General features: G+C 35.7%; 10 protein-coding genes across 10 annotated transcripts; 1 reads left to right on the plus strand and 9 right to left on the minus strand.

Annotated features, from left to right (window-relative positions):
- Positions 1 to 767: 767 nt before the first annotated feature.
- On the minus strand, positions 768 to 1727 carry LOC150052679 (olfactory receptor 8U8). The gene has a single exon (XM_090348770.1). The coding sequence runs from the start codon at positions 1725 to 1727 to the stop codon at positions 768 to 770; it is 960 nt and encodes a 319-aa protein (XP_090204896.1).
- A 6139-nt stretch (positions 1728 to 7866) lies between these two features.
- LOC150052680 (olfactory receptor 8J1-like) lies at positions 7867 to 8817 on the minus strand. Its single transcript, XM_090349192.1, has one exon. The coding sequence runs from the start codon at positions 8815 to 8817 to the stop codon at positions 7867 to 7869; it is 951 nt and encodes a 316-aa protein (XP_090205318.1).
- A 7736-nt stretch (positions 8818 to 16553) lies between these two features.
- LOC150052681 (olfactory receptor 8K1-like) lies at positions 16554 to 17513 on the minus strand. Its single transcript, XM_090348771.1, has one exon. It carries the CDS (start codon positions 17511 to 17513, stop codon positions 16554 to 16556), a length of 960 nt encoding a protein of 319 aa, XP_090204897.1.
- A 4254-nt stretch (positions 17514 to 21767) lies between these two features.
- Positions 21768 to 22639, minus strand: LOC150052682 (olfactory receptor 8K3-like). The gene is given in 2 exon segments (XM_090348773.1): positions 21768 to 21799; positions 21802 to 22639. Coding segments are annotated over 2 exon segments (870 nt in total).
- A 6438-nt stretch (positions 22640 to 29077) lies between these two features.
- On the minus strand, positions 29078 to 30019 carry LOC150052683 (olfactory receptor 8K5-like). The gene has a single exon (XM_090348774.1). The coding sequence runs from the start codon at positions 30017 to 30019 to the stop codon at positions 29078 to 29080; it is 942 nt and encodes a 313-aa protein (XP_090204900.1).
- Positions 30020 to 34605: 4586 nt separating this feature from the next.
- LOC150052684 (olfactory receptor 8K5-like) lies at positions 34606 to 35532 on the minus strand. Its single transcript, XM_090348775.1, has one exon. The coding sequence runs from the start codon at positions 35530 to 35532 to the stop codon at positions 34606 to 34608; it is 927 nt and encodes a 308-aa protein (XP_090204901.1).
- Positions 35533 to 44200: 8668 nt separating this feature from the next.
- Or5j2 (olfactory receptor family 5 subfamily J member 2) lies at positions 44201 to 45139 on the plus strand. Its single transcript, XM_090349193.1, has one exon. The coding sequence runs from the start codon at positions 44201 to 44203 to the stop codon at positions 45137 to 45139; it is 939 nt and encodes a 312-aa protein (XP_090205319.1).
- Positions 45140 to 48611: 3472 nt separating this feature from the next.
- LOC150052686 (olfactory receptor 8K5-like) lies at positions 48612 to 49553 on the minus strand. The gene has a single exon (XM_090348776.1). It carries the CDS (start codon positions 49551 to 49553, stop codon positions 48612 to 48614), a length of 942 nt encoding a protein of 313 aa, XP_090204902.1.
- Positions 49554 to 57809: 8256 nt separating this feature from the next.
- LOC150052687 (olfactory receptor 8K3-like) lies at positions 57810 to 58733 on the minus strand. The gene has a single exon (XM_090348777.1). It carries the CDS (start codon positions 58731 to 58733, stop codon positions 57810 to 57812), a length of 924 nt encoding a protein of 307 aa, XP_090204903.1.
- Positions 58734 to 63903: 5170 nt separating this feature from the next.
- On the minus strand, positions 63904 to 64827 carry LOC150052688 (olfactory receptor 8K3-like). The gene has a single exon (XM_090348778.1). The coding sequence runs from the start codon at positions 64825 to 64827 to the stop codon at positions 63904 to 63906; it is 924 nt and encodes a 307-aa protein (XP_090204904.1).
- Positions 64828 to 72089: the final 7262 nt, after the last annotated feature.

A 72089-nucleotide genomic window follows, 5' to 3' on the forward strand; every position in this document is an offset into this window, starting at 1 on the left:
TCTATAATTTAATTGGAAAGTAGCATTTAATTTGAGTATATTTATATTTAATTTATATTTAATTTTGAAAATATTCCTAAAGCACTTATTTTGCCATTCAGAATTTCTCTACTCGTCTGCATTGTTTACAGTTGTATGAGGTATATAGGCAATGAGATAAATTGGTCACAATTTATTATATAATAAATAACCATATAAATGGAACTAGGAAAATTAAAGGGATAGTTCGATTTGTGAGAGATGGGAGAGAGAAGTGAATGATGAAAGGGATGACATTGATAAAGAGACATTTTATTCATAAAGTGATATGTTGAATGAAAATCACTTTGTACATGACTCAATGATGATGATATTAATAATAAAAGAAGCATGTAAGTAGTATGTACATTCTTAGGCTACCCTTTCCATTAAGGAATATAATACTAACTCAAACTGCTTACAAAGGATAGAGAATGATTCATTTTATGATTTGCCAGTCCTGGGGCTTGAACTCAGGGCCTAGGCACTGTCTTGGGGCTTTCTCAAGGCTAGTGCTGTATCACTTGAGCCACAACACCACTTCTGACTTCTTCTGTGTATGTGATACCAAGTAATTGAAACCAGGACTTCGTGCATCTAGGCAAGGACTCTACAGCACTAGGCCTGCTCCTGGCCCCAGTGATTTCATTTTATAGCAGATCTTTCCTTATCACCAAGAACCAAGCACTGTATTAGTTTATGAATGGTAGGAATCAGAGGTAACGAGGGAAAGTCCACCTTAGTGGAAATCATTGTCTTACTTTCAGAAACACAAAAGGCTGCTTTGTATTCATCAAAACTTTCTTCAGGGCCTCTTTCACATCCCTGTTCCTGAGGCTATAGATCAGGGGATTCAACATGGGGATGATTACCGTATAGAAGACAGAAGCCAACTTATCTGTGTCAAGAGAATGGCTAGAGCTGGGCTGCAAGTACATAAAGATCAGGGTCCCGTAGAAGATGGTGACAGCCAGCATGTGAGAGCTACAGGTGGAGAACGCTTTACGTCTTCCCTCAGCAGAGCGCATCCTGAGTATGGTGGAGACAATGAACACATAGGACACTGAGACAATCAGGACAGAAGAGATGAATGTGAGGCCAGCACAGGTCAAAATCCAGAGCTGTTTGTAGCTGGTATCAGAGCAGGTGAGTCTGAGCAGAGGCATGTCATCACAATAGAAATGATTGATGATGTTGGAGTGACAGTAGGAGAGGCGAAAGGTCAAGATGGTATGAAACAGTGCCATCAGGAAGCTATAGCTATAAGGCACCACTGCAAGCTGAATGCAGATTCCTGGGGACATGGTGACCATATAGAGAAGAGGGTTACAAATGGCTACATATCTATCATAGGCCATCGAGGCCAGTAGCAAGCACTCTGATATCATAAAAGTGAGGAAGCAGCCTAACTGAGCCGCACAGGCATTGAAGGATATCACATTTTGTTCATATAAGAAGTTCCCAAGCATCTTAGGTGTAATGACGGAAGTATAACAGAAATCAACAAAGGCCAGATTGCTAAGGAAGAAGTACATGGGGGTGTGGAGTCTTGCATCTGTTCTAATGACCAGGATCAAACCTAGGTTGCCTACAACGGTGAAGAGGTAGATGGACAAGAATACCAGGAAGAGAGGCATCTTCAACTCCGGACGATCGGTGAGGCCCACGAGAATGAACTCCTTCACTTGGGTGCAATTGATCTGAGCCATGTGCCTTTATATCTAGGTAAAAGGAAATATGAGAATGAAATCCGTGTGGTGCATTTACAATGTAACTCATGTGGATAGTGTTTTAATGCTTTCCTATTGGTGAGGGTATATTTTTAATGTGGGAATTGTTATGGACATGGAATGGGTAGCAGATACAGATATGTGGCAATAAGGGATATTTATTTTCCTTTAGTTCATTATGTGTATAAAAATTGGGTCTATAAAGTGGTTCCCATTGACTCAATTTCTGTCTAGAGTGTTTGTTCATTATGATAGTAAAATTGCTTTAATTGAAACATCTAAGCTCTGGTCTTAGAGAATAGATGCTATCCAGAACATAAAGTAAAACACAACCCTTGCATTCACAGATTTACCAACTTGTCCATGAAGAAATAACTACTCATTGCTCCATTGATGATGGAGACACAGTTTTGTGTTCATCTACTTTCATCTACTTTCCATTAGTAATGTATTGTATATCTGGAGTCAAATTTCCATAGGAATCTTAGTGATAAAGGAACAGTGAAGTTAATAAAAACAGCTAACTTTATGAGAGTTGCAACCACTTTCATATTTCTCTTGTTTCTTCCCAGAAAAAAATCATGTAACTATCATTTTAAAAAAATGACCAAGAATAGGATGAAACAAGCAACTGATCTAACACAAGATCACTAGTTTGAATAAGATTGCCTTCTAAATGCATGTTTCTTGCTCAGGTCCACTGTTATTATGTTCTCAATGTAATATACCTACTTCTAATACCTGTGGACCTATACCCAAACTGTTCAGTAATATCTTCATTACTCAGGCATGAGAAAGAAGAGAGCAAAAAATTGAAGTATAGTCAATGTAACTTTTGTATTTTTCAGATTGTGATCATTCTTTCAAATGTTTCAAATTCAAAGATTTGGGACTACAAAATACATACATAAACACTTGTTACAAGATAACATAGAACAGATAAGCATACCCAGAATATGATCCTTATTTTCTGTACATTATGCTGGTTTGTAGTCTATCATATGCTCTGTTATGCTCAATCCACATTAATACTGGTTAAGATGCAAAAAAGAAATTTTATAACCTACTAATAGATACAGGTAACTTTTCAAAATCTATTTTGGTTTACCACACATCAGACTATTTTCATCAACAGAAGAAAAAAAAACTTATTTACAGAAATTCCTCAGGACTCCTCAAACCCTCTGCAAGCAAGTCTGTGAATCCTCTATTTCCTATTTCTCTTTTTTTTCTGTTCTCTTTTAAATTGCACATTCATAATTCAGTGATATGCAATGAAAACTATTAATTTCATTGGAGTCTAAAGACAGAGCTAAAAGAAGTATGAAGGAAGTTACTGGTTCTCATACCTTTTCCCTAGTTGACTTCAAGCTCTTTATTGATGAAAGCCACACTATTTTCATTAACTTTCTGATGGAGGATCTTCTAGGTTATTAGGTAATGGGAGGCTAAACATGAACTTTTGGAATGACATTTGTATATCTATTCCCTTTACTCAACTTACATTATTTCCTTTGTCTAATGATTTCCTTAAGGATCCTGAGTAAACTCTAAAGTTATTGCATAGGATAAAATCACTAGAACACAGATTATAATGTCTCATAATGATCTAGAGTTTTCATTGACTTGCACAATTCTAAAATGGAATTTTTAGACACCATTCATACCCTTTAGCAATATAGCATCATAATGAATACATGCATACGAAATGTAAACAAACTCACAGATAATACTGTTTATCTTTATTGTACAAAATATACTCCACAGTATTAAACTCTACTTAAGTCAGGAGTTGAAGCCATATGTTGATGCTATCACCCACCAATGAGTCAACATCCTTCATCTTTACATAATTTTTTAACCTACCCAGGTAAAATGGGCTTCTCTCTTTCCTCATAATGGCTGCATATGCTATCTGCCTGTATGTTTTGTTAGTGTCTGTCTCCCCAAGGATATTTACTCCAAGGAACAATTAAATAAGTTTCTGAGAAAAATCAGAATTCATACTCCAATAGATTTCATGAGGCTAGTCACTGGACTTAGAAAGTGCTGTAAATCTACAGTTCTACCATACTAAGGACTTATTGACCTCTTAAGGCATCATTTTAAGTTTCTGTAAAATGTTTTCTTTTCTAAATTTTTAGTGTCAATTTTTAAATATGACTTTGTAGGGCAGGTTGTAATTCAGTTTTGAAAATCATTGTGAAGTGCTTTTCTATACAGAAATTTGGGGACAATGGGTAAACAAATACAGCGGTGATACTCACAATACACTGTATTGAAAATAAACTATACAATGTTTGGGAGAGGGAATCAGGAGGGAAAAACTTGGAGAAAAGAAGGGAAGAGATGACACTTTTCAAAAAGAAATATACTTGCCAGGCACCTGTGGCTCACACCTGTAATCCTAGCTATTCAGAAGGCTGAGATCTGAAGATTACAGTTCAAAGCCAGCCAGTGCATGAACATCATTGAGACTCTCATCTCCAATTAATCACCTGAAAACCAGAAGTGGCTCTGTGCCTCAATTAGTAGAGTACTAGCCTTAAGCTTAAGAGCTCAGGGACAGTGCCCAGGACCAGAGTTCAAGTCCCATGTTCGATATAAAAAAAAATACAAGAGAGAATGAGAACAAAGGAAAAAATAAGAAATACACTCATTACATCATCTTTACAATAAGAATAAATAAAAAAGTGTATGAAAGTCTTGTACTTATCATTATGTTAAAAAGACATTTAGACAAACTCAGTGTTTTATAGCATAGTCACTTTGAAGTAGGTGATAGAAATATTTTTTAATCATTATACAGGCAGGAAAGGAGTAGGTATGTGTTTATATAGCATTCATGAATTTAAATTTTCATTTACTTTTATTTTAAAATAAATTCTGAACTATAACACTGAATGTAAATGTAAGGATAAGTGGTATTGAATTGTATTTCTTTACTATAATGTATAAAAATACAATTTTGCTATTTTTATCCTTCTATTAATTAAAATAAAATATATTAAAATACAATTTTGAAGCAGAAAATGTAGCAGGTGTTCTAAAAATCACAACCTTATTAGTTATATAAGCCTTATTAGTCATATAAGCATTAAAATGTTGTAAGTATAGGTTATGTGTTCCACATATTATGTAATTTTCATTTGTTTTTTGAAGACTGACTCTTTAGAACATTATCTGTTGCACTACCAACTGATATATAAATTCATAAGATACAAATGTATTAATGTTTGATCTTTGTTAGATATTTTTGTCATCACAAATTAGTTGTGCAGAGGGGCTTTTGGGGTAATATTTAAGTATGTAGATATGTATTATTATTATTATTATATGTATTACAATGTATTATTTTCATAAGCCTTTTTTCCTCCTCACCTTGTTTTTTCTAAAGAGGATTGTTTTTTAATTTTTGTTTGTTTGTTTGTTTTGTCAGTCCTGGGGCTTGAACTCAGTGTGAGCACTGTCCTGGGCTTTCCTCAAGGCAGAGCTCTTCCACTTGAGCCACAACACCATTTCTGTTTTTTTTTTTCTATGTATGTGGTACTGAGGAATCGAACCCTCCTGTTTGTGCATGCTAGGCAAGCACTCTACCACTAGGCCAAACTCCTGGCCCCAGGAGTTGTTTGTTTATTTTTATTCATTTATTTTTTGTGGGTCATGGGGCTTGAAGTTGGCCTAGGTGCTGTCCCTGTGCTCTTCAGCTCAAGGCTACTGCCCTCCCCCTGGGCCTGGGCATTGTCCCTGAGTTCTTTAGCTCAAGGATACCAACTTACCCTCCAGCCAAGCCCCACTTCCCATTTTCTAGAGGTTAATTGGAGATAAGAGTCTCAAGTCCTTTTGTGCCAGGGTTGACTTTGAACTTGAATCCTCAGATCTCACCTCCTGAGTAGCTAGGATTATAGGCAAGAGCCACGGTGCCCAGCTATAGAAAACAGATCCTAGGTGCTTCCTGTCCATAGTTTCTTCTCTAAGCCTCTGAAAGAGCTGATTGCTTTGCCTTCTCTACTGTTTCCTTTCACACAATGTCATAAAATTCACTTAGCAGCATGCATTCTGTAGTTCCTTGTTTATATAGCTGATAATGTGTGGATTCATGGTCCTGAGTATCATTGCATGTTGTTTGTTTCTATCTGTTGAGAGAATTTGGCTTCTTTTACTGCTTATCTATTGTTTATTATTGTACATCTGCTATGCATAATACAAATAAAGATTATTAATCTGGGTAAATACAAACAATTGGATCCCCATCTAGAAATGCAATTGTTGAGATTGATGGCGAGCTTCTTCCACTTTCTGCTATGTTAGGGATTTAATTGATTTGGAAAGAAATTTTAAATTGTCTTTCATAAGAATGTTGTCAAATAAAAGTGACTTCATTAGTACTTCTTGGAAAAGTCAAACTGATAAATAGTGTAAGCTCACAATAACAATTGGGGTAATACACAAACTAGTAGATGAGACATTCCGATTCAAGAGAATCCAAGCTGATATGTGTACTATTGAACAAGTGCACACACTAAACTGAGAGCAATGCATCATGGATACTGGGAATATATTAACAGTTCTACATGATATTAACTGAATTCTTCAATATCTGCCTGAGGCTTTCAGTGAGATTCTGCATCCAAAACTTTACAGACATGGAAAGAAAAAGAAAAGTATGTCCTACAAAGAGGAAAAAAATAGTCAGACAATAGAAATAGCATCTAATAAACTTGGAAGTTCAACTAATTAAGTCAAATTTGAAGTTATATCAAATGGTTTTTTTTCTGTGCCTGAGTCCAATTTTTGGTAAGATTTCAATTCCTTTTTTTGTTTTATATCTATATTTGATGGCAGATTTAATGCCTATGATTGAACTTACGTGCAACAAAAGCAAAGATACACACAATCACAATATGATTGTATCTTTTTTAGCTTAGTGATTTCCATTTTTTTTGAATAATTCCTAACGTACTGTGTCAATCGGATGGCATCATCAAGATTGATAAATATAAGTGTGTGTGACCAATATCCCAATATCCTAAGGCTCTGATTTTATAATTCTGAAATAAATTTTGTCACTTATATTCATTTAACATTGTAAAATGTATTGGCCAAAATTATAAAAGTAGTACTACAAGCAAGAAATATGTGCTCTACTGATGCAAGAAATCTTCAAAAATATTGACTATTATTTATGGTATAAAATGTAAAATTTATTTTCTAAAATAGTGATTTAAATAGCTGTATAATGTTTATGTTATACAATAAAAATCTAAGGCTAAGGCAAAAAGGACACTTTACAGAACCCATCAAATTTAAAAATCAAATATGGCATAGTTTTCTTTCTCCATCTTTCATTTTAAAATTATATACATTACATAAATTGCAATAAGTGACTTTAGTCTTCATACACTTATTCAGAATGTAAAGTCAGTGGTCATATTAAACATTCATAAAACACTATTAAGAGAAAGTTATATTTTTATTTTAAATATGACTCATCAAATTTGATAAATTGATGTGAAAAAGATTTCAGTCATTTCTAAGTTTTAGCTTTAAACGATTCCAATCTAATAGATCTATGATACTCATGTAGACATGAAAAAAAAAAAGAAAAACAACAAAAATAGACTCTTTTCTTCACTGGTCCATAATCCATATTCTTGATTCAAATGTCTCTTAAGTCTGAACGTATTTCTTTCTTGTCTTTTTTTTTTTCCCTTTTCTGTGCTGGTGCTGGGGCTTGAACCCAGGGCTCAGATCCTATCCCAGAGCAGTTTTTGCTCAAAGCTTCACTTCCAAGTCTTCAGAGCTTAATAGAAGGTAAGAATCTCAGATACTTAACCTCCCCCAGCTACCTGAGTGTTGGGAGCCAGAGTGGAATCAAACTGAGAGCAAGGATTCCCAGATCTCAGCTTCCTGAGTAGCCAGGCGTCCAGCAGGAGGCATTTGCGCCCCGCAGCTCATCACCTCCTTGTTGCCAGGTTTCCCTGAGATTCACTCCTTGCTCCTCAGATGGCCAATCTGAGCTCTTCCCCTTGGCTAACGGGTCACCTCACCTTCTGTTTAGGAGCTGAGAGCAGGCCGAGGCAGTCCTCCCTTCCTCCACACACACAGCATTCTTCAGTCACCTTCTCCTGATGGAGAGGCCAGGGTGGTGGGCCCTGAACCTCTCGAAGGCAGCCTTCACGTCCTTGTTCCGCAGGCTGTAGATGATGGGGTTCAGCATGGGGATCACCAAGGTGTAGAAGACCGAGGCCACCTTGTCGGTGTCCAGGGAGTGGCTGGTTTGAGGCTGCAGGTACATGAAGAGCAGCGTGCCATAGAACACGGTGACGGCCGCCAGGTGGGAGGCGCAGGTGGAGAAGGCTCTCTTCCTCCCTTCCGACGAGCGCATCCGCAGGATGGACAGGGCGATGCGGACATAGGACACCAGCACGACGCTCAGGGACAGGAACAGATTGGTGGCTGCGGATGTAAAGACCACGGTCTGGGGGAAGAAGGTCTGGGAACAGGACAAGGCCAACAGGGGGACATTGTCGCAGTAGAAGTGGTTGAGGATGTTGGAGGAGCAGAAGGACACGGAGAAGACGCAGGAAGTCACCACCAGGGCGGTGAGCAGGCCATAGAGGTAGGCGAAGGAAGCCAGCAGGAGGCAGCTTCGCGGGGACACCAGCACCGTGTACACCAGAGGGTGGCAGATGGCCGCGTAGCGGTCGTAGGCCATCACGGCCAGCATGACAATCTCTGCCACGATGAAAACCAGGAAGCCGCCCAGCTGGGTGGCGCATTCGTAGTACGAGGTGCTTTTGTGGGTGGTTAGGAAGTTGAGCAGCATTTTGGGGGCGATGACGGTGGCGTCCCCCAGGTTGATGATGGCCAGGTGTCGCAGGAAGAAGTACATGGGGGTTTGCAGCCGAGGGTCCACACTGGTGAGCGTGATGATGCCCAGGTTTCCCGCTGCTGTCAGCCCGTAGATGAGCAGGAACACACAGAAAAGAGGGATCTGCAGTTCTGGAAGACTGGAAACCCCCAGGAGGATAAATTCAGTGACTCTCGTGATGTTCACAACAGCCATGTGGGGCTTGGGAGTGCATCTGGGTGCAGAAAAGAAAGAGAGAGAGAGAGAGAGAGAGAGAGAGAGAGAGAGAGAGAGAGAGAGAGAGAGAGAGAGAGAGAGAGAGAGAGACAGAGACAGAGACAGAGACAGAGACAGAGACAGACAGAGAGAGACAGACACAGACAGAGACACAGAGAGAGAGAGAGACAGAGAGAGACAGAGACAGAGACACAGAGAGAGAGAGACAGAGAGAGACAGAGACACAGAGAGAGACAGACACAGAGGAGAGACAGAGAGAGAGACAGAGAGACAGAGAGAGACAGAGAGAGAGGAAGGAATGAAGGAAAGAAAGAGAAAGAAGGAAAGAAAGAAAGGAAGGAAGGGTTAGAAACTTTCAGATATTCTCTTCTAGATGGAAAGGGTGCGATTTCCTTGAACAACATGGTGGTCTCACCTGGTTATTAATATATGTTTGTAGGACTAATATTTAGATGTGTAATTGTCTGGAGTAAGAGATAGCAATATGATAAATTATTAAATGCCATAAACCCATATGAAGATTTGCATGATGATGTAAGTTATAGACTTATTATTAGTTTGTGCACATTTAAAGCCACAATTTGTTCTTTGGGTCTTAAGTGTGTGAAAAGGTGAGGAAATGCATGAGCCTGAATAAGGCCTAAAGTATTGTGGTATTTCATCCTATGCTGTCTTGTAGCCTTGTCTCAAGAATATATGATACTAGGCACTATCACATTATATTTTCATATTCTATTCAATATTACTGTATTTGTCATTTTTGCTAATAGCTGGGTTTGGAATTGGCCTTGTGCCCTCATTCAGATTTCTTGATCACATGAGTCATGCCTTAAGAGCAGCACTTTGCTGATTAGTTGGAGATGGATTAGTTCAAGATGGATTTCTTGAGTATATTTTCGCCCAGGCTGGTTTTGCACAATGAGCCCCCAGGTCTCTTGACTAGTAACTAGGATTATAGTCACAAGACATATGCAAGAATTTATTTGGATGCACATTTAAGTGGTATAATCGAACATCTGTGTCCCTTGTTTCTTTCCTTAGACAAATCACATGAAGATATTTTAATAGGTATTTTCTGGTTACCAATTCTCTTTTCATCATTTATAAAATTATATCAGTATAATGCTATTATTTACCGTAAATAGTTTACCACATTTTCATTTCATTATTCATCTTTTCTCCCATATGCATGTACAGTTCCTCATATTCTGTCCATTGTACTTCTAATGGTTACATTAGCTATTAAATTATATTAATTAAATTACCAAATTATAGTCATTATACTGATTGTTAAGTAATTAAGTCATTCTTATAATTGAAAGGCAGTGAGATTCTCCTCGAAAGTCACATTTCCTAGAACCTGCCCCAAGGAATTCACGTTACAGTCCTTCATCCAAATGTTGAATTTCAGACAGTCAAGAATGTTATTACAGATGTTAGAGTTATAGGTATTGATATTTTGTCTACTTTTAAAGAGGATATGCTACAAGAAATCCATCTTCTCCATCGCTGAAACATACAGAAAAGACTGGCCTAATATTGTAAAAACAATTAGAGAAAAGTTGTCAAAAGAAAACCTAACATCATTAAAATTCCAGTGTGCTTGTTATAACAACACATATGGTTCCTTCCTTCACTTGGTTTATTTAAATCATTTAGTTTATGAATTACTTGTTCATTGAATTTTACTTTGTGCTGGACAATGTTTGAGCTTCCTAGAAATCACCCCATTTATGTTTCAGTAAAATGACACATAAACATCTTCTAGTATGTCATTTTGCATGATTGAGTAATTTAGACAGGAAGATGAAAAGAATCTGCGAGCATCTTTTTCATCCAGAATGTGGGGGTTTTCCTTTCTGAAAAGATGATGCTTGAGTTGAAGCCAAAGAAATAGAAAACAAAAATATTTTTAAAAAATTATAGAATAAGAATCCCAAGAACATAGAAATACATGGAAAATGGTGTTCTGGATTGAAATTAATACAAAGAATTTAGGATATTTATGTGTGCAAAAGGGCAATTTAATGGAATAAACTGTGACATAATGAAAGAGTATAGCATCAGTAGAATCAGCTAATACAGCTCACAATAAATATTTATGTTTTCCTCTAAATGAAGTTTGGTGAATTTTTAATTATCTCTTAACATCAATTACAGGCAAAAGAGGCTTTTATTTTGTCATATCTATATGTATAGGATGTACCTTACTTAATCAGATTCAACATCTCCAGGCCTCTTCTTCATTCTCTCGTTCCCTTTCTCAAATCAATCCCAGAAAACTCCACTGTTCCATTGTATCTCAGGTACATGAAGTGTTTTGCCTATATCACTCTTCAGTTAGATGAGACTTCAAAAAAATACATTCTAAATAATGGGAAAATAGTTTTCATCAATAAAAGAATTTTTACTTTTCTTCTAAAAATTTGTATGTTCTTCTCATCAATTGCCATAATTTCCAACTAACAAAGCATAGCATTAATTTAGAGATTCTAGCTTAATTCAGAAAAAGAAAAGATAGTGCAAGGTAAGAGCATATAGTACACACACTGAGAGTAGATATAGGAAGACTGTGAATTCAAGAGCAGCACTGGTTGTAAATAAAACACTATCTCAAAAATATAATTCAGTTTTGGATATGGTAATTTAGGTGTCATTAAGTAAAGCAAGTACTATTGGACACCCCCCCCCCACACACACACATAACCACAGCAGAATGGAAGATTTGTCATCTTAAACCAAAAATCTAGGTTTGACTTCAGAAGGCCATCTGCTTATGCTAAGTCCTCTTCTCAATACAGAGTCCTGCTTTTTGACCTGAAGTAAAGTCCTTATTTTAGGTATATTCTCAACAGAAATGTTAGCAAATATAATTTACTCTGATACCTAAACATATTTCAATATTGCATTCATCACATACCAGATTATTCTATGTGTGTGCCTTTCTATCATGAGATTTTTTTCTCTCTTTTTATGATCTCAATATACAGCCCTCTTAACTGAAACTTCCGAGTGCATGGCAATACACAGCCATTCATCATAATGTTTAATTGTTAATATTCCAATGAAAATGTATACTATATACTTTTATTCTCAACAAAGAATATATTTTTAAATTTTGTGTAGTATTGTGTCCATGTTCATTTCATAAGTATATGACAAAAGTAAGTAATTTCAGGTGGTTTTTTTTTGTTGTTGTTCATGTGTCTTTAACTCTGGTCCCAGTCCTGGCCTTCTCCCTGAGCTCTTCAGTTCAAGGCTACTGCTATACTACTTGAACCATAGTACCACTTTGGGTTTTCTGGTAGTTAATTGGAGATAAGAGTATCTGAAATCGGATGGGGAAGGGGGGAAAACAAGATGAGGGGGGGTGGGATGAAGGAAATGGGGACCAAAACGTGAGAAAGAGTATCAAGGCACCTTCTATCTGGTGAATATAATATAACCTTTGTATTAATTACAACAAAAATGTATGAAAAAAAAGAGTCTCATAGATTTGGTGCCCAGGTTGGCTTTGAACAACGATCCTCAGATCTCAGCTTCCTGAGTAGCTGGGATTGCAGGCACAAGCCACTGCGCCTGATTAATTTTGACATTTTTATAATATATAAGTGATCAAATTATGAAATATACATGTGCTGAACTATGGTACACACACACATAAACACACACAGACACACACACACACAGACACACACACAAACACACAAGCCCATTTTTCCATTCCTGGTATTACATCATCAATGCATAGGACATAATAAGATTTCCAATTTGGAAACATAAATCACTGATCACATTGAATACCTTGCATTGCTAAGAATGGTATACACATCTTCTATTACATATTACGTGTAATTCTCCATCTTCCAATATCAAAGTGGAGGGACTCATTTTCAAAAGATCAAGATGTTCTACCATCTCTAATGGAGAATGACTTCACATATTTAGTGAGAATTGTCCTCATAGCTGAATTAATGTGAGCTGATGTACCTCTCTAAATTGTTTATACCCTAATTAGAAGCTTTGGTGACTCCAGGATCCACACACTGAATTCATGTCCCTGGGGGAAGAGGCCCCATGAGAGCCATCCCTTAGCAAGGTTCTCCTCTGGGAATCCATCCAGTCTCCATCCTTGGGGCTTCTTTACTGCGCTCTAAAGCTTTTAGTAAGGGGCACAGTGATTACTGATATCTGGCAAAACATCTTATTTCCAGGTATAGATGGTTATTAAAATCAAATACTTCAGACCTAGGAAATAATTGTTTCGCAAACAAATTAAAATAAATGACAACACTACAGAATGTGTCTATTTTGTCATCTCTATGTTGGTTCTTTCTTCATTTGTTTTCCAACAAGAGTATTGGCAAAGTTATGCAAAGTATGCATGCATGCAAAAAGAAAGGATATGTCCTCTAAAACTACTATTCTTTCTTTATGCTTCTATTTCAATGAGACAAAGTGATCAACTGACTGAGAAGAATCAAGTAGTCAACATCAAACCATTATACAATTGATGAAGATCTCTACAAACACATCATGTTTTTGTGCATTGAATATCTAGTAGAGATATTTAGAATTATTCTCTTTGGATATTAAGTTTTCTAAACATGTACAGATATTATATTACAAATTGCATTATATATGTTATACAAGTATAACCATGGTAAATATAATAAAACTATATAATGTACTATATATAACATGCATACTATACATAATATATATTTTATGCATAATATATAACAATATAACCATAGTATAATATAATAGATGATAAACAATATAAATACCTATATTTATGATATAATGATATGCTGAAATATGTCTATGTATCAACTGTTAAATTTATATGTATAAACCCTAACTACAGTATCTGACAATGTAAATTTATTTGAAAATGGGGCTTTAAAAAGTAACATTAAATTAATATTCACTTGTATGTCTCTGTTTATTTATGTCATAATATATGGCATATTCATTATATATATTATATATGTAATATACTTAACCTATTGATTTATATACTTTTTTCTTGGTCCTGGAGCTTGAGCTCAGGGCCTGGGTCTTTGTGCTCAAGGCTAGCACTGTGCCATTTGAACTGCAGTGCCACTAGTTTCTTTCTTTCTTTCTTTTTTTTGAGTAATTTATTGGAGATAAGAGTGTCACAGGGACTTTTCTGTCCTCAACTGGAACTCCTCAGATCTTAGTCTATTGGCTAATATACATTAAATATATTTTATTGTCTTTAAATAGTTGTACGAAGGAGCTGCCATTCAACAGAGCAATTTATTTGTTTGTTTATTGCCAGTCCTGGGATTGGACTCAGGGCCTGGGATCTGTATTCCTCTTTTCCCTCTTTTTTTTTCTTTTGCTCAAAGTTAGGCTAGCACTCTCTGCCATTTGAGCCACACCATTTGCAGCTATTTCTGTTTATGTGGTACTGAGAATGGAATCTTGGGCTTAATGCATACTGGGCAAGCACTCTATAACTAAGTCACATTTCCAGCCCATAACAGAACAATTTGTGAACTCGGTGCCTCCCACAATAATTCTATCACCTCAACGTTGTTTCCTAATACTTTTTGTTATAAATTCACTCAAATAAGATGCCAGGTAGCAAACATGATTTTTATTGCCATAGATAAAGGTGCTCTACAACGAGTAGTTCATTTTGTGCTGTTGCTGAGCAGTCTTCTGTACTGTGGGCATACCATAATTTGTCCGTTCATGTTTCACAGTGGGACTCTTTCTATGTGAGAATAATCACCATGTTTTGGTAGTTATGAAAATATTAATGTTAAAGTCTGATGCCAAGATTAAAACAGGCTTGTGTAAGTTGACACATCAACTAAAATGGCTAAGCTCTTCAGAGGTTGAAGATGAAATAATGAGAGACACATTTTCTTTAGCTGGCTGTCCTGAACATCTCAATACCAAAACAGTTGATGTGGAAATTTTTAAGAAAATCTATCTAGTAGTGTGAATAAATATGTAATGTAAGAATTGATGCATTATGGGGCTTGAGCAGTTTAAAACATCGAGAGGTTTAAAGGATAAACAAAGCCATTCGACAGACAGCAGTGAGTCATGCCTGCATTCTTATTTATTTCAGAAGTGGTAATCTGAAGATCATTGTTTGAAGCTAGTCCTCATATCCAATTAATCAGCAAAAATCCAGAATTGGAGATAAGGCTATGGTGGTAGAAGAATGCTGGTCTTTAGCAAACTAAGAAGCCAAGAGAGAGTAAGAGGCTTTGAGATCCAGCTACAGTACAAGCACACGAGCATGCCCCCCCCACATACACATACACACAGGTAAAAAGTAGTACATTAACTTGGACTTTATGCCATCATAAACATTATGGAAACAAAAAAGACTTAAGAATGAAAACATAATGAACTACTTAGTGTAGTTCTGCATATTTTGTGTACATAATTACCATCATTTAGTCTTTAAAATGTTCAGTTGGGGCTGGGAATGTGGCTTAGTAGTAAAGTGTTTCCTAACATACATGAAGCCATGAGTTTGATTTCTCAGTGCCACATAAAATAAAATAGTAATAATAATAAAGAACATAATAACATATATATATATATATGTATATGACCATATAGGATGATGTTAAGCTAAATGAACTTGAGGATATGGAAATAAGAGCTTTTACTTTGTGGTTGTTTTTAATGTGCTATGTGAAGTAATGCCTTTTTTCTTTTGATCTTTCCCCTTTGGGCTTATCCCTGTTGTCACTGTATTTTATTTGGTACTTGGTTATTGTATGTACATTTATTTGAATTAGGGAAGGGAAGGGGAACAACAAGATGAAACAAAGAACAAAGTATGAACCAATGTAACAGTGATATAATCACAAGAAAGTATGTTAGAAATGAAATTGACAACTTGGGGTGGTGTGGAGAGGAAAAGTAGGAGAAAAACATGAGGGAGGCAACAATGTTTGAGTAGAAATGTACCCACTACCTTACTTATATAACTGTAAACACTACATCACCCTGAAAATAAAACCAAATTAAAATATAAAAAATAATAAAATATTCAGTAAAAGCCCAAATCACCTTTATTTTTAGAATTTCAATCCCAAATCAGTGTATTACAAAGCTAAAGAATGAGAAACTTCCAGAAGATGTAGAATTATTGTCTAGCACTTTGCATAGTTTTTTTTACAACAAAAATCTTAGATAACCCACCTATCAATGCTATGGGAAACATTTTGATTTGTTAAACCCCTATTCTGACATGAAATGAGTCAATTCATTCTTAGCCTAGACTTTTACCAATAAGGTGTTAAATTGATTTATAATCACATCACGCATTTACATATATCGTGCTTTCTCTTGTGCAATCACATTCCTCATATACAAACTTATTTAAATTTACTACCCACTTACTGCTATAAAGTATATATTGCTAATTCAATTCTGAGACTCTCTGCAAGCCTAACTTCAACCAAAAATTCGTATGACTTTCATTAGTTATAACTCCTCTAAAAATCAACATGATTCGGTCTCTTTTATCCTTGTTATAAAAATGTTTCTCTTTTCTTTTTTAGGGGGGCTATTACTGGGATTTGATCTTAGGACCTCATATTCTGTTTGTATTCTGCTACTTGAGCTATCCGTCCATTTCCATCACAATATTTCCTATATGACAAAATATTAAACAAAGGCTTGGACCCAGTGTGCAAGCAAACATTAAGGTATTAACTGGGGATTTTGCATCTATGAGTTAATGTTCTCCTTAGGGCACCTTTTACCTCCTTATTTCTCAGACTGTAAATCAATGGATTTAGCATAGGGATGACTAAGGTGTAAAACACAGAAGCCATTTTATCAATATCAAAAGTATGACTAGATTTGGGCTGCAGGTAAATAAACAATAATGTCCCATAGAACACAATCACCACAGTGAGATGAGAGCTGCATGTGGACAAGGCCTTGTATCTCCCTTCTGCTGAGTTCATTCTGATGATGGCCACGAGAATAAACAGGTAGGATACAAGGACAAGCAGGAGGGAGGAGAGCAAATTACAACCTGAGAAAACCAAAACGATTAGTTCTAGTTCATGTGTGTCCGAGCAGAGCATCGATATCAGAGGCAAACAGTCACAATAAAAATAGCTGATAACATTAGACCCACAGAAGGATGAAGTAAACAACTTAACTGTGAGCAATAGGGACACAAAGGTACTGTAGAGATAAGAAGCAAGGACCAGGCCCCATCGCACTTTCTCTGACATGATAATGACATAGAGAAGAGGCTTGCAGATGGCTACATAGCGATCATAAGCCATGGCCGAGAGAATAAACAGTTCACTGATGATGAAAATCTCAAAGAATGCCAGCTGGATGGCACATCCATTGAAGGAAATAATATTCTTGTGCTCCACAAAATTGATCAGCATTTTTGGTCCAATGACGGTGGAGTAGCCAAGATCAGTGATTGACAAGTGTCTAAGGAAAAAGTACATGGGAGTATAAAGCTTGGCGTCGGCATAGGTAAGGACAATCATGCCTAGATTGCTTATCACTGTGACCATGTATATGATGAGAAAAATCCCAAAGAGTGGCATTTGCAGGTTGGGTTTGTCAGTGATTCCCAAGAGAATAAATTCAGTGACTTTTGTTACGCTGCTGTGATTGAATTTCTCCATATGATTCATCATGGCACCCTAGGTAAAGTACAAAATGAGGAGGAAAGACACATAAAATTCTGTCATCTGACATCATTGATAACCAAGTATATGAGAAATAGAGAGGACGGCTTCTTTTTCTCAAATATCCAATGGGTATCATGATGATTCCCACACATAGCAACACTCATATTCATTCATTCATTCATTGAAATGTGTATAAGTACCCTAAAGAAGTGAATGTTGAAGTGTTAGTTGGATCCCAAGGCCTTTGAATAATGCCAAAGATGGATGTATTTTAAAATAGCTTTTCATTTTTACAAATACCTTATTAACAAAGACAGGCACACTTACATCATAAACTAAGCCTTGCAGTCAGTCACTACATCTGTGGGAAGAAGTGAGACAAATGCTCTTCTTTCCATCTTATTCATCATCATTCAGGGACTAATTAGGGAATCCTCAACCATTAGATACATGTTTCTATCTACCAAATACAAAATCATGATGCTACATGTTCATTTTAGAATTGCATTAATGTAGTTGTCTACTTTTACCATGTGTTTTTTTTTTGTTTATAATGGATTGATGTTTCTCATCATCTTCAAACCACTTCTGTACAGGGAAGATTTAACTGAATATCCATGGTCATTTTAGGAAGAATCATGAAAAGAAGCCCAAACACAAAGAAGAATACAATGTTGAGAATTATAAGAAATACAACCTGTGCTAGACAATCTACTTCCTTTTTATATGAATTCATACGGTCTGCAAAACATTCCAAGGAGCCGTTTGAAATAAAAATATAGCCACATTTGACAAGTAGGGAAAATGATGTTCCAAAAGCAGGATAACTTAGCAAACGTAACTCCTATTTAAATGGTGGAACTACAATTCAAATAAAGCCTTTCTGTCTTATGACCCATGTCTAAAAAAAAACACTGTACCATGTCACTTCTCCAGGCAAGGCTCCTTGAGTAGACTGGAAATAAGAAATGAACAGGAGAAAGGTTCTTGTTCAAGTAGATTAATGGAAAGTTAACTTTGAAGCCTAAAGTGGTCTGGAAATAATAAACAACACAAACTACTGTGTATTGTGTAACAATTCTTCTGTCTTTTGATGAACAGTGCATTGCAAGGGGAGAAGAATTTTGTCCATATTTTTTTCCTGGCCAACTACTAGTTATGAAAAGGGTTTATTTAGACAGGTCCACATATGGACACAAAGTGCCTTGATAATATTCCCTCCCTTCCATTGTCCTCTTTCATCTCCTCCCCCCATGCTCAAACCAATCTCAACAATTCCCAGAATTCCATTTTCATGTGCATTATATAAAGTATTTTGAACATAGTCACTCTCCTTAAACATCTCACTTCACCATTTCCCTCTACAACTTTTACACCCACAGCAGACAGAATCTCTTCCATGCTACCATTAATTATTAGGTGTCTAGGAAATTGCTCACAGAGGTTATATATAAGTAAAATCAATACAAATACAGAAGTAAATGCACATAAGGTTATATGTAACTTTATATGCCTATATATACAATATTATGGAATATATGCAATATTAATGGAAATATAGTTTATACAGGGGAGAATTCAAATGGTTTAATTCCTTAGAGAAACAAATCCACAGTCCATAGAATGACTATCAAGAGCTGGTACTTGAGGAGGGGTTGAGGGGAGGTGGGTATATAAATGAAGTGAGAAGGGGGAGGAGAAGAATGTAGTCATAATATTCAAGGCCTTTATTAGAAAAAAATAGAAAAACTGAGGGAAAGGTGAGAATAGGAAGGAATAGAGGAGAATGGCATCCATCAAGATGGGTTGTATTCATAAACTGATTTGTTGATTGATAACTATCCAAAGTTAATAACAAATTATCTTTTGATACTAGGGTATGGATGAATGAACTATTTTGAAGACTATAAAGCCTGTCTGGATCTTCTTTGAAGCTAATCCAGTTTAATCTGTACATCCTTAGAAATATTTACAGACATTCACTGTATGTTTCTTCTTACCTTGATGGAGAGGCTATTGAGCAGTCTACTGCAGCCATCCTGTAAGTTATCACTGGATAGATTTAAGTGTGTTTCTTTTTACTCCCTTGAAACTCATCAAATTGAAGTTTAAATGTGACTCATGGATAAACAAATTATTGCACAGTGGTACCCAAGAGAGTGTCAGGTGTATCTACTAATTATTCTACTGAATGCTACATTAGGGACACACAAAATTCAGAGATCAGTCACAAACTACAGGGAAACTTCTAATGGAGAAAGCAATAAAAATAAAAATATGTGACATATAACAGAAGTCCAATTTTTATGCTAGAAGCACATAGTAAGAGTCAATAAAATTGGAATTAGAAGGCAGAGATTGACCTAAATTGGAAACAGTTGCTTTCTAAACAGAACTTTTTTATTAGCCACACATAGAATTTTGTTTAATAAATGTGACCATAGAAAAAAAAGAATCTTAGGATTGATTTTTTGTCAGTCATGGGGTTTGAACTCTGGGCCTGGGCTTTGTGCCTGAGCATTTCAACTCAAGGCTTCTACCCTACCCCTGGGCCTGGGCATTGTCCATGGGCTATTCAGCTCAAGGCTAACATTCTACCCCTTGAGCCATAGCCCTACCTCCAGTATTCTAGTGGTTAACTGGAGGTAAGAGTCTCATGATCTTCAGTGTGCAGGCTGGCTTTGAACCATGATTCTCAGATCTCAGACTCTTGAATAGTTAGGATTATAGGTATAAGGCACTGTGCCTGGATAGGATTGATTACTTTTAAAAACAAAAATATTTTCATGAGGAAAGATGGCTGTGATATGAAAGAATTATTTCTTTAAAATTTATTGTAAAGGTGATATAGGGAGGTGTTACAATTATATTGAGTACATTTATATTAAGAATACAATTATATTAGGAGTACAAGTAAGAGTGCATTTCCATTAGAACAATGTAACTCCCTCCCTCATTCTCTCCATTTTCCCTTCCTGTCTACCCTTCCATCAATGTGTATAGTTCATTTCCAACATAGAATCTAGTGTGAAACAATTATTTCTAAAATATAAGAATTTCTTTGTCTTACATTTTCTTATAGTCTTATATTTCTTGTATATCTTATATTCTCTGATAGCTACCTATCAGACTTCATTTGTAATGGTAAAGTTCTGTCACAATAAAAGGACATGGCAAAGAACTGAAGCATGATATTATGCAATCTATTTGGTTATTTTTTTTTGCTCAGAGATGAAGAATGGATGCAGGTAGAAAATTGTTAAAGCTAATGGGAATATATATTCCATAATGATCAAAATGAATAAATGCCAATAGTACAAAAATTGAATTGCCGATTGTACAAAAACTGTTTCTTTATTGAATTGTCCACTTATACAAAGATAGAAAAACAATAGGCAAATTTTAGGGATAGTTAATTTCTTTTTTTAATAGATAATTTAAGAAATTATAAAACTGGGCAATTATGTGAGGAAAAAAACAGACTAAAGCATAAATTTCTAAGTTTTTATAAATGACTACATAATGCTTTACTAATTCATAATTCCATTAGTCCCAGAAAATTGAGAAAACTGAGGCAAGCATATGGGCCAACTAGAATGTATGGATTACAGAATTTCAGTTAGCAGACTTTCATCAAAAGAAAAGTATTGGAGAGGAAAGCCTGAGAGAGCAATGTATTATTTCAGCCTGCTCATAAAACTTTATATTTTCATGAATCATGAAAGCAATCAATATTAAATACAATTACAACATGCACTAGTGAAGGAATGAGATGGCTTATACCCAAAAAATGCACACACAGGAGATGGGCTCTGCAGGTTTTATAATAATGGGTCATGTAAACACAAGACCCCTTCCTTGCATTTTGTTCTGTTATTCCAAGCGTTTTCTGTTCCTGCATAATATCTTTGCTTCCTTTTCTGATTATCTTTGCTCTATATGCACTTAGTATATCTATTTTCTTTAAAAATCATTCCATTTTATATATCAGCTTATTATCTCTCTCAAAGAAATTTTGTTTTTACCTTGTCTTCTTCATTGACCTATGCAAAGCAATTAAAAGTATCTGTATGTACACTACAAAGAGCGATTACAAATTGAATCAAAAATTGCAAAGTTTCTGAATAGGTCTATACAAAGGAAATATATATGCCTATATCCCAATTAGCAATAGGCCTGTTTTATAAGACGCCAATGAATTTATGCAAGCGATTCCAAAACCTGTGTAATGCACTTTTGACATCTTTGTTCCTCAGGCTATAGATCAGAGGATTCAACATGGGGATAATTAAAGTATAAAACAGGGAAGCCACTTTATCAGTATCGACGGAGTGACTGGACTTGGGCTGCACATACATAAATATCAACGTCCCATAGAAAACTATGACCACAGTCAGGTGGGACCCACAGGTGGAGAAGGCCTTGCGTCTGCCCTCCGCAGATTTCATCCTGAGGATGGACACGAGGATGAATAGATAGGACACCAGGACTATCAGTAGAGAGGAGATCAAATCGAAGGCTGCCAAGATGAGAATGATCAATTCGATGTCCTGTGTATCTGAGCAGAGCAAAGATAACAAGGGCAGGCTGTCACAGTAGAAATGACTGATGACGTTGTAGCCACAGAAGGACGAAGTGAAAATCTTTATGGTGACGAGAAGAGACACAAACGTGCAGTAGAGATAGGGGATTGCCACCAGTATGTGGCATGCCCTGGGAGACATGATGACCGTGTAGAGCAGTGGGTTGCAGATGGCCACGTAGCGGTCATAGGACATGGCCGACAGGATAAAAAGTTCACTAACGATAAACACGAGGAAGAAAGCCAGTTGTGTAGCACAAAAAGGATAGGATATTGTATTTTGATCCACCACGAAATTTACTAACATTTTGGGGCCCACGGTTGTTGAATAACCAAGATCAGTGAGAGCCAGGTGTCTGAGAAAAAAGTACATGGGGGTCTGGAGCCTGGAGTCCACCTTGGTGAGAATGACCATGCCCAAGTTGCCCAATAGAGAGACCACATAGATGAGGAGGAAGAGCGTGAACAGGGGAGCCTGCAGCTCAGGACGATCCGTGATGCCCATCAGGATGAATTCAGTCACCACGGTGAGGTTGTGTGTCTCCATCCCGGTTGATCACAAAACCTATTCTGAATAAAGCTGTAAGCATAGCCAACTGATTCCCTTTGTTACTTCACGTGAGTCTTTAGTAAACGAAGCACAGACAAGCTATATCTGGATTTCTCAACTTAAAATATAAGTTACAAATTATTCTAGTTTAGAGATAGAGGCTCTAAATTAATCAGCCATCCTTAACTGAGGTCACAGCCACAGCTTTCCAATATTTAGGTACATTTTCTTTATGGCTGACACTGAAAGTTTTGCTGCTTTGGGTATCTAAAATTTAGAAACCTTAATTAAGCTGCAAAATCTCCTCTATCCTTTATGCCTTTCTGAACCAGTGTGGAATTTTAATCGTGCTGATGTTAAGGAATTCTGATGCACAATTAGATATATTGAGAGATAATGATAGCTATGAATAACAAAAGATTGTACAGGTCCTAATAAAGCACACTTTTAAAAGATAATGGAAAATAAATTACTTGGTGGTTTAAATCTAATTCTTATCACAATCATACTTCTAATTTAATTTAATATTTTATTATATAATCCCAGTTATACAGATTTTTCTTGCTATCAATTTCAAAATGTAGTGCTCTGAATACCAACTTCAATACACTGGACAGAGTTTAGGCCTTTGTATTAATAAGATTACAGTAGAATCATTTCTATGCAAGTAGAGAAAAAAATAGTAGGCATAGATATGGAGATATATCCTAAAATATGTCTTAACCTATAGTAGTGGCAAAAGATGGTTCTGAGAAAATAGTACATTTAGAAGAATGTTATAGAAAGCCATTTATCCTCAGGTTGAAAACCACCATGCTTTGGGGAAGATTTATTAGGAAGGATGTGTGAAAACTGCATCCTTCCATGAACCTAAGACATAGTTCTAAATATTAAATATATTTTACGTCTGTTTTATACAGTCGTGAATGCATCTTACCTGTAAGAGGTTTCTTTTTTATATGTAAATTCACCTGGATGATGAAATAGTTCTCAGGTGTATGACTATGTGTAGATGCCAAATTGCATAGGATATAATGTACAAAATTTATCCCCGTCTTCTTGTCTCTCCTCTACTCAGTGACAAAATTTTTATAATCAAGTGCTACTATTTTAAATTACTCACCTTTTATTTTCCTACATAGTTCAATAATTTTGTAATAAAATTATTTCAACTTACATATTCTTGGAATATTAATTTTATCCAGAGGGCATTTTATAACTGACAAACACTAACCTGCACATAAAAGGTGAAGTGAGCTTAATCATGCCAAAGAAAGGACATTGGGTCTATATAATGCAAGTTTTGAGGAGACCCCTTTGGTTAAAACAAAAGTGCAGTTTAAAGATTAAAAACACATTTAGACCTATACTATGGAATATCATAGGGACAAACTAAAATTTACTCTAGATGGGACACATATGAAACTCTGCATGTGATTTGTAACTCTTTTGTGTATGCAAACAACAGAAATTCTTTTAAAAATTATTATAAACTTTTTAATATATACATTAATCAAATTAAAATATATCTGGCTACTCTAAAGATTGTGTCAGATTATGATGTGGAAGGCATGTTGATGTAAGAGAATTGTCTATTTGAATTTACAGAATTCAATTAAAGAAATTTGGAGATAATAGGGTTTGAATTTATGACCTTGCTTCATTTGTTTGCTTGGCTGGTACTCTACCACTTGAATCATACCTCCATCCCCAATTCTTCACAAGGAAAAGGAATGTAATAGTGGCATAGAAGGAAAGTTGTACTGGTAACAGTCTCTGAGTTAGTTAGAAGCAAAATAAATAAATTAATTAATTAATAGTATACCATTTGATATAACAAGTAATTTGATTAGAAGTAATTTGAATTAGATCCTTGTAATTCCCATCAGATCACAACCTGTAATGACTACAAGTGCAGTCGATATATTCAATATGCATTATGTATGAGGGTAGGGATTAGAAGAGAAAATGAGGGAGGAGAATGGAAGTGGTGACATTGATCAAGATGTATTGTACTCATGACCTAGGTTATGAAATACTCTCTAGTACAGTAACTTATTAAAAGTATGTTGTGTGAAGTCAGGCCCAAAAAGACAGTACTGCACTTTTTCCCTTATATGTAGAAAATAGATTTAGCTTCTAAAGATAAAAGTAAGTATGTTGAGCAGTATGCAAGTGTATACAAATGTATTAACTGGCATATGGTGGATTAAAGGGAGAACTCAAATAGTGTAACTTCTTAGAAAACAAAGTCAGAGTTGAGCTAAATAAAGTACCAAGAAGCAAGTATTTGAAAGTGGTAGGTTTGGGGCCAAGGGGAAAGGATTAGACAAATGAAGAGAAGAGTGGTCAAGAATGCAGTATATACCCTACAAAATTAAGAGTAAGAGAAGGGGAGGGATGGGTGTGAATATTGAAAGGGAGGATTTGATCAAGATATATTATATTTATAAACAGCTTTGCTACATAACAAATTTTGTATAACTACTTAAAGATAATAAAAATAAGTACAAACAGAAAAATTTTAAATTTTATAAACATATTAATAACAAAATAGGTCCCAATCTCCTAGTTGTCTTCTAAATCCCTATGAATACATCTTTACTTCATTAGAAACAGGATAATATAAAATGCTTTAGGAATGATACTAGGGCATTTCCTCAGTAAACTCTATGCATTTTACATTTTGTTTTACTTTACAATTAAGAAAAACCACAAAAACTAAAGCAAAAATGCCACTTGGAAAATACCTGAATTCTTCTTAGGTCACCCTCACGTCAGCTTTAGAACACTTAGGAGAACAAAACAAAACAAAAAACATTTTATGGTGTTTCATTTTTCCCCACCAGTTTTTACCTCAGTTGTGAAGAAATTTATATGAAACAAATATTAATAAAATCATAAAGACCATTGTGTATACATTTTACTATCTTTTCATATTGCTGTCTTTGTTGAGTAGCAATTACTTAGTATAAATAAATTAAAATTTTATTTTTTTCTATTTGTGAAAAATCCTATCTGCTTTTGATGCAATACCCCAGAAATCAAAGTATATTGTGGGCATTCTATGTTATCATAAAGTTAGCTCCTGAGATGTCTGTTAATCTTCAAATAATGCTTTCCACATATAAACAGAAGGTAGAAACTCTTCTATCTCATTGACACATGAGGAAAGAATCACAACCACAAATTTACTTGAATAATTATTGAGTATTACACTATTTGAAAGTATTATTTTTTTAATTTAATGTTATTGTCAAAGTATGCTTACATGTCTATTTTTATGGGGCCATAGAGCTTAAGAGCTAGCAAATAATTCTTTAGAATGATAGCAGTCTAATTAGCTGAATGGTGTCAACTTCTTGAATAGTCCATTTAAAAAAAACTGCTCATATTATTTTAGTGCTATTTCATTTGCTTTATGTTTTTGCCTTAGAGATCAATTTATATAAAACAAATACTTTGTACATAATAAATTAGTGTTATTTTAAAGTTGCATGTACAGTTAGTGATTAAATTATACAAAATATTCAAAAGGTTATTCAGGAAAAGATAACCATTATTTGTTCTTTCCAAGGGTCTGGGACTGGAGCTTGAACTCAAGGCATGAGAAAGCGTACTTGCTCATGATGGACACAATACAACTTGAGCCATACCTCCACTTCCAGCTTTAGTGGGTTAATTGGAGATTAGCATCTCATTGACTTGGCTGCTGTAGTAGGCTTCTAATCAAAGGTTCCCAGATTTTCAGCTTTATGCTAAGAGCTTTTATAAGGAATCTTTGGTTACACCTCTGCTACTAAAATGGAAGATGCAAATGTCCTTGGAATACTGTGTTGCTTTCTAACATGTGATCTGTCCTCCTCTTTTAAATTGTTACCTGTCATTATGAAGCATTTCTCTTGATTTCTCCAAGTGTTTTTCACATGGTATTTTGAGAATAATTTATGGAATTTATTTCTGCTTGAGGGTCTCCCTAAGGGATTGTTAAACGGATAATTATCCCTAACAAATCTGATAAATTAACAAGATATCTAGAGGCTGCTCTCTATTAATCAAGTGCACTTTGTATTCATTAGTGTATTATGTTTTCTCGAAGAAAACAGAATAGCATATAAAAATGTATGTGTGCGGGGGCCGGGAGTTTGGCCTAGTGGTTAAAGTGCTTGCCTAGCATTCATGAAGAGCCAGGTTCGATTCCTCGGTACCACATACATAGAAAAAAGCCAGAAGTGGTGCTGAGGCTCAAGTGGTAGAGCTCTAGCCTTGAGAAAGTCCAAGGACAGTGCTCAGGCCCTGAGCTCAAGCCCAGGACTGGCAAAAAAAAAAATGTATGTGTGCGATTGGCTAGCATGCACAAAGATCCAGGTTCAATTCCTCAGAACAATATACATAGAAAAGGCTGGAAGTGGTGCTGTAGCGCAAGTAGCAGAGCTCTAGCCTTGAGCAAAAAAAAAAAGTGTCCAAGGACAGTGCTCAGACCCTGAGTTCAAGCCCCAGGACAGGCAAAATAAAATGTATGTGTGTATATGGTTATAGATGTACACATACATGATAAATATGCACATATAATAAATATTCAAATATATTGTATGTGATGTGTGCATGAACACTCATAAAACACATTTTTATGATTGGGTGTACATATGTATGTTATTATATACACTTGTATATCAATATAAGATAATGAAACCCAACAAAAGGGCTGAATAAGAAGGAAAGGAATAAAGGTAACACAGTGGAGAAGGTGAATTTGTTCAAAATACTTTGTGTGCATATGTAGCAATATCACTAGGCATGCATTAATTTTACAAATACATTGTTATCTCAAAAATCATATATAGGGGCCAGGAGTTTTACCTACTGGTAGAGTGCTTGCCTAGCCTGCTCGAAGTTCTGGGTTCAATTCTTCAGTACCACATACATAGAAAAGGCCAGAAGTGGCACTGTGGCTCATGTGACAGAGCTTTAATATTGAGAAAGCCCAAGGATAGTGTTTAGGCCTTGAGTTCAACCTCAGGACTGGCAAAAAAAAAAAAAAAGAAAGAAAGAAAAAGTATATAGTCATTTAATTCCTTTCCTGAGTGAAGAATCCCATCATTCTTCTGCATCTTTTCCAGGCCCACCCAACAAGAATTTCCTATTTACATTTTAACATATATTTTAAATTTTATGACTATGATGGTCTACCCTTGTCTCTATCTACTCTCTCCCTTAAACCCTTCCCTGGATACCATAAGCCCAGCTTCTTAATTAAAATTTTTTTTTGTTCCCTAATTCGGTAAAATACTTTAAACAAGAATCTGTTCTATTATAAGATTATCTCCAAAACCTTGTAAATTAGCTTTTTGCCTTTGAGGTCCCTGCAGTATGCCTGGAATCAATGAGGAGTTTGAACTCTGTTTCATTTTATTTTTTTATGTGAAATTTTTCTTGTCCTGTGTTCTGGGATTGTTTTCCAGCTTTCAGTTCCCTGGTTTTTCAACTGAAATACTTATAGCCATAAATTATTCATGTAAAATTCAGAATTCAGCCACTTTCCCATATGAATCACCAGCAGAAGCAAAGCTGAACATAAAGAATATGTATGATACACAGACAACAAGTAGCAATCTGCTAGAAGTATGCAATCCATCTCTAATTAATTTAAGTATAAGTAATTGAATTCTGCAATTAAAAGAGATAAATTGCCATGATGGTTAACAAGAAAGACACAGTAACTAAATACATGCTATTTACACCATTGATTTATGGTCATAATATGCAATGAAAATAAGGTTAACTAGGTAGCTATTAACAAAAAGGAAGCAAAAAAACCCAATAAAGCTAACATAGATTACTACTATCAAATTTAATTCATATTCCTACTGCTAAGAGAATATAGAGTTCTTTGGACATGTGAGGCACAGTGGCTCATGCCTGTAATCGTAGCTAGTCAGGGGGCTGAGATCTGAGGATCAGGTTCAAAGCTAACCCGGGCACTGAAGACCGAGGAACTCTTATCTCCAATTAATCATGAAGAAAATAGGAAGTGGGGCTGTGGCTCTATGGATAGGGTGGTAGCCTTGATCTGGAGAGCCCAGGGACAGTGCCCAGGCCCAGTGTTCAAGCCCCATGACCCACCAAAAAAGTGCCTTCAATATGCTAAATAAACATTGATGCAGAAGCAAGTAATATTGGAGGGGTTAATTAATAGATATCTGAAAGATTAAGGTGAATGAGAGTTAATATAATGGAAGTAATCATAAGTTGTGAATGTTTTTATGCATTTTTGCTGTGAAGCTGAAAGCATCTATCTATCTATCTATCTATCTATCTATCTATCTATCTATCTATCTATCTATCTTCTAATCATTTAAATCTGTCCATCTATTAGAAATACTGTCAAGTATCATTTTTATCATGGTTTATTGAAACAACATTTTGTACTACACATTAAATACAAAGTTTAAATTGGCCATTAAAAATTCTGTGAAAGGCATTTTTTACTTCTTTGTTTCTAACGCTGTAAATCAAAGGATTCAGCATGGGAATCACTAAGGTATAAAACACAGCTGTTAATTTATCTGTGTCAAAGGAGTGCATGGATTTGGGCTGCAAATACATGAAGAGCAGAGTCCCATAAAATACCACCACCACAGTGAGATGAGAGCCACAAGTGGAGAAAGCTTTCTTCCTGCCTTCTGCAGAATGCATCCGACACACAGCTAACAGAATCAGAGTGTAAGATATCAGGACAACTACAAGGGAGGAGATCAAGTTAAAGGCTGAAAATACAATGATGATGAATTCTATATCTCGTGCATTTGAACACAGCAGAAGTAACAGAGCAACATTATCACAGTAGAAATGACTAATGACATTGGAAGCACAGAAATTCAAGATAAAAATCTTCACAGTGATCATAAGGGATTGAAAAGCACTGTAGAGGTATGGGATGCTCACCAGCCCATGACAGAGCCTCGGAGACATGATGACATTGTAGAGCAGAGGGTTACAGATGGCCACATAACGGTCATAGGCCATGGAGGACAAGATGAACAGTTCACTGATGATGAACGTGATGAAGAAAGCCATCTGCACCGCACAGGCGTAATAGGAAATGGTATTTTGGTCTGAAATAAGATTTACCAACACCTTGGGATAAATGACAGTGGAATTGCCAAGATCAGTGAAGGCCAGGTGTCTGATGAAGAAGTACATAGGTGTGTGCAGGCGGGAGTCCAGCTTGGTTAGAATGATCATGCCCAGATTTCCCACCACTGTGGCTGTGTAGATGAAGAGGAAGACCCCAAAAAGGGGGAGCTGCAAATCTGGCCGCCTTGTGACTCCCAAAAGGATGAACTCAATGGGTGTGGTGAGGTTCTGTTGGCCCATTTCCTCCCAGAGCTCTTCTGAGAAAAGACAGAAGTGTTAAAAGCTTTCACCTAAAATCATCAAGTTAGACTATGAATTCCACTGAAGGGAGGATTTTATCATAGTGGATGATAGCATAAGAATTTCGTGTTCTGATTCTCCCAAGTGAAGAACAGAATCTTACACACTCCCAAGTAGAAATCTATGTGATACACAATGTCAAATCATAGGGTAAGTTCTTCATAAACAGCCATGGATATTTGGAGCATGGCTGCTGGTAAAGTAACTACATCGATCACAACTTTTAAATACATGTCTTCCTTTCTTTTCCTCCTTTTCCTTATTATTTATTTATTTTTACCAGTATCTGGGCCTTTACACTGATGTTCTACCAATTGAGGCACCTCTCTATTTCTAGCTTTTCGCTGATGAATTGTAGGTGAGCATGGGAGGTCCAAGCAATTCAAACAAAGTCATCTTGATTTGCATGTTTAGGATTGCTTTAAACCTTGCTTCTCAGATTGCAGCCTCTTGAGTAGGATTTTAGGCTTGGGGCACCAACGCCTGTCTTGTCTGGTAATTGAGATTTGATACTTTTAAAGATGGAAGTAGAGAGCTTATGAAACTAATGAAATTTAGAGCCCCTTCTCTGCACTTCCAGTATCTTTTGTTGGACTTTCAACAAGAAAAGAACAAAAAGATACATATTCTAGATTATAAAAGCAAGGTACATTAACCAAAATCCATCATCTATGTCTTTTACCATTTGGAGTTTTACATTAGCTGAAATCAAAATAACTCAACTTATCACTGGGCGTTTTTAGGATTCAACTAATAGACTAACAGCAAATTGACATAATGATACTGTTTATAAGGTTCAAAATCAATAATTATTTATTATTAATCAATAATATCTTCCCATGTAGAAATAGAAATTTAAAACACCCCCACCCCAATATGTGGTAATCAGCCTAGAATTTTGTTAATAATATTAAAATCCTCACAAATTTGATTTGTTTGTTCAGAAATGCACTTAAAATAGTCCCATGGGAAATAAGAATTTGCATTCATTTATCAAATTCCATGTATTGTTTAATGAAAGAAAATCCATTTTTAGCACAGATGTCAAGATATTGAACATGTGCATCTATTATCCTGCAATTCATAATTTATGTCAATATATTTGGGAAGGAGAATTTGATATTGCATTCTTTACTTCATTTTAAATCACATTGTGGGGATGTCTTAGATGACTCTAAGTAATTTTAAACATTCTTTTTCAAAATACTGTCCTATATAGTAATAATGCAAATATTCCTGCATTTAGTTTAATGCTTTGTTTTTAATTTTGTGATAGTGATAGTCTATAACAGCCCACTGCATAAAGAAGTTACTGTAAAATGAATACATTAAAGGCTGATTCCTATGATTAAAGACTGGGAACTCATTTTAACTTAAGTCTCTTGAATTCCCATCGTGTCCCACTTACTGTTTCTACAATGAATGAATAGATTTAGGTTACTGTTATTTCCAATTAGATAGAAATTACACACAAAAATACTCAAATAAAATGCACAACAGAGTAATAGAGTGTTAACCTGTCTAATTGCTAGGCAGGAACACAAGAAAGTCCACTGCTCAAGCCGTTCTAATCCCAGGTGCCTGAGACAGCAGACATGGAGTCCCAGAATGCAGTCCACAATGGTGTCTGTATTTCCCTTCCAAGCAGTGAATGAGGCCTAGGGAGAAGAGAGATATTGCTGAATTACTACCATTCTTTTTCCTACATACCATTGTCTGCCTTGTCCCCCTTGAGTTTCACTATTTTGGTTTTCAAAGTTCTTTTACATTTTTCCATTTTTTCTACTTTTTTAAATTAATATTCATTCTATTTTCATGGATACAGGCTTTCATTATGATGTTGTCACATCGGCAGACAATATATCTCCATCAAACCCATCTCTCTAGCACCCACTCATCTGTCCTTACCTCTCTTTGCCACAATTTCAATAGGTTTAGTTGTTCTATTTTCATACCTATGAATGAAATACTTAGATCAGAGTCACCCTCCAACCTCTTCTACTACATTTATCCTTTTTTCTCCCTCACTGATACATTGTCATTACCAAAACATATCATATCTCTTGCTTTAGGTCTTTCCTCATCCTAACGAAAAAACTATAATTCTATTGTTTTTCACACATCTATTTTGTATGCAGATGGCCATGTCCCATGGGGCCTTAGAGTTATACTGTGCTATCAGAAATGCAATGCAATGCAATGCAATAGAATTCAGAAATCCAGTGCCAGTGTATTTTGCTGAGAATTCCTCTAGTTCTTCCTATGTCTCCTCTCCTCTCCTCTCCTCCCTTCCCCTCTCCCCTCCCCTCTCCTCTTTAAATTTCTTCTTTAACTTGTATCCCTCTTCTTTTCTTTTTTATTGGTACTAGGATTTAAACCCAGGGCCCTGCTGCTGTAAGGCTGGTGCTCTACCAATTGAGTCACTTCTCTAGTGTCTATATCATGGTTTAATTTTTTTCTCTCTTTTTAAAGTCAGTTATTACGGTCCTCTAAGAATGTGTATATACCACACCTTACACTATTTCTAATTTTTTTTGTGCCAGTCCTGGGCTTGAGCTCAGGGCCCGAACCCTGTCCTTGGACTTTCTCAAGGCTAGAGCTCTACCACTTGAGCCACAGCACCACTTCTGGCTTTTTTCTATGTATGTGGTACCAAAGAATCGAACCCGGGTCTTCATACATGCTGGGCAAGCATTCTAACACTAGGCCAAACTCCCAGCCCACTTTACACTATTTCTATCTTCCAGATAGCATTATGCATACTCTAAATACAGCATGTAGCACATTAAAAACAAATTCAGAAGACAATTGTTAAAGAAGAAGATACCAACATTTTTAATGCAGTTAAAGTAATCAGCTGTCACAAACTAAAGGACTGTTGACATAATTCAAAATTAAAGGAAAATCATCAAAATTGGGTAATTGTTAAGATGCATGACAATATTTATCCACTCACCTACACCTCACAAGGTGAAATGTCTTTCTCTTGAATTGCTACTCTACATTTTTCTTTGAATGGGAAGAATTTATAGTTATTTTTCCCTATTGGTGACGTTCCCCATAGAAATGTCATTTAATTTTACTGTTTATTATGACTAAACCATGTGAGAGGCTTAAAATAAAACTGCTTTGACAGTCTCTTTTTTCTCTCATGAGAAATTGTAATGGCAATTCTCAGAAAGGAGGCAGACAGTACTCCAGATCTGAACAGTTCTCTTGAGAGAGAAGCATGATTTGGAAACAAATATTAAAGTACCTTAGGAGAATACACTGACACAAACTTTATCCATACCAAAGCAAACATGGTCCAAAGTTACCATGAAATTTTAAAGGAAGTAATGTTCACAAGAAATTTTTGGATTCATATTTTTCATGAAAACAATGAACCGCACGAAATAACATTGAAGAAATAAGTTCCTAAGTACAAATAGAGACCTATAAACATAAAGATATAAACGAATTCAATACAGACATGAATTCTTATGAAATATACTTTTGTAGTGATCACGATCTCTTTGATAACTGACAATCGTTGTAATTGTTCATTTTTTTTAAAGATTTCAGCCACTTCACTATTATTTATTATTGTAGACTTGTTGAATTTTAGAGGAGTCACGTTTACTTTCTTTTCACATTTCCTGTGCTTTTCACATTTCCTACTGTTGAGGTGTTGAGGTGGTCTCTCTGTGTGGGGTTGATAGGGGTAGTAGCAGAGTCAGCTAAATTTTTACTATTGCCTTTGGGGTATGTAGCTCAGTAACCATACAACAGCCCCTGTATTCAGGGCAGTCGACCTTATCACTAGCCTCATTCAGATGGTGATAATATAGCTGAAGTGTCTTATAGATGGGCCAATGAATCAGTTCTAGCATATTTTTCCTACCAAAGTTTCCTTTCTTGGTGAATAGAGAGCCACTGCCTGCTCACATTAGAATAGAGTTACCTGAAGTATATGATGCTTCTTTCAGAATGTCACGGCTCTAGGAGGACACACAGAAATCACCTCTTAGCTGGGGTCCTCTGCCCTTTCTGGTTGTAGGTCAGATCTCTGAGGAGAGTCTCTGTTTCTTGAGTCTCTTTCAGTATTTACTCCCTGTGGCGACAGGAGGATACAGGAGAATCCCATTGTTCGAAAGCCTCCAGCTCTGAGTTGTCAATTCCATCCGACAGGAAACAGACATCCAGATGTGGGTTCAAGAAAAGGGCTTGGCGATTTTGCACCTTTCCCCTGCCCAACAAAGATGATTTCTCTATGGGAAGGAAGAGACTGTGGTTGAAATCAGCCTGGGTTTTCAAGTCTATGAGACTCTTACCTCTAATTAACCAATGATTTAATTAGGATTTAGATTATGAGAGCAAGTCTGACTCAAAAAGAAATAATTGATTGGTTTCTGTGCTATAATGAGTCTGCATGCTTGAGTCAAAGGAAAAGGGGGTTATTTATGAGAAATACTATCACGAAACACATGCCTTTAATCATAGTTTATTATTACATTATTTCACATGGAAGACTAAACACACTGATTTCATGGATAGTTAAAGACCTTCCTGAAAGCATTTTTTACCTCCTTGTTTCTTAGGCTGTAGATCAAGGGGTTCAGCATGGGGATCACTAAGGTGTAAAACACGGAGGCTACTTTATCAGAGTCATGGGAGTGCATGGACTTGGGTTGTACGTACATGAAGAGAAGAGTTCCGTAGAAGACAACCACAACAGTCAAGTGAGACCCACATGTGGAGAATGCTTTCTTCCTTCCCTCTGCAGAATGCATCTGACACACAGTCCACAAAATCAGCACATAGGACAAAAGAACCACCAAAAGAGAGCAGATCACATTAAAGGCTGAGAAAAGTACTGTCAACAACTCTGTTTCTCTCACTCGTGTGCAGATCAGAGGTAACAGGGGGACCACATCACAATAGAAATGACTGATGACATTAGAGCCACAGAAGGTCAAGGTAAAATACTTAATAGGAAACAACAGAGCCTGAAAGGCACTGTAGAGGTATGGGATGCCCACAAGCACACGACAGAGCCTCTGAGACATGATGACATTATAGAGCAGAGGGTTACAGATGGCCACATAGCGGTCATAGGCCATGGCTGACAAGACAGACAGTTCACTGACGATGAACATAATAAAGAAAGCCATCTGGATGGCACAAGCATGATAGGAAATGGTATTTTGGTCCACAACAAAGTTCATCAACATCTTGGGGCAAATGACAGTGGAATTGCCAAGATCGATGAAGGCCAGGTGTCTGATGAAGAAGTACATAGGTGTGTGCAGACGGGAGTCCAGCTTGGTTAAAATGATCATGCCCAGATTGCCCACCACTGTGGCTGTGTAGATGAGAAGGAAGACCCCAAAAAGGGGGAGCTGCAACTCCAGCTGCCTTGTGACTCCCAAAAGGATGAACTCAGTGGGTGTGGTGAGGTTCTGTTGGTCCATTTGTACAATCCAATGATGAGCTCTTCTAGGAAGAAACAGGAAGAGATTTTTAAAGCTTTCCTTTCACATCAACTCCTATTTACAGATATAAAGTCTATTTTTTTATTCAGAATACTGGGGAGAAAAATGTCTCCATCTGTAATTGATAGAAGAAGTAAGACCAGTCTTTCACATACAAAAAGACAACCACACACCCATGTAATTGTAACACTACTTGTAATTGCCAAACCAAGGTTTCAGACTTGTATCCCACTTCAGGAATAGATAAAGAAGAGGTGGCACCTATGTACACATGAGTGAGTATTGTTCAGTAAGATAAAAAAAATACAGGGGCTGGCAGTTTGGCCTAGTGGTAGAGTGCTTGAGTAGCATGCATGGAGACCTGAGCTTGATTCCTCGGTACCACATACATAGGAAAAAGGCAGAAGGGCTGTGTTCAATTGGTAGAGTGTTAACCTTGCGGAAAAAGCCCAAGGACAGTGCTCAGGCCCTGAGTTCATACATTAGGATTGGCAAAATAAAATACATAGGTGCTTAGCAAGACAAAGTCAATGCAGCAGAAAGAAACACCAGGAAGTAGGCATTCTAAAGGGCTGAATGGGGTGAGGGGGGAGAGGGGTAGGAAAATGAAGGGAGAAGGATGTGGAGATTACAGTCAAGAATCCAATGTGTATTCTAAAAATTTAAGAAGAATGAGAGAAAAGCTGGGTAAGGGAAGAATAGGTAACAATGTCAAAAGGGGTGACACTGATCATGATATATTCACAAATTACTTTGTTGAGTGAGAACTCCATTGTACAACTACTTAAAGAAAATTAGAAAAAAGGAATGTGAAAATATTGTTGGGCATAAACTAGACATCATTGTCATCATCATCATCATCAAGCATGATTATAAATGGTATTGTTCTAGGAAGCACACACTGAAGAGTGGTAGGGGAAGTGATATATGACAAGGGACAGACGTGCTTTAAGTATGTTGTATATAAACATATATCAAACATATAACAAACATATTTTGTTAAATAAATGTATACTCATAAATATTATATATAATACTATTTTAATATGTGTGTAAGTAAAATATATAATAAATATTTTATTTAAACAGATGCTATATATAAAATATATTCATTTGCATATAGTTTGTATATGTTTGCATTTTGAACAACTTCTTTACTTTTATGTTAATCAATTCTCAGTACTATTATCAGTTGAAAACTTATTTCCAAGGGCTCATTTTAGCACCAAAAATGGCTTCCTAAGAACAGGCTAGATGGAGGTAATGACACTTTATTTTTTGTTTGTAGATTACTTTTTCTTGATCTGTTTTTTTTTGTTGTTGTTGTTGTTGTCTGCTGCAGAGACAATAAATGTTGGTGAATAGCTGATGATAAAATGACATGTACACACACACGTATATATATGTACATACATATATATATATATGTATGTACATATATTTATATAGCCAGTCCTGGGCCTTGAACTCAAGGCTGGGCATTGTCCTTGAGATTTCTCAAGGCTAGCACTCTACCCCTTGATCCACAATTTCACTTCCAACTTTTTTCTATGTATGTGGTTCTGAAGAATCGAACCCGGGTATTCTTGCATGCTAGACAAGCACAGTACCACTAGACCAAATCCTGACCCTAAAGTTTTATTTTTCATTATGGCTTTGTTCCCTTTAATTAGTTGTAAAAAGTAGTTAATGTTCAGCTTATAAGTACAATGCACCTGGAGAGATACCAACCTTTTATCATTTTCTCCTCACTAGAAGTTCTTGAAAATAAATTAGATATTGTTTAGCTGTTTTATTCACAGGGCTTTTTTGCCTAGAAACATCAAAATCCTTCAGGTTATCTGAATTTTTAAAAATTCATATGTATTTGAAAGAATCATCTGATAGTTAATATAAGCATATTTACAGTAGTAAGTTAGAAGTAAAGAGAAATCATCCAGACTCAGGTGATTATCAAAATAAGACTGCTCTGTCTACTCACTTTTATGGAAAAAAACAGACATCCTTTTCTCTCATCATTCATACATTTTTGTTTGACCAGGAAGAATTTATGCTTTGCTTTCCCCTTTATGATGTTCCTTGAGGAATTACCACTTCATTCTTGCAGCTCATTATGCCCAAATCTTTTGAGAGACTTAAAAGTTGATGTCATGATGGTCCTACTAATTGTCTAGAACCCTACATGTTCCCTAGTGAGAGAATGTGAGGGATGAGCAGCAGAAGGATTAAAAATGACATGTTATCTGTGCAATTCTGTGTAGAAGTATATGATAGAGAAGCGTATTCACTAAGTTACTTAACTGTGTCAACAATTAACGTTGCAAGTCTCTACTTAAGGAAATCTTTCAGGCAGGTAGTCATTGTAGTAACACACTGAGTTACAATTACAATCTGATGTATGTATTACAAATTTGTGCAATACATATCTGGCTACTGTTGGATAATATTCAGTATAATTTCTGTTGAGTGTACTGTTTCATAGAAAGCACAATCTCACATAATACTTAATGATCCCCTCTTTCTGGTTTCCTTATGTATAATAATTAGAAAAAGTTGTACAGTGAAACATGGCTCTACATTTCATAAACTCATGAGCCTTAAGGAAATATGGACTGTTTCACTTATGCCTATAAATCATTTTTAATTTTAATAGAGAACATTGCAACATCAAAGAACTTTGTGTCCTACTTCATACTCTGTCAGTCCATATCTACAATTAGAGTTGTATTTCTCATATCTTAATGCTCCCAATAAAAATTTCAGTGCCAGATAAACTCTATCCAAATCTCTTATTCCTGTAGACTCACCAAATACTACCCTTGGCTTCTTTTCATTTTAATTTTGTATTACTGATGATTAAATCTAGCTCCTTCATATTTTAAGCCAAACTATGTAATATGTAACTCTATGCCTTTGATTTATTTTATTTTTGAGATGGGATGTAGCCATGTCAATTAGCCATTAGCAATTCATTCTTCTCTTGACAACTAATTTTCCCATTGATTGGGTGGATCATGCTCCCTCTTGGTGTTCAATACTTTTACGTTTTCTCTATGCTAATCTCCGGTAAAATGAAAATCTGGAGATTTCCTCCTGCTCTTTATGCTGTGTTTTGTATCATTGGCTTCTTACAGTGATAGAATAGCTTTTCATAGTGATGGAATGCTAATTGTTCATTATTTGAATTTCTGAGCTATTTCAGTTGTAGGCAGAGCATCAGTACCTATGCTTAGCTCTTGAAATGTTTCCCCTTTATGTTGTACTAATGACTCTCTGTTTTCAGAACCTACAATAGGGTGTTTGGTTTATTTACTGAAGTAATTTTTACATTAAATAAGAGAAAATAAAATAGTTATTATGGTTTTCTACATGTCGATGTAGTTTTGCTAGCACTGTCAAAAGCGCTATCAGCCCAAGGCATCATATTCTTGCTTAGATCTTTTTGATCAAGACTGGTGCTCTACTACATGATACCTCCACTTCTAGTCTTTTATTGGTTGATTGATAATAAGAGATTTATGCACTTATCTACTCAGGCTGGTTTTTGAACCATGGTCTCAGATCCCAGTCTCCTGAGTAATTAGAATCACAACATAAAATACTAATGATTGGTCAAGAAATTCATCTTTGGTGTTTAGAAATGCTACTAAATTTTAGTGTTGATTTTATATCCTTTGTTCTTTCTGGAATTTTCTCTCAATCCTAAACCTTGTGTAGTTTTCAGGGTATTGTAACACAAGACCCATGATCTGTGTATAAGAGTTCCTTTCATTCTCTTTATTCAGATCCTTTTACCTTCCCTTATTGTTCTAGATCAGATTTCAAAGACTTTATTGAGCCAATTATTTTTGAGTGTCATTTTATTTTATTCTATCATTGATATACAGTTGGTATACAGAGAGGTTAGAGTTACATAAGTCAGATAAAAAGTACGTTTTGAAACAATGTCACACCTTTCTTCACTCTCTCCCGGATTTTCCCTATTGTCCCCATCCATAAGTTGTATAGATCATTTTCCAACATAATGTTTAGTTGACTTTATTTTTTATAGTACCATTGGCAATGTATTACTTCTGGACTTACAGGGTACCACCCAGGAAAACCCCACAACAACTTAAATTCTACAAATTTATTTTTATTGTATTTTATTGTATATAGGGGTTACAGTTACATTCATCAGATAGAGGATACATTACTTCTTGAACATTGATTTCCCTTCCCATGTTTTTATTCCACCTTCCTTGACCTCTACCTCCCAATCATCTTGTTTTTCCCTCTTCCCTTCCTTATTCAAATAAACAAACAAATATATATATATATATATATAAAATTCACCAGGCACCAAAGTCAGATATACAAACAGCATGAAATAAACCATAAGTGGGAAAAAAGAGAAAAGAACAACAATCACGGGGACCAGGAGTTTGGCCTAGTGGTAGAGTGCTTATCTAGCATGCTCGAAGACCTGGGTTCGATTCCTTGATACCACATACATAGAAAAAAAAGCCAGAAGTGGTAGATCTCCAGTCTTGAAAGCCCAAGGATAGTGCTCAGACCCTTATCTCAAGCCCAGGACTGGCAAAAAGAAAAAAGAAAAACAATCACAAAAATAAACCTCTTGTTATCCTGGAATTCATTTTGCTTAGCCTCATCCTATGGCCATATATGTACATAGCTTTTGGATTATTGCAACCCTCTGCTAGGAAAATCCTAGATGTACACTAATTATTAAAAATGAGGGTGTTTCTTTGGGTCTGGCTTACTTCATTTAGTATGATTTTTTCTAATTCTTTAGGAATGGAATGATGTTATTTTTCTAATGAAAGCATAGTATTAAATTGTGTATAAATACCACATCTTGATACGTTTAAGAAGATTGGATTGTGAACCAATCATATTTACCGTCCTTTTAGTTTTAGCATGTAACCTAATGCCTCTATTATATCCATTGGTAATATTAGTTTGAAGGACAGATAACTTTCTATGTTCATATGTGCTTAATTGGTTATTTGAAATTGGATACGGAAGGGGGGAAATTAAGATAAGTGGGAGGAGGGTGGGAGGGAAATGGGGACCATGTCATGAGAAAGGGTATCAATATTTGTGAAGTTATGCACCTTCTATCTGGTGAATATAATATTAATCACAATAAAAATTATTTAAAAAATGTAAATCAAAAAAATAATTGGATTGACAACTCAACTGAGAGATTAGAATCTACACTACTAGAATTTTCCTCATATATGTGTATTCATGCACATGTTTATTGGTTCTTAATAAGCCTTTAATAATCGCCCTACTGGGCTGTTTCTTTATCTTGCCTTATAGCATCGCTTTTCATCAGAGTAAGTAATACCCGTTTGTTGTGTAAGAATAGTTCTGAGTTACTTGTTTGTAATTGTTGTCTCCATAATATCTTAGTGAATTCAAGAATACTCCACGGTTTTAAAAATTAAGTTTTTGCATTATTTTAATTAATTACACACTTGGGGATTTAAATGAGTCATGGGAATTATGAAAAACCTTTAAGAATTATTGTGTTTCTGTTTTTCTTTTTGACTGTGGATAATGCTTTGGTTATGATGGGGCTTATTGGAGCTGGATAAGATTTGTGTGTGTGTGTGAGTGAGAGAGAGAGAGAGAGAGAGAGAGAGAGAGAGAGAGAGAGAGAGAGAGAGAGAGAGAGAGAGAGAGAGATTTCCTTATTATTCTCTCATAAGAAAATACTTTTCATTTGTTTCTTGTGTTTTCTGGGTAGCATTAGCATCTACCTTGATTTTTACCTTCAAATAATACTCAATTTCATCATCTGAAACTAGCTAATAACACTGAAAACTAACTCAAATTGTTTTTAAACAAAAGGTAAGACACCATGGAAAAGCAAATGAGGTTTCTAAATCTGACATTTCAAATTTTTCACTTTTTATAAGTTACATTTGATTTGTAAAAATAATATTTTGCTATTAATTTCAATTCTCTTATTTAGATCATTTTTTTATTTAGATCATTTTTATTTGACCAAGTCATATGATGGTTAATAAATATTAGAAATGATTTGGTCCAATTTTATACCCAGTTATTCAATTCTGGATATACAATGTCAGCTTAAATATTTTACAAATTAGGTATCTCAAGATTGAGCAATAGAACTAAATTTCTACTTTGTACCTGGAAACAACATTTCATTAATGAAACTTGAAAATTAACACAATTTGTGTAGATTAATTTTCTTGAGAAGGTATTGTTTAATTGATACTTACAAATAAGATTAGATAAAGGGTTTGAAAGGAGCTCTGAAATACATAACTTTCTACAATGATGTACATATACTAGAGTTTGTGCTGTAGGAGATAGTTGAAATCACATATGCCAATTTTTATTTTGATTGGGACCAGTGTAAACATTAGAATGTTAACTGAAACAAATTTTAGTTAATTTCAGTTCTATGAACGTTACCCATTTGTCATTAACCAATAAGGCCCATTTCATATTCCATTTGATTATCATTTCAAATAAATTAGAGGTTTAAAATTAGAGGAATGAAATAGGTTGCCTAAACTATTAAGCATAATTTATACATATCTGCTTTACTGCCTCCCCTGTAACTTTTAGGCTTCATACTTCATCTATTTACTCATCCTTTTATGTATCCACCTATCTGTCATCTCAGATATCATGTAGTTTTCTAGATAGCCAGATTATTATTTTACATCTATCAATATTTTAAGGACTTTATATATATATAATAACATAGACTTTTTCATATCTTCTATTTATCTAAACCCCCATGATTCAGGTCTAATTACAATAAAGTTGAGATGATGCATTAATTCCCCCAAAGTAGCACTTAGCACAGTTAATAAGTGGCAGAAAATATTTTAACCTCCTTTGGAATAATATGAGCAAATATTTCTCTATGTCAAAATTGGTTAAATACAATTAATTATTAATCTGGCAGAGATAAGAAAATTTATTACTTCCTTTATGTCTAAAATATTTCTACTCTTAACTATCTGTAGGTTAATAGAGAGAGAGGTAGAAAGACAAAAAGAGAGGAAAATAGAGAACCATGTTCAAATACAAGCATATTGATCCTTATAAAATTGTAAAACAGGGGCTGGGAGTTTGGCCTAGTGGTTGAATGCTTGTCAGCATGCACGAAGACCCAGGTTCGGTTACTCGGTACTACATACATAGAAAAAGCCAAAAGTGGTGCTGAGGCTCAAGTGGTAGAGATCTAGCCTTGCAAAAGTCCAAGGACAGTGCTCAGGCACCGAGCACAAGCCCAGGACTGGCAAAACAAATAAAAATATAACACAAATATTTACATAAAATATGTAGTTATTCAAACATCATATGACCTATAGTTACATAAAATATGTATTATTCAAACATCATAGAACCTATGTGGTCTTGTAACATTGTTTTATTGAAACAAAGTAAAGATGATATGAAGTTGGGTGAGTCCACTGAGTCTTCAATATGACAAGACTTACAAACAGCAATTGCTGAATGACTAGAATGTTATGTCCCATATTTAAAGGTCAGTCTTCTTTTTTAATATATTTTTATTGTAATTAATAGAAGGGTTATGTTATATTCACCAGATAGACGGTGCTTTACTTCACATTGTCTTCTTGTCTAATGAAATTTCTTGATTTCTGGTTATGTCCTAATACATGCATAGACTAATTCCATTGCCAATAGTCCAGTTGTTTGAAAAGTTCTTTTTTAATTTTGATTTTGTCCTTAAGGTACTATGTTATCTCTCATCTCTTTTGCTGTCCCTTGGTTATCTCATATTGTTATAGTATCTCACTTTGTTATCTGATATATTGGATATATTTATTTGTATTTGGTTATTTGAAATTGGATAGGGAAGGGGGGGGAATAAGATGAGGGGTGGGGGGGAGGGAAATGGGGACCAAGACATGTGAAAGGGTATCAATGTATGTGAATTAATGCACCTTTTATCTGGCAGATATCATGTAACCCTTTTATTAATTACAATAAAAAATATCAAAAAAATAAATGAAGTTTAAAAACTGAGCTTAAGATCAGTTTTGCAGCTTCCTTTGTTCAGCAACAGCATTCCTCATGATTGTAACTCACCTTCTTAGAGAGTTAAACACCCTAATTTTTTTGAGAGTCAAATGTATTTTATGTATTTCATGATGGAATTGAATCAAAGCTACCACAAGAAAAATAATTAAGAGATCATAGAGCCAAGTGCTATTAACTCATGTCTGCAATCCTACATACTCAAGTTGGAGAGATCTGAGACACTAAATCACAAAACTAGCCCAGAGAGAAAAGTCTGTGAGACATTTATACAGCCAAAAAAAAAAGCCTGAAATTAAGTTATGATTTAAGTGATAGAAAAACAGCCTTGAACCCAAAAAAGAAACAAACAAAAGACCCCAACAAGGCCCCATCCCCAAGTTTAAGGCCAAGTAGTTGTGCATGAGTGCATGCACAACACACCCAGACAATATAGCCACATTTCTCACCCTTTAAGTGAGATTTTACTTTCACAAAGTGATCTCATGACATCAGTGCTTGTATCTGAGTTTTGAATAGATGTCTGGTTCTTCTGCGCACATTCAAAATCCTTTTCTTGTCCACCCTAGATTTCAGGAACACATCCATGGTGGAAGAGAATTTCACCGTCGTGTCTGAGTTTCTTCTCCTGGGGTTGACAGACCGGGCGGAACTGAAGCTCGTGCTCTTCGTTCTGTTCCTGGCCATTTATGGTGTTACGTTGGCAGGGAATCTGGGCATGATACTGCTCATCCAGATCACGCCCAGACTCCACACGCCCATGTACTTTTTCCTCAGCTGTCTCTCCTGTGTGGATGCCTGCTACTCATCAGTCATTGCCCCCAAAATGCTGGCCAACTTGATGGCGGTGAGAGCCACCATCTCCTTCTCTGCCTGCGTAGCGCAGCACTTGTTTTTCGGGATCTTCATTACCACCGAAGGCTTCTTGCTGTCGGTGATGGCTTATGACCGTTACGTGGCCATTTCGACCCCTCTGCTTTACACCGTAGCGATGTCTAAGAGCAAGTGTGTGGTGCTGGTGGCTGGGTCGTGTCTAGGTGGAATCATCAACTCGTTGACGCACACCATCAGCTTGGGGAGATTGTCCTTTTGTGGACCCAACCTCGTGAGCCATTTCTTCTGTGATGTTCCTCCCTTGCTCCAGTTGGCTTGCTCTGACACCTCCATGAATGAGTTTCTGCTTTTAACCTTCTCTGGGGTCATTGCCTTGGGTACTTTCTCGATTGTCATCATTTCTTATGTCTTCATTGCTGTTGCCATTCTGAGGATCCGCTCAGCATCGGGTAGACAGAAAGCCTTCTCCACTTGCGCCTCGCACTTGTCGGCTGTGACTATATTTTATGGCACCTTGAGTTTTAATTACATCCAGCCAAGCTCTCAGTACTCGGTAGAACAAGAGAAAGTGGTGTCAGTGTTCTACACGCTCGTGATCCCCATGTTAAACCCCATGATTTACAGCCTTAGGAACAAAGAGGTCAAAGACGCTGCGAAAAGAGCCATGGAAAGGAAACACTTCTCACGCTGATTTCCAGCCTGTGTTCAATCCCGCAGCAATCCCGTCCCCCTCGCCCCCCATCCCGCCCCACAGTCGGTGTGCACAAGAACGCACAGGAATTCAAGGAATTCTACTTCCCATGCATGGAGAATTATTGTTTTCTTAATATTCATTGTTCACAAGAAGAAACAAGGTTTGATATTGATGTGACTGGCTCACTGAACAATTTTATTCAGAAAAATCTAACTTAAAACTCAGTTCTGAAATTCAAGGCTACTATGAATATATATACATATATACATAAATTAGTCACCTATGTACAGATATATGTTTTGAATTTCAGAGAACTGAGTAGATGTATGAGTTTAAGTGTACTTTTAGAAATATAAAGCGGTAACCCTCTTTGTGTGAGATTTTAAAATTATTTTCTCAGAAGTTAAGGTAATTATATATTGGATATTTGACTTTCTGTTCAAAATGTATCTTAAAATTGAAGTATGGGATAAATGTGTAAGTTTTTATTATCATTGCGATTTTGCATCTTAGAATATTTGCCTTTTTTTTCTTCTTTTCTTCCTCTTTGGGCATCCATACCTAGTGAAAAAGAAGTGGGCTGTACATAAACGCACACACACACACACACACACACACATACACACACACATGCGCACACACACAGAGTCAGTTTATAACATACAACATCCCTAAAATACTTTTTAAAAACATAGATTCGTGTGTGTAATGACACTATGTTGGAATTTCTAATCCAGGTCTATATTCAGAAATTGCCTTCATAGTCTTTCCATCTTAAAAAAGAAAATAAAAGCTTCAAAGCATTTAACAGGTTAACTTTTTAATTTCTTGTTTTGTGGAGACAAGGTTTTGTTATTTAATGTTATCAGGCTTAGAGCTCAAAACCTAGCTGGTGTTTATGTTTGTGTCAGTGAGTACAAACATTGGCACAAACATAACTTAATTTTGTAGATTTAAATCTTTGCCTACTGGTTCAGTTCCATAATAATATATTGCTTGATTTCACAACTTCATAAATTCTCATCATTTTAAGAATTATTTATAATAGTAAACATACAAATAATATTGAACAGGCAAATTAAAATAAGTGATGCTATTTACTTTTGTGTATTTTGAAGTCTCTATTTTCTACTTACAGCCTGAAAAAGAAACTCTGTTGTTAAAAAATAAAACTAATTGGGAAAGATAGAAGAGATGATGTTGATCAAGATGCATTGCACACACAAAAAACTGAGATGCTGAAATGAAACCCCTTGTATGACTACTTAAAATAATAAAATCATTTTATTAAAGTGAATGTTTTTCTCCAGCTGTACATTTTTCTAGGTCACATTTGCGAGGCAAGGGTAATCAACATACTAGAAACACATTAATATAAAACTTTTTTTCTTATTACAAACAACATCAAAACCCACTGTAAAAGCTATTGATTTTTCTTATTTTTTTTCAAAACTTGGCATAAGGAGGTAGTTTAATTTCAAGTGACTGTGATAGTCATTCATATGGGATATTAAATCCAAGATGTGTGCTTCTAAAAAGGAGGGCCATCCTTGCTCTTCCATTCTGTTGTTTTTAGTAGTAGTGCACAAGAGTGATATTTTCAATGTAAGTAAAATGTTAGGGGAGAACAATTTTAATTTAAGCATGCGTATTTTCATGTGGCTCATTCATAGACAATTTCTTGCATGGGTATGTTTAAAATACTGTAGTTAAACTCTTCATATGCCATACCTTGACATAACAACTAGTAAATACAAATCTTATCATTTCAATATAATTGAACTTGCTGAGAAATACAGATTTAGAACACAATTCAAGAGATCATCTACAAATCCCATATATTAAGAAAATTTTGATTCAGAATTATTAAAAGGACCAAGGAAATGTGATGTATATACACAATGGGCCTTTACTCTTTCATCAGAAAGAATGATATTGTATTATTTTTAAGGAAATGCAAAATCTCAAAAAAAATGTATTACACGAAGTAAGCCAGACCAAAGAAGCAGGTTGAATGGTCTCCCTCATTTATTGTAAATAAAATGTGCTTATAAATCTACAAGTAAACACTTTGGATAGTAAAAGACAAAAAATACACTCTGGACAAAAGTAGAGATATTCTTAGGAAAAGATTAGAAAGATTCAATAGTTATGTACCTATGATCACATAAAATGATACTTATGGAAATGAACTCTAAGTTTTTGTTGTTTTGTTTTTTTTTATTTCTTTGGTTACTTTTTCTTTCTCCTTTTGTAACAGTTTTCATTCTATGTATCTTTTTGTCTTGTTTGTATGTGTATCTATTTGGGGGAAGGTAAAGAGGGAGCACCACTGAAATGGCCAAAGGGTGAACAAATGTAGGTGTGATACTCACTAGACACCACTACATTGAAAATCACCTTTATAATAATAATAAATGAAAAAAGGAAAAAGATGTTAAAATAAGTATCAATTTGCAATTTTATAAAACAAATAGCCTTCACACATTTCTAATGCTTTAAAATTACTTTTTTAAAAATTAGGCCAGGAATGGTGGTGCCCTGCAGTAATCCAAGTTTCATGGGATAAATGTATTATGGTCCAAGTCAACCATAGGACAAAAACATGAGACACCATTTCAAAGATAACAAAAGCAATAATAGATCTGCTGGTGAGCTGAATGGATAACCTAATTAGAAAAGGATGAGGATGGCAAACTATATAGCATTATTAAAAAGTTCAACATTACATAGCAATTCTTCTGAATATATGAACCCTAAAATACAATTACTTCATAAGGATAATTTATTGCAGCAGTATTTAAGAAACCAATTCAGTAGATGACTAAATAAATCATCTATATATATATATCACTTTCATAAATTTATTTGTGTGTGTATATATATATATATAGTATTTTTCAGCTTTAAGTAGAACCTGCTAATTGTGCAAAACACAGATGAGTCCAGATGATGTCATCCAATGTTAGATGAAGATAGAATATTAACCTTCTAATTCCTCAAAAATGCAGAATAAAAAAATCAATGAAAATAGAGCAGACATTGTACCCATAATTTGGCATGTTGAATCCTATTTTACAACTATATAAGGAAATTCAAAATGCAATTTAAAATAATGTATAGAAAAGGTATTACCAGATATATTATTCTGGTAGTGGATGTGAATTGTTTAAAAGTTTCAATCAAGAAGACAAGTATAAAGGAGAATCTAAATTCTAGTTCTATATCTTTGTTGTCATAAACTGAGCAGTATAGATTAGATACATTGGCAAAGAGAGCAGCTTCCAGGGACTTTTACTAGAAAAGAGACTAAAGGAAGGAAAAGAAAAGAATCAGGAAAGAAAAACAGAAGAAAGGAAAAGTACAGGAAAAAAACTAGTTACATATCTTAGATGCAAACACAGGAGATATTGTGAAATAGCCTTTATCATTAGTATAGTTTATTAAAAGAACTATTCCATACTGGATACTAAATATGCAAGTTACGCAGATTCATCAGGACTCTATAGAAGGCATTCTTAACCTCCTTGTTCCTTAAGCTGTAAATCAAAGGGTTCAGCATTGGAATCACCAATGTGTAAAACACAGAGGCTACTTTATCAGTTTCAAACGCATCTGTTGATTTGGGTTGTAAGTACATGAAAAAGAGAGTGCCATAGAATACCATTACTGCTGTTAGATGAGAGCCACATGTGGAGAAAGCTTTCTTCCTGCCTTCTGCAGAGTTCATTCGACTCATGGCTAGCAGGATCAGAATGTAAGATACTAGGACAATGAGGAGTGAGGAGATCAAGTTAAATGCTGAAAACGATATGATCAAGAATTGTATTTCCTGTGCGTTTGAGCATAACATAGGTAATAAAGGAACATCATCACAGTAGAAATGACTGATGACATTAGAGCCACAGAAAGTCAAGGTAAAAATCTTCAGAGTAAACAACAGGGCCTGAAAAGCACTGTAGAGGTATGCAATGCCTGCCAGCCCATGACAGAGCCTCTGAGACATGACAATATTGTAGAGCAGAGGGTTACAGATGGCCACATAGCGGTCATAAGCCATGGAGGACAAGATGAAAAATTCACTGATAATAAACAGCAGGAAGAAAGCCAGCTGTGCAGCACAAGCATGATAGGAAATGGTATTTTGATCTACCACAAAATTCACCAACATCTTGGGACAAATGACAGTGGAATTGCCAAGATCGATGAAGGCCAGGTGTCTGATGAAGAAGTACATAGGTGTGTGCAGGCGGGAGTCCAGCTTTGTTAGAATGATCATGCCCAGGTTTCCCACCACTGTGGCTGTGTAGATGAGAAGGAAGACCCCGAAAAGTGGGAGCTGCAAATCTGGCCGCCTCGTGACTCCCAAAAGTATGAACTCAGTGGGTGTGGTGAGGTTCTGTTGGCCCATTCCCACTAGGTATCTTTCCTGAGAAGAAACAAAAGAATTCCTTTCAAAAATGTATTCATAGACTAAATGTTTTTCTTCATAATGTAGCATTAAATATAATTCTGTATATGACATTGAAACTAAAAGATGATTATTTCTGAAAAAGAGCAATTCTTACCTGTTGCCATATCATAGACTAAGCTTTACAAACTTTGACAGCATTTAAAGCATATCAAACCATAACAAAATAACAGAGAGGTGAATGAAAACCCTTAGAATTTATTTACTAGACAGAAAGGCATCCAGATGTTTCTTGACATATACTACCAGTTTTCATCTGTTCATTCTTGTGAACTTTTGGCAGTCTTAAACATAGAGACGGAAAATATGAATCTAGAGCAGGGAGTTTGGCCTAGTGGTAGAGTGCTTGCCTATCATGCATGAAGACCCGGGTATGATTCCTCAATACCACATACATAGAAAAAAGCCAGAAGTGGTGCTGAGGCTCAAGTGGTAGAGCTCTAGCCTTAAGAAAGTCCAAGGACAGTGATCAGGCCCTGAGCTCAAGCCCAGGACTGACAAAAAAAAAGAAAAAGAAAAGAAAAAAAGAGAAAGAAAATATGAATCTACAGATCTCAACTTTAGAGTCACTACTTTTCATTCCAAAGTCTTGGGTTAGGTCCTAAATTACAATCAAAACATAATGTAGGCTCTGCCAGTATTATACATGTAACATGTTTTACCTGTGGTCAATTGTTCCCATTTTACCATTTGATATCAATGTCATGCTACTGAATTTCATCTAAACATGATGAGTTGCCCTCATTTCTCCATGTTTCATTGAACGTTAGTTGCATTGTGGACATTTCTTTTTGAATAATGACAAGTATCCTAGTGTAGGAAAAGCCGGTAAGAGCACTTTCTATGAATGAAAGCATTATGCTTACAAATTCTATAGTGTTTTTTTATCATTAGCTGAGATTTAAAATTTTTGTTTTCATAGTTTTAAAATCTACAATATATCTCTACTTGCATGTATACTTTCATTTTGATTATTTTTTTCTTTCATGCCCATGAAAGCAGCAATAATTAGAAATGTAATCTTAGCTAATCAGGAGTCTGAGATCAGAGGATCATAGTTCAAATCAGTCTGGGCAGGAAGATCTCTGAAATTTTTATCTCTTCTAAACTGTCAAAAAGGCTAAAAAAGGAGCTGTGACTCAAGTGCTAGATCACAAGGCTTGAATGAGAGAAACTCAGAGAAGGCACCGAGGCCCCAAAATCAAGCCCCAAAACTGGCAAAAAAGAAAAAAGAAAAAAGAAAAGACAAGAAAGGAAAAAAGCAATATAATAAGAATAATCACAGAAATTATGCAACTTAATAATATGCTATCCTAACATATAATTATATTCTTTTAAAATCATTTAAGGCTATGACTGCATTTATTTAAATCATTATTAAATTATTTTATATGGGTAGTACTTGTTTTTAATACTACTTTTTCAGACATTTCACTGAATATATGACTATTTTTCAATGTCACTGAGGACACATATGAATTATTATTTCTTACTTACCTAAAGATTAAATGTTATCTAGCATTGTGACCTCTGCCAGGAAATATTAACCTTTAAGGATTCCAGTATGTGAGCTCAACAGTGATCATAAGAAAGTTATTTTTATGTAAGTGCTCTCATAAATAACTTAGATATGGGATATGTTAGAGTCACAGGATTTAATTTCATCCAGGAAGTGTCAATGAATGTACTGAGGATTTGCAGTGCATGTGCAGGGTAAGTTCTCAGTTGAATGAAAATGTCTATACTGAAGACAAAATAACTGGAGGGTTCCCTCACTGAGGAATCATCAAAATCAAAGACAAGTTTTAGCTGCATACCTGGCAGGGGGGATGAAGTCTTTGCTTTTCAAACTACTTCTCTCCCTTTTCCTCCAGGTAGGAAGAATTTATGATTTTACTCCTCTTTGGGATGTTCCCTGAGGGAGTAGTAGCTTGTCATTCAATGATCAGAGAGACTTACAACCTACCTTGCCTTTCTTGCTAATTGTCTGTACTGCTTAACTTATCCCCCAGTGAGAAATGCATTGAATGCATCCAGGAAAGGAGAAGAACAACATAAGTGATTTGTATGCCCCATGGAGAAGTTTTAACCTTTTAAACATATCCATGCCATTCCTTAAAGTAAAAATAGGAAATCTTTTGACATCAAGTGTATCCCAATAGGACAGACTCATATCTAAATTTTGACTGAATTGTACATGACATTATGGTTATTATTATAGTGTTTTCTTTCTAATACCTAAGTTTGAACATGCTAGGCAAGTTTAACATACCTAAGCCACACTTCCAGCCTGTTTTGCTCTGCTTTTATCATCAGTTGTGTTTGCTACTGCTACTTGAACTCATGTCCTTGAGCTCAAACTCAACCTTTTCTGCACATAGCTAGTGCTCTACCACTTGGCTATGTCTTTAGTTCTGGTTGTATGCTGGTTAATTTTCAAGAAGAATCTCATGAATTTGTCTGCTCAGAGTAGTTCTGAACCCCTGCAATCATACCTGGCATTTTAAGTATGAGCCACCAGAATCTGGCAACCTGGTTGAGCCACATGAACTTTGTTTTTGCCTGGGCTGGACTGAACTCTCCTTGTCTCTTCAAGTTACTAGAATTTACAGGCATAAACTGCCAGCTTCCAACTAAGTAAGGTCTTTTCTTTTTTTCGTTTAGATTCTCATTCAATAAGGTATGAGGCAGCAATTAAGCTAAAGATTCATCCTTCAACACATAGTTGGAAGTTAAATATTACCAGTCCCATAATCAGATCACATCAATAACAAATATAATGAATATGCATCAAATATAATTGCCCCAAACAAAATAACTGGACATTTTAAATTAGTGATTGGCAAGTAAGTGAAAATACATTTATGTTGAGATGGTTAAGAATTTATTTGCCTATTATGTTTTGATCATCCCATAACAATTATGGAAATACAGTAAATTACTATAATGACTACCCAATTGCAAATAAAACTTCTTTGTAATAGCATTCAGTACCATTTTATCAAAAAAAGATATTATACTATGGCTTCCATATGTACAATAAATAGGAAACCTTACATATAGTAAAAAGTTGATCCAAGGTACACAAATCACTGTCTTTATAAGATGTATTTTATTATGCTTATTGTCAAACATTCAAATCAAGATCTAGAACACTTTTTTTTTGGAGACCAATTTTTATTTAAATTTTACTTTTACAGTCAGGGTGATGTATACAGGGTTTGCAGTTACATATGTAAATTAGTGAGCATATTTCTTCTGAAACATGATTACCCCCTCCTGTATTTCTCCCACTCCTCCTTCCATTTGCATCATTTTCCCCCTCCCATTACCAATATCTTGTCTTATGAATATCGCTTTTACATTCGTGATCTAGAACACTTTCTATAATAAGGAAATTGTGCTAATACTTTGCATGCTGTTTCTGCTAGGCCACATCTTCCTAGGGAATTTTATTAATACCGTACACAACGGGTTCTGATGGTCAGGTCAGTGATCATATCCCTAAACTGTGTTTTTTCAGTTCTTGTATTTCATATAAGCAGAACTATGTAACATTTCCTTTTTTGCCAGTCCTGGGGTTTGAACTCAGGGCCTTGGCACTGTCCTTGAGTGTAATCCAGGCTAACACTCTATTACTTGAGCCACAGTACCACTTTCAGCTTTTTCTGTGTACAGTACCACTTCCAGCTTTTTCTGTGTATGTAGCACTGAGGAATTGAACCTCTGGTTTAGTGTATGGTAGGCAAACAATCTACCATTAGGCCACATTTATAGCCAACTGCTACTCTTAATTCAGTATTTTTTTCTTGTTTTAGAATAGTACTGTTTGAGCTCATAGATTCATGCTTGTGAGACTGGTGCTTTATCCCTTGGGCCACAGTTCTAGTGCTGCTTTTTGCTGGTTACCTGGGTCATGGAGTCTAGCAATCTTTCCTGACATGACTGGCCTTCACCTACATTTTTCCAGATCTTAGTATTCTGAGTGCTGGAAGTATAGGCAGGTATCACTGGAGTACCAATCAATGGATGTTTCTTCAATTTTAAAATTTGAAATGGGAGATACTACAAAATGGCATCTCATTATCAGTTTGTTTATAACAAATAGGAGTGATATTTTTCCACACACATGGTCATTCATTCTTTTTTAAATGAACTTTCTACGTGTTTGGTCATTTTAAGGAAAGATTCATTTTTTATTTGACATTCAAACTTTATATGTGTTTTAAATATAATGTTTTCTTATTTTCTTCTAGAAGCTTTATTTGGCTTGATTTTTTTGCAGCTGGAATGTTTTAATGCTGCATTTCTGTTTGAATTTTTATTTTGTTTTTTTTCCCTGAACTTAAAAAGATTGTACAAAGGGGTTAGTATTTCATGTGTCCATCTGGGTATCCAGTGTTTCTTTGTCTGAATCATCCTTTCCATCAATCTTCTCCATCCTGACATTCATTTTCACATTTCCCAGCCCCTTTAGTGCATCTGTATTCTGATTATTTTTGCGGCATTGTCTCCTTTAGTTCCTTTTCAATGCATCCATACTGCTCACACTAGCTCCTCCCACTCATGATCTCATATTGGCTTGACTATCATAATTGCTTCTTTGAAGATTCTTCTGGGATACAAACTGGAAGTATATTACCATTTGAGGTGGCAACAAATTCTCTGCCATCCAAAGCCTTAGTGTATACAAAAAAAAAAAAAAAAGAAAAAAAAAGGACTTAGGTGAGTAGATGGATTGGATCAGAAAGCTCTTGTGAAAGCCTCATTTCAACGTCTACATGGACATAAACATTGAAAGATAAGCAAAGGAGAAAAAGAACTAAAAGCACTCTTTATGCCACTTTGAGCCAAGATCTAATATTTCTGTGTATTTCTATATCAAGAAATATTTTTTAAATTGTCTTCAACCTGAACAAATTATATTAGATGTCTGAATTTTGTTATCTTTGCCATGAGCTTGATGATGTTTGCACGCTCTGGCATTTTTATTTTAGTGGGGAAATTTGCATGGTTTTGCTTGCATTGTAAACTATTTCCTGTTGGTGCTGATACAATAATCAGTTCATACTTTTTAGCTTTTTCTAGGACAAAAATACAAAATGATAAATTTGAAGTGATACAAATATCACTTCATATATTTCAGCTTTGCTGTGGCTGGGATGGCAAAAATTCGTTGTCCTTTATATGAGAATGACTATATAGGGTTTGTATGATATTCTCATCTGTTATTCTTAGCTGGGATATTCCCTCCAAAATTAAAGTTTAAATATAGAAATGTCTTCCATTCCTTTAGTGTAATACCTTACTTGAAGTTTGGCAGAGTTTTGTTTGGGAAAGCAGGCTTTAAAAATATGTTTTATTTGCAAGTTAGCTTCCATGTCACAAAAATTAATTAATGTTATGCTCTGTTAGAGCAATTGATTGAATTATTTCCTCCTCCCTGAGTCACTGTGTCCTTCACCTGACTTGAAAATGGGAGTCTAGTGATTTTTGTCATGAAAAAATTGCCAGAATGTGAACATATTCCAGTCTCCTGAAAACTGTTTTATCACCCCAATTCCTGGGAAGTTCTTCTTTGTCCTTGACATTTATACAATATTTGTGTAAACTACACAGAATCCTGAGAAAATAAAGAAGACTAAAGAGTCTTCACTCTGATTCATAATCTGAAGTGCTATTGATTTCTTTTTCCATCATTTTATATCCACTAATAAATTGAGGTATTAATTGAAAGATTATAAGCTATACTGAGGTTTTTAATTCAAACAGAAGTATTAAAATTCGTAGACATTCACACAGACACCAAATGAGGATTTGCTTATTAGATGACCATAAAAGTGCAATAGTTATGATCATATAAAATAATATTTATCAAAATGAATCCCAGGAAATGGAAGCAAGAGGGTTTTTTGGTTGTTGTTGGTGGTGTTACTGTTTTCTTTTTCTTTTGTCTTTTTGTACGTTTATCTGTCTTTGGGAGGGTAAAGAGGACACAGAAGCAATGGGACAAAAAAATGAAAAATGTAGTAGTGATTCTCACTACACACTATATAGAAAATGAACTCTAGAACTTGTGGGTTGAAACGGAAGGGAGAAACTGGAAGTGAGCAAGGGAAAGGGTGACATTGTTAAAAAGGAAATTTATTCTTTACCCGGCTTATGTAACTGCTAATCCTCTCTATATCACCTTTACAATAACAATAAACCTTAAAAAAATAGATAGGATGATAATGGGCAGAGTTTCCAGAAATGCATTGCCAATTTGAAGGTTTGTTTGGCTCACTCCTGTTTGGAATTAGGCTGCAATCTTAATAGTATTAATGATGCTTGTCTTTATGTTTAGTAAATATGATCATGTAAAACTGCTTTAATATTCTGGAAATCCTTACTGAATAAGAAGGCAGTTGGTCAAAGACTGTATCATCAGATTTTTAAAGAAAGTATTCATCATATAATTTGCGTTCAAGGAATAGAAAAAATATATATCAAATAATCCAGATATGAAGTGTTTATTAATCAGAATTATTAAAATCCTTCCCTTTGTCCTATAAATGGTACCTACTAGCATTTAAAAAGAAATTGTAATAATGCCAAGGACACAGAACAAAACAATAAATCATCAATTATTTCAGACACCAGATCAGACTCAATGTCATATTCATTGATTTGGATGTAAGACTCTTACACAAGTCTTCTTAAATAAGATTCTTAACACTGGTCTGCATACTTTATGTTTATAATCATGCATGATCTATCTGGACATAAACTTAATGGTTTCCCAAACGGTGATGACTGAAAAACCTACTGAATCACTTAATTTTAACAGTATATATTTACAAGTAGACATGCCTTTGGATATATTTCAATTTTTTCTAACATAAATTATCTAGAATATTCAACAAAAATATACCTTTGAGAATAAAGACAAGCAAAAAAGATTATATATAATCATTTGATACTAATATGGTTGTATCACATCTGAAATAAAAGAATAATCTATTTGTAATATATGTACTCATCAAGAGGTTATTAAATACATATTTCTTGTTGATGAGGGATGGTAGAGAGAAACAGATAGAGACAGACAGAGAGACAGAGACAGAGAGAAAAGAGTTTATTTCCAAAAAGAAATACCTGGCTTATATAATTGTAACCCCTCTGTGTATCACCTTTATAATACATTTCTAAAATCTTTATGTTGAAATTTGCAATTCTAATGACTGCAAATAATGAATATTGCTAGTGCCTTTTATTGTGAAAATTTATAAGTTCTTTACCTTGAAAACAAGTTCTTAAATGATATGCCCTAGGGAAGTGAAATAATAATTGTACGAGTAAGTTTTTTGAAAGTGCCAAAATTGTTTATGCCAGAAGAAAAACTGCAATTTTACTTCCTCTAGTTTAGTTAATTTCTATGGTTGAGTGGTAAAAAAAAAAAAACCTGTACTATTTGCATAATATATTCAAAGAAATGTAAAGATTTTTAAATACTTTGTTATTATTTCATAAATATATGCCACATGTGTTTGTTGTGATTTTTTAAATCCTTTATAAAATTATTTGTTTCATATAAATGAGGAACTTCAAGTAAGTAAATGCAAGATAAGCTTCTGCACAAATGAAATGCGGTTCCTACTTTATACCAACAAACCTTCATAACATATTTTCTTTCCTTATTCCATGGTGTGTCATTCACAAGTGCTCACATTAGACTACATCACCCTCCTCTGTTTGGAGTCTTAGCAGTGTACTGATTCTTGTTTGGTTAGAAAATCCAGAGATCTACCCATCTGTCATTTCCTCATACTTTATGTACTTATGTTTAACAGAAACTTGGTCTGAGACTGCCATCTAGTGGCTACACAAAACTAACACAAGCAAAAGCAAAGTCTGGACACGTCTTTCCTCTATGTTTTCCTCACCTATGTCAGGGCTAGTAGTGTTCTTGAGACACACTTCTCCTAGCCTGGGTAGTATGGTTTGTTGTGCTATAATTTGTAATACAAATTATCTTAATCGTAGCTTGCTTCAGAATAGAATTTCCTTGGGAAGTTTTTCTGATTTTTGAGGTCAAGTCTCACCAAAAAGATGGGTGTATTTGTGCTTTCCATTTTCATGGCATCCACACAAAATTTGATGTCCATAATATAACTTAGGATAGCAATATTACATGGGAAGTACAGTGAAAATATTTCATAGTATTTTACACAGCCTGTCCAGAGCAGATTTGACATCTTTGTTCCTCAGGCTGTAGATCAAAGGATTCAACATGGGAATGACCAGGGTGTAAAAGATGGAAGCCACTTTATCAGAGTCAAAGGAATGACTGGACTTAGGCTGCACATACATAAATATCAAGGTTCCATAGAAGACTACCACCACAGTCAGGTGAGATCCACAGGTGGACAGAGCTTTGTGCCTGCCTTCCACAGAGTTCATCTTGAAAATGGCGATGAGGATGAGCAGGTAAGAAAAAAGAAGCACTGCCAGAGAGGAAACCAAATTAATCCCTGCTGAGATCAAAATTATGATTTCAACGTCATGGGTGTTTGAGCAGAGCAAAGCTATCAAGGGAAGGCTGTCACAGAAATGACTGACGATCTTGTAGCCACAGAAGGGTAAATTAAAAATTTTTACAGTGATGAGAAGAGAAAGAAATATACTGTAGAGGTAAGGGGTGGCCACCAGCAGCCGACACACTCTCTGTGACATGACGACAGTGTACAGCAGAGGTTTGCAGATGGCCACGTAGCGGTCATAGGACATGGCTGACAGAATAAATGATTCACAAATGATGAATGCAAGAAAGAAAGCCAACTGTGTGGCACAGAGATTGCGGGTGATTGTGTTTTGATCCACCACAAAATTGACCAACATTTTGGGTCCCACTGCTGTAGAATAACCAAGGTCAGTGAGAGAGAGGTGTTTGAGAAAAAAGTACATGGGTGTCTGGAGCCTGGAGTCCACCGTGGTGAGAATGACCATGCCCAAGTTGCCCAGTAGAGAGACCACATAGATGAGGAGGAACAGCGCGAACAGGGGAGCCTGCAGCTCAGGTCGATCTGTGACGCCCATCAGGATGAATTCATTCGCCACCGTGAGATTCTGCTGTTCCATCCGGGCTCGATAGAAAATGAATTCTGAATAAAGACATCATCAAGTTCAATAGCTTTCTCAGGTTATTATCATCTGAGATTCTTTCAGGATGCAGAGCAAGTGTCAATGAAACATACTCAAACTGCACCATTCATTAGGTTCACAAGGAAATCTCTCTTTAAAAATAAAAATGTGTATCTAGAATTAGAGATCACAACAGAGATAGATCTGTGGCTCTCAGTTTTATTTGATTTTACTCACCAACAACCATTACCTATGGCTACGAGTGTATTTTTTTTAACAAGAGATACAGACTGTTATCAGAACCTACAGAAATAGTTAAACAGGGAAACATCTCAAAATATCAGTGAAGGAAATTTGTTAAGACAGACAGAAAGACTTACATGTAAAACGCCAAACATAAAAAATTTGTAAGTAGATGCTGTGACAGATATTTAGAGAAACAGCAGATAAACCTATAATAAATATAAATATATAAAATGAAATTTTGAATTGAAACAATGTTCGATTTTAATGCTTTTATATGTAACTATCATTATATTGTTCTTTAGAGTTTTCTTCTTGTCAACCTACATAATTGATATCACAGAATGGCATTTATACATGATTAACGATAGTATTTACAAAGACATTTAACTGAAGGACTCAATATATTTGCATTTTATAATTTTGCTCCCAAAGTTAATCAAACACAAAACATACCTTTTAAGCCATGATGAAGCTTATTTTAAATTTTGGCCTCTGTGAAAGATAAGATTTTCGACACAAAACGTCATAGCTTTTAAGTAATATGGGTTATTTTGGGGGAGTTTTAGCAAGAATTTAAAGTATCACAAGTAAAGTAGGATGAAATAGAAAATTAGAGAAACATTTCCTGCTCCCTTGGCACAACATGGGAGTAAATTCTCAGCCATAATGATGTTTCTTTTTAAAATAATTTTAAACATTTTAGAAGTCCATCCATATGATAATATTGACTTGCTAATGTAAGAAAAAAGTGAAGGATGTGTTTCTGCTTGGCACTGTTAAGAACTGTTAAAGCAGCTCAAATATCACGAGAAACTGATTTTTCACCTGTGGGAGAACAGGAAACATTTTGTCTATTACCTCTGATGAAGTTTCTCCCTTGACTGCAGCATAGAGTACTACATGATTTAGTCAGGAAAAATTTATAATGTTGCTTTAGAAAAAAATGGAGATTTGAAATTCCCTAAGGAAATGATAAATAACTGGTTGGTTGTCTCCAAAGTAATTAAGAGTAAGTAGAATGGTTGGTGCTAGTTCACTAATTATTACAGACAATGTTTTTCTCATAGGTATCAATAAGTATACACTAGGAATACAAATATAATGCAAACACAACACAAATACAACCAATACATAGACACACATACACACATATATTCATGTATATATGTTCCTTAAAAATAAAGCTGGGAGCTGTACTAAAACCTTTCCAAAATTCTAGCATAATTTCATCTGTGAATTATTGATAGAAGTAGTGAAATTTGCCTGTTTATGTAATTACATCCATATCTACTTCATATCACTTAAAGTGTTATGATTATTCACGTAGACATTTCTTATATCTTCTTGATTCCTTCACTATTTTACCACTATAGAATGACTTTTTTCTCCTGTATTTTGTACTTCAGGGAAACATGGCTATGAAAATAGTCACATTGCCTTTCTTTTGCTTAGTTACCATATTGACTTTATTTAAAAATATTTGTCATGTAGTATATTGGTACATAACTGTAATTTCCTCCTCCTCCTCCTCCTCCTCCTCCTCCTCTTCTTCCTCTTCTTCCCCCTCTTCCCTTTCCTCTTTTTTCTCCTCCTCCTCCTTCTACGAGGTGGGTAATAATACTAGGATTGCTCTCAGGTTTTCATGGTTACCAAGCAGTTGCTTTATTATTTGCACTGTTCCTCAGCCCTGCTGCTCTTAGTTTATGCCTCAGATAAGGTCACACACTATTGCCCAGACAGCCTCACACCATGATTCTTGTACTTTCTCCTTTCACTTTTCTGGGATTAGAGACATGTGCTATGTCTACCTTGAGGAGAAGGAACACATGATTCAGAGCATAATAAATGATGGATAGAATCTCATGAATGTTTTCCCCATGATGACCTCCCATCATGAGCTTCCCATCTCCTGTCTTGAATTCTTGAACAATTGAGGTGTGTGACACCATATCTGAAATTCTTTGATTCTTTTTCTAATTTTTTATTGTAATTAATAAAAAGGTTACATGATATTTGCCAGATAGAAGGTGCATTAATTCACATACATTGATACCCTTTCATATGTCTTGGTCCCCATTACCCTCCTCCCCACGCCCCCATCTTGGTTTTCCCCCATTCCCTATCCAATTTCAACTAACCAAATACAAATATATCTAATATATCAGATAACAAAGTGAGATACTGTAACAATATGATATAACCAAGGGACAGCAAAAGAGATGAGAGATAACATAGTACATTAAGGACAACAATCATTCATTATATGGCTTTTGTTTCAATATCCTGGAGGTCCTTTCAATTGGCTTCATACTACATGGCCTTATGTATCAAGGTTTTGCTCTATAGCAAATCTCTGCTAGGACAGCCCAAGGTTTCTACTGATTATGACAAATGAGGGAAACCATTGAGCCTAAGTTCCTTTGAGTTAGCTTACTTCACTTAATATGATCTTTTCTAAGTCTTTCCATTTCCTAACAAACGAGGCTATGTTGATTTTTTCTGACAGCAGCATAGAATTCCATTGTGTACAAATACCACATCTTGTTGATCCACTCATCAACTGAGGGACATCTAGGTTGGTTCCATATCTTTGCTATGGTGAATAATTCTGCAGTGAACATTGTTGTGCTAGTGGATTTAGTATGCCCTAGTTTCTGGATGGTTGGGTAAATGCCAAGTAATGGAATTGCTGGGTCATAGGGGAGCTCTATGTTTAGCCTTTTGAGGCACTGCCATACTGCTTTCCATAGTGGTTGAACGAGTTTGCACTCCCACCAACAGTGTAGCAGTGATCCCTCCTGGCCACATCCCCTCCAGCATCTGTTGTTAATAGTTTTCCTGATCCTGGCCATTCTAACTGGAGTGAGGTGGAATCTTAGAGTTGTTTTGATTTGCATTTCTTTTATGACCAGAGATGTTGAGCATTTCTTCATGTGTCTATAGGCCATTTTTGTTTCTTCTTCAGAGAAGACTCTGTTTAAGTCTTTGGCCCATTTTTTAATGGAATGGTTGTTACTTTGGAGATTAGTTTTGGAGTGATTTGATTTTTTGAGCTGTTGATATATTTTAGATATGAGGCCTTTGTCTGTTGTATGGTTGGTGAAGATCTTCTCCCACTCTGTAAGCTTCCTAATTAATTTACTAGCTATGTCCTTTGCCATACAAAAGCTCTGCAGTTTAATGCAGCCCCACTTATCCAGCCTTTCTCTGATTTGTTATGATTCTTGGTCCTTATTAAAAAGTTTCTACCTGTGCCAAAGAGGCCTAGTGTATCTCCTATTCCTTCTTGTAAAATTTTCAGTGTGTCAGATTTTACCTCGAGGTCTTTGATCCATTTGCAGTTAATTCTAGTGCAGGGTGACAAAGAAGGATCCAACTTTAGTTTTCTGCAGGTGCTTAACCAGTTCTGCCAGCACAACTTGTTGAAGAGGCTGTCTTTCTTCCATTCTATTGTTTTGGCTCCCTTGTCAAAGATTAGGTGGCCATAGGTCTGTGGTTTATTATCTGGGTCCTCAGTTCTATTCCATTGGTCTTCAGGCCTGTTCTTGTGCCAGTACCAAGCTGTTTTGATAATTATAGCTCTGTAATAGAGTCTAAAGTCCGGTATTGAAATTCCTCCTGGGCTGTTCTTTGTGCTAAGAAGTGTTCTTGGTATAAGGGGTCCTTTATTATTCCATATGAAATTTTGGATTGCCTCTTCTATTTCTTTAAAGAATGCCATTGGGATATTGATGGGTATTGCGTTGAATTTGTAGATAGCCCTTGGCAAGATTGTCATTTTCACGATGTTGATTCTTCCAATCCAGGAGCATGGGAGGTTTTTCTTTGATTCTTTAGATGTGTGGACAAACCATCTATTAAAAGACTGAGGACTGGTATCTGTAGACCTTTGTACAGCTCACTAATTTTTGATACATTTTTTTTATCATGCTGGCTATCAGTTCTCCTAAGACTCTCAATGCCATATCCCCAACATAGGATATTATTATGTGTCACATATTGTTTGTTTTATTTTATTGTTGGGTTGCTGTACAGAGGGGTTACAGTTTCATTAATCAGGTAGTGGGCACATTTATTTCTTCTTGAGCACTTTTACCCCTTACCATATTTTTCTCCTAAGTTCCCTATCCCACCCCTTCCCACCTGTCTTGTTTTTCTCTTACCCCCTGTTTTCAAATATATAAATAATGGCATATACAATATACCAATGTTAGATACAGTAACAACATGAGAGAAAACCTAAGGGGAAAAGAAAAAAAAGAAACAACTTCACACCGTACATTAAGAACATCAATCAGAAAGATAAACCCTTTGTTTCCATATTTGTGGGATTTAGTTTGGATAATATTAAGACAGGAAGGAAGTTAGTATCACATGAGATACTTCATTTACTTTGCCCATCTCAGGGACACAGTACTTTCATATGTGGTGTCAATGTTTGTGAAAAAATAACATCATACAACTTTCCATTTTCTTGTCTTTCATTCCATTTTTCTTATTTTATTGGGAGGAAAATCCCAACCTCCACCATTTCCTTCTAATTGGTAGCAAGAGAACCAATTATTTGAACACTCAGCATATATTAAAGTCAGCTCTGAAAACAGTGCTTCCATTCCTTTTAAAATTTCTCTTCTTTAGCAGATCTCTTATACTCTCATCAGGATGAAGACATATTAGCTTTAAATAAAATAACTATATTATAAGGAAAGGGGACACAATTCCATGAGTATAGCTACTTCAGGCAATGAATTCTAATAGTAGTACAGTGCCAAAAGAAGGAAGAGGAAAAAGAGGAAGAGGAGGACTAGAGGAACATGGATGTGCTTTCTATTGACATGGCATTCACACAGAGCAAAGTCTGATATCCATAATATAATTTATAATAATAATAATAATACATGAAAACTTCAGTAAAAAAATTTCATAGTGTTTTCCACAGCCTTTCAATAGCAGATTTGACATCTTTGTTCCTCAGGCTGTAGATCAAAGGATTCAACATAGGAATGACCAGGGTGTAAAAGATGGAAGCCACTTTATCAGAGTCAAAGGAATGACTGGACTTAGGCTGCACATACATAAATATCAAGGTTCCATAGAAGACTACCACCACAGTCAGGTGAGATCCACAGGTGGACAGAGCTTTGTGCCTGCCTTCCACAGAGTTCATCTTGAAAATGGCGATGAGGATGAGCAGGTAAGAAAAGAGAATCACTGCCAGAGAGAAAACCAAATTAAACCCTGCTGAGATCAAAATTATGATTTCAACGTCATGGGTGTTTGAGCAGAGCAAAGCTATCAAGGGAAGGCTGTCACAGAAATGACTGATGATCTTGTAGCCACAGAAGGGTAAATTAAAAATTTTTACAGTGATGAGAAGAGAAAGAAATATACTGTAGAGGTAAGGGGTGGGCACTAGCAGCCGACACACTCTCTGTGACATGATGACAGTGTACAGCAGAGGTTTGCAGATAGCCAGGTAGCGGTCATAGGACATGGCAGATAGGATGAAAAGCTCACAAATGATAAACACAGGATAGCAAGCCAACTGTGTGGCACAGAGATTGCGGGTGATTGTGTTTTGATCCACCACAAAATTGACCAACATTTTGGGTCCCACTGCTGTAGAATAACCAAGGTCAGTGAGAGAGAGGTGTTTGAGAAAAAAGTACATGGGTGTCTGGAGCCTGGAGTCCACCGTGGTGAGAATGACCATGCCCAAGTTGCCCACTAGAGAGACCACATAGATGAGGAGGAAGAGCGCGAACAATGGCGCCTGCAGCTCAGGACGATCCGTGATGCCCATCAGAATGAATTCAGTGATGGTGGAGAGGTTGTGTGACTCCATCCCACTTCACAACAGTGCCTGTTGGGTATAAAAGCATTATCATATTCAAAAACTTTCTGGTGTTATCATCTGAGATTCTTTTAGGATGTCAAGCAACTGGAAAGAAAATATATCCAAATTGCCCCATGTGTCTCTATTTTTTTCATGTTAGAATCAGTGATTATTTTTCAACTTTTTTTGTTGGAAGGGTAATTTCAGAGGAGTTGTAGTTACATGAGTAAAGTAATGAGAGCAAATCTTGTTGAACATTATTAATCCCTCCCTTGATTTTTTCCTGCTTTCCCTTCCCCCTGTCTCATCTTCCCTTCTGTTCCTTCCCACAAATTGTAACGTTCATTTCCAACATACTGTCTTGTGAGTTACAATCTCACCATTTTATTACTACCCATCCCTTCCCCACATCAGATAGACAAGCCATTAGGTACAAAAATAAAAAATAATGATAACAGGGGATAACCCCCATCCTGTATTTCTCTAGGAAATGAAGTCTTAGGAAAGCTTTTGAACTCACCCAAACCAAGCCTAAAGTTTTGAGGACCAGGACAATCTATATCCTACAATTAAGCAAAAGCCTGAAGAACTTGAGAAAAATGCGTGTCCAAGTTGGAGTGGAGAAAACAATTTCCCTCCCTCATTATTTTGTGTTCTATTGTGGTCCTAAATGAATTTAATTGGTGTCCACTATAATTAAGAAAGTCTATTGATTCAAATAGTAACTTTTAGAAATACTGGTCATAGACATATGAAGAAACCATGCTTATAAACTATATATGAATGACTTAGCTCACTCAAATAAATTTAATCTCTTTGGGTCCACTTTATATCAACTTGTCACCCATACATAGCTCCCTACATGACTCTTTTCTACAAAATAAGGCCAAACTAAGATTATCATTCTACCCAACATAATTTAATGATCCTATTTATTTACTTATCCCATTATATTCAAAAGATGAATTTAAGTATTTTATTGGACTTAGAGGAATTGGAGCCATCTTTTTTTCTGCTGATAGATGTGTGCCCCATAGTGCTTAGTTTTATTATTTTCATAATTATTATTCGGTAATACATCTGCTGTTCTTACAATTTTTTCTTATTATTTTTATAGAGTTGACATACAAAGGGAATACAGTGTAATGAATCAGGTAATGAGTAATGAGTAGAATTCTTTTTGAATCATGTCTCCCTTTCAGTTGCTCTCTCCCAGTCTTTTCCTCCCAGCTCCACCCAGAACATATCCATAGCACATAATGAGTATCACTGTTGTATTTGCTCATCCTTGTTCACCCATTTATGTGCCCTCCTTATCCTCCAAAATATGAACAAACAAGACAGAAGGCAAAGAAAATAAAAGAATGATGTACCATTTGTAAGGAAATGGAAAGCCTTGGGTGGGATGGGAACTATGTTAATCGAGGCAAGCCAGACCCAAAGAAACATCAGCTGCATGGTTTCCCTCATTTGTGGTAACTGGCATGTATCTATAAATCTATAAATAAACACTTTGAATGAGTAAATGTATAACACTGGAAAACAACTAATTATATAGAGCATTTAGTCATTAACATACATTGGCCAAAGGAAGCTATGCTTAGGAGTGGTAGACAAAGGCTCAATAGTTATATACAGATGATCATATAAAATAATATTCTATGAAGCAATCCTATTTATAATCTTTTTTAAATTTTTTATTGTAATTAATAAAAGGGTTACATGATATTTGCCAGATAGAAGGTGCATTAATTCACATACATTGATACCCTTTCACATGTCTTGGTACCCATTACCCTCCCCCCTACCCCTCCCACCCATCTTGGTTTTCCCCCCTTCCCTATCAAATTTCAAATAACCAAATACAAATAAATTCAATATATCAGATAACAATGTGAGATACTGTAACAATATGAGATACCCAAGGGACAGCAAAGGAGATGAGAGACAACATAGTACATTAAGGACAACAATCATTCGTTATATGGCTTTTGTTTCAATATCCTGGAGGTCCTTTCAATTAGCTTCACATTATATGGCCTTATGTATCAAGATTTTGCTCTATTGCAGATCTCTGCTAATAGAGCCCAAGGTTTCTACTGATTATGACGAATGAGGGAAACCACTGAGCCTAAGTTCCTTTGAGTCTGCCTTACTTCACTTAATATGATTTTTTCTAAGTCTTTCCATTTCCTATCAAATGGGGCGATGTTATTCTTTCTGACAGCAGCATAGAATTCCATTGTGTACAAATACCACAACTTGTTGATCCACTCATCAACTGAGGGACATCTAGGTTGGTTCCATATCTTTGCTATGGTAAATAGTGCTACAATGAACATTGTTGTGCTAGTGGATTTAGTATGTCCTTGTTTCTGGATGGTTGGGTAAATGCCAAGTGGTGGAATTGCTGGGTCATAGGGGAGTTCTATGTTTAGCCTTTTGAGGCACTGCCACACTGCTTTCCATAGTGGTGAATTCCTAGACAATATTAACATACCCACACTGAACCAAGAAGAGCTAACCCAACTCAACAGGCCTATTTCAAGCTCTGAAATAGAAATGGCAATTAGAGAACTTCCACCTAAAAAGAGCCCAGGGCCAGATGGATTCACAGCTGAATTCTATAAGGTCTTCAAAGCAGAGCTCACACTAATACTCCTCAAGCTCTTCAACGTAATTGAAAATGAAGGTTCTTTACCAAACTCATTCTATGAAGCTAGGATAACCCTCCTCCCCAAACCAGACAGAGATTCATCAAAGAAAGAGAACTATAGACCTATTTCTTTGATGAACATCGATGGAAAACTTCTCAACAAAATACTGGCCAACCGTCTACAACAACTCATCAAAAAAATTATACACTATGATCAAACTGGATTCATCACAGGGAGGCAAAGCTGGTTCAACATACGCAAATCAATTAATATAATTCAACACATCAACAGGAGCAAGGACAAAAATCACATGATTGTCTCAATAGATGCAGAAAAGGCATTTGACAAGATCCAACACCCCTTTATGTTAAAAGCTCTGGAGAAACTAGGAATCCATGGAACATTCCTCAATGTAATAAAGGCTGTGTATGAGAAACCCACTACTAGTATTACACTTAATGGTGAAAATCTAAAGCCATTCCCTCTAAAATCAGGAATGAGACAAGGATCCCCACTCTCTCCACTACTCTTTAACATAGTACTAGAATTCCTAGCCAGTGCAATAGGCAAGAAGCAAGCATAAAGGGGATCCAAGTAGGGAAAGAGGAAATAAAACTATCCCTCTTTGCAGATGACATCATTCTGTATTTAAAGAATCCTATAGACTCTACTCCCAAGCTCCTTGAGCTGATTCAAAACTTTGAAAGAGTAGCAGGCTATAAAATCAACCCTCAAAAATCAACTGCCTTCCTATACGCCAACAGTGAGAGGAACGAGGCAATAATCAGGAAAGTAACTCCTTTCACAATAGCCTCAAAGAAAATAAAGTACCTAGGAATTAGCTTAACTAAGAATGTAAAGGACCTTTTTGACGAAAACTTTAAACCCTAAAAAAGGAAATTAAAGCAGAACTAAGGAAATGGAAAAACCTCCCATGCTCCTGGATTGGAAGAATCAACATTGTGAAAATGACAATCTTGCCAACGGCTATCTACAAATTCAATGCAATACCCATCAATATCCCTATTTATAATCTTAAATAAACTTCTTTCTTAAAGAAGATATTAATTTAAAAAATACCTGTAGTGATTTTCCTATTCATTCCATAGGTAATGTACTATGAGATAAAATTAACAATAGTATCTTCTTTTTAATTGGATGACATTATTACATGAAGATGCATTTTGAATCCTCACCTGAAAGACATCCAAATGAAGTGTATTGCTAGAAGTATGTAAGCTAAAGGAAAATGTAATTGAAAAGATAACATGAAAGTCGACAAAGAATTTTACTGGCAGTGGGTGAAATTTTGCTCAGGCACAATATTCATGTTGTGCAAAATACATCCCATCACTTAATTGTAAAAATCGTATTTGCAACTTCTCCTTACTACCTTATTTGTGTAGAATCACAAATAAAACTTTACTTTGACAAAAATATCATTTATACAGAAGTACATGCAATTTTATTTAAAAAGAAACATTTTTTTAAAACTGGGGATATAATACTTCAAATAATATTTGCAGTCTGTGTCAGCATAATTGACAGAAAAAAATTATAAAAAATGTCATTGAAATAAATTTTGCCAAGCATCTACAAAAGAGAACTAAAACCATTCAATTTAAACTATAAATTATTAATAGAATACATTGTAGAGAGATTTTTAATGACTTAGAAAGGAAGCTTGGTTTCATTGATTGAAAATCTTCCTCTTAAGAAGTTGTAAAAAAACTTCAGCTCATCAGATCCCTGTAATTGAGCTATTCTGGAGCCTAAGGATCATGGTTCAATGTTAGTCTGGGCACAAAGGACTGTGAGATTCTTTTTTTTTTTTCCAGTGATGGTGCTTGAACTCTGGGCCTGGGCACTGTCCCTGAGCTCACGGATACTGTTCTACCCCTTGAGACACAGCACCACTTACGGTTTTATTTTGGTTAATTGGAGGTAAAAGTCTAATGGACTTTAGTGCCCAGGCTGGCTTTGAACTGTGATCCTCAGGTCTCAGCCTCTTGAGTAGCTAGGATCTCCACACCAGCTTGTGAGACTCTTATTTGCCATTAATTACTAGAAAGTCAGAGTTAGAGATGTGGCTCAAAGTGATAGCACACCAATGGTCAGGTCTTGAGTTCAAGCCCTAGGACCAACACACACACACACACACACACACACACACCATCACCACCACCACCACCACCAGCATCACCACCACCACCACAAAAATTCACTAATATTTTGAATGATCCAGAAAGTCTATTCGAAAATTTATTTAAAAGATTACAAACTACGATAGAGTAAAGCACCACCATTGTCTGTACAGCACTATTCACCATAGGCAAGGTATTAATCAGTCCAGATACCTCTTATGATGGAAGAGGATCAAGAAAATACTATGTATATGTATGTATATGAATTTTAGTTATCATAAAGAATAAGATAAGTGTCATTTGCAAATAAATGAAAGGACCTGTTATAGCATCATGTGTGAAGTTGTGAAGTCAGTTAGTTCCAAAGATACAAAGGATGCATGTGTGGAACCTAGGAGTCATTTACAAATATATAAACAAACATTTCAGGTGGTATGTATGTAAAACATTTAACTGAAGCATGGTAGATTCAGAGAAGAATTCAAACAGAGTAATTCATTTGAAAGGCTAAATCACAGCCCGCCAGAATAAATAGCAGGAAATGGGTACTTGAACAAACAGCATGAACAAGGGAACAAGAGTAGAGAATGAAGAGAGGAAGTGGAGGGGATACAGTCCTAGAATTTAATGCAGATTCTACAAAATGAAAAAAGTGTAGGGAAGAGGTGGGTTGAGAGCAATGAGTGAGGATGATGGAGTGACATTGATCAAGATTCACTGTATTCATAAATGGTTCCATTGAACACAACCCTTGTATAAATACTAAAAGATAACAAATTATTACAAAAGAAAGTTGAAAATTCATACTTTCTGATTTTAAAATCTGATGCCGGATATGATAATTAAACAGGTAAGAACTGACAAAAAAGAAGGCTTTCTTTCAATAGCATGGAATAAATATAATCAACAGAATACTACAGTCACTGGAACTCTACAAAAGATTAAAAACAAAGCTGCAGTCAATTTACTCACCTTTACCAAAGAGTCTTTCTCTGTTCTCCATGATCCTTAACTCTATAAGGACAATATATGAGATCATTTACCCTTTGGAGACTTATCCCTCAGGTGGGAAACATAATTTGCTAATTATTCCTGAGCATCATAAAGCTCAAATGGGATATTGACTAATTGCAAAGTGCAATTTATGTTCTTATGTAAAGAAAGGTCTGTGAGCTAACTTTCCACAACGGATAGAAAAATATTGTACCTGTGAGATACATAAATGTACAGCATTTTTTATTATTTCATGGCAGTGAACGTAAGGGTAAAGTGTCTAATACTGGTTGTTACATTGTTGAAATGTTCACACAGTTGATGTACAAGTGTAGCTATATCATTATTATTTTAGTGGAGATTTAAATTCACTACTGAAACAGAATGCACATTTAAAACATTGTAAGATTTTTGCTGTTGGTGGTGGTTGTGGGGCTTGAACTCTGGGCCTGGACACTGTCTCTGAGCTCTTCAGCTCAAGGCTACCACCCTACCCCTTGAGCCATACCTTAGCTTCCCATTTTCTGGTGGTTAATTGAGATGAGTATCATGGACTTTAGTGCCCAGGTTGGCTTTGAACCATGATCTTCAGATCTCAGCCTCCTGAGTAGCTAGGATTTCAGGCATGTGCCACTGTGCCTGACTTTGTAAGGTTCTTTTTTAAACCAACTAGCACATCCATCTAGCAAGAATCCAAATGTAGTAACAGCATCTACAAAACAGAACACTCCAGCCTTTCTCTTATTTGTTGTGATTCTTGGTCCTTATTAAGAAAGTTTCTACCTGTGCCAAGGAGGCCTAGTGTATCTCCTTCTTGTAAAGTTTTCAGAGTGTTGGCTTTTACCTCCAGGTCTTTGATCCATTTGGCGTTAATTCTAGTGCAGGGTGACAAAGAAGGACCCAACTTTAGTTTTCTGCATGTGCTAAACTAGTTCTGCCAGCACCACTTGTTGAAGAGGCTGTCTTTCTTCCATTCTATTGTTTTGGCTCCCTTGTCAAAGATTAGGTGGCCATAGATGTGTGGTTTAATATCTGGGTCCTCAGTTCTATTCCATTGGTCTTCAGGCCTGTTCTTGTGCCAGTACCAAGCTGTTTTGATAATTACAGCTCTGTAATAGAGTCTAAAGTTTGGTATTGAAATTCCTCCTGTGCTGTTCTTTCTGCTAAGAAGTGTTTTTGCTATACTGGTCTTTTATTACTCCATATGAAATTTTGGATTGTCTCTTCTATTTCTTTAAAGAATGCCATTGGGATATTGATGGGTATTGCGTTGAATTTGTAGATAGCCCTTGGCAAGATTGTCATTTTCATGATATTGATTCTTACAATCCAGGAGCATGGGAGGTTTTTCCATTTCCTCAGTTCTGCTTTAATTTCCTTTTTTCAGGGGCTGGATAAGTGGGACTGCATTAAACTGCAGAGCTTTTGTATGGCAAAGGACATAGCTAGTAAATTAATTAGGAAGCCTACAGAGTGG

This window comes from Megascapheus bottae, chromosome 16 (assembly GCF_031878675.1).
Source record: "Megascapheus bottae isolate mThoBot1 chromosome 16, mThoBot2.hap1, whole genome shotgun sequence".
In the NCBI taxonomy this organism is placed as follows: domain Eukaryota; kingdom Metazoa; phylum Chordata; class Mammalia; order Rodentia; family Geomyidae; genus Megascapheus; species Megascapheus bottae.

Coding starts and splice junctions, on each gene's coding strand:
- LOC150052679 (XM_090348770.1), bottom strand. CDS start 1,727: ATGGCTCAGATCAATTGCACCCAAGTGAAGGAGTTCATTCTCGTGGGC.
- LOC150052680 (XM_090349192.1), bottom strand. CDS start 8,817: ATGGCTGTTGTGAACATCACGAGAGTCACTGAATTTATCCTCCTGGGG.
- LOC150052681 (XM_090348771.1), bottom strand. CDS start 17,513: ATGAATCATATGGAGAAATTCAATCACAGCAGCGTAACAAAAGTCACT.
- LOC150052683 (XM_090348774.1), bottom strand. CDS start 30,019: ATGGGCCAACAGAACCTCACCACACCCATTGAGTTCATCCTTTTGGGA.
- LOC150052684 (XM_090348775.1), bottom strand. CDS start 35,532: ATGGACCAACAGAACCTCACCACACCCACTGAGTTCATCCTTTTGGGA.
- Or5j2 (XM_090349193.1), top strand. CDS start 44,201: ATGGTGGAAGAGAATTTCACCGTCGTGTCTGAGTTTCTTCTCCTGGGG.
- LOC150052686 (XM_090348776.1), bottom strand. CDS start 49,553: ATGGGCCAACAGAACCTCACCACACCCACTGAGTTCATACTTTTGGGA.
- LOC150052687 (XM_090348777.1), bottom strand. CDS start 58,733: ATGGAACAGCAGAATCTCACGGTGGCGAATGAATTCATCCTGATGGGC.
- LOC150052688 (XM_090348778.1), bottom strand. CDS start 64,827: ATGGAGTCACACAACCTCTCCACCATCACTGAATTCATTCTGATGGGC.